At 46.2% G+C, this 70,875-nt stretch overlaps 3 protein-coding genes across 4 annotated transcripts in view; 2 read left to right on the forward strand and 1 right to left on the reverse strand.

Moving 5' to 3' along the window:
• Positions 1-1,149, forward strand: part of ACP5 (acid phosphatase 5, tartrate resistant) — a 12,723-nt gene extending 11,574 nt beyond the window's left edge. The window contains exon 5 of the mRNA XM_081176866.1: positions 1-1,149. This exon is cut by the window's left edge and continues 715 nt beyond it. The gene's annotated coding sequence lies outside the window, so the exon portion shown is untranslated.
• Positions 1,150-9,245: 8,096 nt separating this feature from the next.
• On the forward strand, positions 9,246-16,547 carry ELOF1 (elongation factor 1). 2 transcript variants are annotated; one of them, XM_081177083.1, is made up of 4 exons: positions 9,246-9,405; positions 12,396-12,517; positions 14,364-14,434; positions 14,848-16,547. In XM_081177083.1, exons 2-4 carry the CDS (start codon positions 12,402-12,404, stop codon positions 14,910-14,912), a joined length of 252 nt encoding a protein of 83 aa, XP_081033209.1. In that variant the 5' UTR covers positions 9,246-9,405; positions 12,396-12,401; the 3' UTR covers positions 14,913-16,547. The 2 variants fall into 2 exon arrangements, with proteins under 2 accessions (XP_081033209.1, XP_081033210.1); XM_081177084.1 differs by lacking the exon at positions 9,246-9,405 and adding an exon at positions 9,955-10,098.
• A 3,065-nt stretch (positions 16,548-19,612) lies between these two features.
• On the reverse strand, positions 19,613-56,245 carry CNN1 (calponin 1). Its single transcript, XM_081176904.1, has 7 exons — positions 56,089-56,245; positions 35,446-35,567; positions 32,124-32,190; positions 31,087-31,224; positions 28,131-28,241; positions 26,079-26,225; positions 19,613-23,109 (listed from the first exon to the last, which is right to left on the reverse strand). The coding sequence occupies exons 1-7, from the start codon at positions 56,149-56,151 to the stop codon at positions 22,858-22,860; spliced, it is 900 nt and encodes a 299-aa protein (XP_081033030.1). The 5' UTR covers positions 56,152-56,245; the 3' UTR covers positions 19,613-22,857.
• Positions 56,246-70,875: the final 14,630 nt, after the last annotated feature.

The raw sequence follows: 70,875 nt of genomic DNA on the forward strand, positions 1-70,875 counted from the left end.
GCAAGGGTCAGAGATCTGCTCAGCTTAAATGAAATCCATACCCTTGCTCCTGGCCTTTGTTCCAACCGCAGGATGAGGCCTCCATGCAGTCTTGCTATGCCCATTGCTGCTTCTGGGGGGCAAAATGAGAAAGGAAGAATGTAGAATTGCCACTTAACCAGCCCCAGAGCCATTACAAGCTGCCTATCACACAAACACATGAAAGGTAGAAGAACCAGACAACACTGAGTAGTCCTAATTCATTCCTCTCCTAGTACAAAAAAAGAAGAAAAAGCAGGGACTGTTCCCCCACTTACTATATAGCCTACTCCTGCAGCATGGTGTCTGTAGCTGCCATGAACTTTCAGAATTATCTCAAAGAAGAATGAACTTTTGCCTACTTAAGATCACCATTCTGAAACTATCTGCCGACTCATCTGTTTCAGGTGTAAACAGTGGGACTCAGCTAGCTGTTTAGGGTTGGGGCTGAAAAATAACTTTGCTCTGTCTGAGCAGCACCCAGTGAAGCCAGGAAGTGTTTGGATGCAGATGACATTTGGATCTTTCCCCTTTAACTTTTCAAGTACATGATCCTCCTCTATGCACCTCTTATGTAGAAATTCTGTACCACACAGGTGAGGCTTTGCAGCAAGAGTTTTCCTCCTGTTGACAAACAGCTCCTGTGGATCGGGAGATGGTGGCGATTAGGAAAGTGGGGCTATGCAGAACACCCAGATTTAAGGCCCTCACTTTAGTAATTTTATTGCCCAGCCCCATGTCCTTTCAAGACAGTGGACTTCATGATTCAGTCGTTCATCCTATCCTGGTGAACACTCTTCAAATGAAGAATGCAAGTTTTGCTGTGTGCCAAAGGAAGAAGAGCTCCGTCTGCCTTCTAAACAGCCGCTATTGGATAAATAGGTCTCTTCCTTTCTGGATTTTTCTTCTGACTCTTCTGTTTTGTATTTGATTCTGCTCCAGACGTTAGTTGCTGTTATGCATTTTAAAGCCATTCACTTGCCAAGATGTTTATCTGCAAGATCAATGATTCTGTGTAACCAGGATCCAGTTTTATTCTGTATATGGGCTCCTTAGGTTTGGTTGAAGAAAAGATAGAATCTTCTAAAGTTTTCTTCTGACTAGCTTTTCAATAAATTACTTTTAATACTTTTGGCTTTCCCCCCCACCAAACTGAATTTCAGTAGGGCCTTTGTGAAGAACAGTTTGCGTGCCTAAGTTGCTTTTTAAAAAAGCTCAGAGGTGTTAATTCCATATCTACTGGAAAACAGATGCCCCCCCAGTATCCTTTCACAGAGAAACCAGGACTCTCAGGGCCAGTCCTCCCATTAGGCAAAGTGAGGCAACAGCCTCAGGCAGCAGATGCTTTGTAGGGCAGCAGTAGCAGGGGAAGGTTATTTCAGTTTTAAAATATGGCAGTATATACAAGATGAATAGAGTATGTGAATGGAATACAAAACATGCATGGGGTGAGGTAAAGGTAAAGGGACCCCTGACCATTAGGTCCACTCGTGACCAACTCTGGGGTTGCAGCACTCATCTCGCTTTATTGGCCGAGGGAGCCAGCGTACAGCTTCCGGGTCATGTGGCCAGCATGACTAAGCTGTTTCTGGCGAACCAGAGCAGCGCACGGAGATGCCGTTTACCTTCCCGCCGGAGCGGTACCTATTTATCTACTTGCACTTTGACGTGCTTTCGAACTGCTAGGTTGGCAGGAGCAGGGACCGAGCAACGAGAGCTCACCCTGTCACAGGGATTTGAACCGCCGACCTTCTGGCAAGTCCTAGGCTCTGTGGTTTAACCCACAGCGCCACCCACGTCCCTTCATGGGGTGAGGTACCATGACCTAATATTTCACTGCTAACATATAATAAAAGAAATGTGGTGCCACATCCATCACATTTCTTTTATTAGACATAACCAGGGAAACGTCAACGGGTGGCAGACATTTTCCCTCACAACAGGGAGTTAGGCCTTTCCCCCTCATTCCTTTATCTCTGCTTTTATACAAACCATGTCTACCCTTTCTGTTTCCAAGGACATAAACCAAAAGGAAAACTGTTATTTTACATTTAAGCCGAATACTGTTGCCAAGAGACAATGGCTGCAGTGCAGGTGGGGGAACGAACAGGTCGTAATTTGGCCTTTTAAATATTGAGTTTAAACAGACTTAAAAAACCTGAAGGTTTTCATTTCTGGCACACACTAGGCTAACAGCTTCATTTCTTCTTCTTCATGAGGAGGATATATTTTTCTCCATTCATGAACATTCAGCTTTCATATTTATCAAGACATTCCAGACACAGGACCTAATTCACAAATTAACATAAACAAATTCCAAAAGGGGGAGACACGTTATTTTGCCACAGCAAACCCCCCCCCCCGTTCTGTGGCACCTTAAAATATGAATATTACATATGTGTGACATAAACACAATAAAACTGTCAATCTTTAAGAAGAAGAAGAAGAGTTTGGATTTGATGTCCCACTTTATCACTACCCGAAGGAGTCTCAAAGCGGCTAACAATCTCCTTTCTCTTCCTCCCCCACAACAAACACTCTGTGAGGTGAGTGGGGCTGAGAGACTTCAAAGAAGTGTGACTGGCCCAAGGTCACCCAGCAGCTGCATGTGGAGGAGCGGAGACGCAAACCTGGTTCATCAGAATACGAGTCTACCGCTCTTAACCACTACAACACAATGACTGCTGTTTTTCAGGTTCAAAAAGAGTCAGAGAGATTAAGCACATAGCTGTCATTGAAGAAGAGGGAGTGATGACTTTTGCAGTTTATAAAGATAGGTGAGGGCAGGGGAGAACTTAAAAGAATCCAAACAGATCCTGGTGCCTCCATAAGCTAATGGTGAGATTGCCCCCAGCCACACTGGCCCAAACGTCGTCGTATCTGCATTGCAAAGGCTGTTCCACAAGGTCAGCTGCTCATCTGCTAAAAGGTGGTTGCATTTCTTCTGAAGCAAGCATGTCCTAAGTAAAGGTAAAGGGACCACTGACCGTTAAGTCCAGTCGTGGACAACTCTGGGGTTGTGACGCTCATCTCGCTTTACTGGCTGAGGGAGCCGGCATTTGTCCGCAGACAGCTTCCGGATCATGTGGCCAGCATGAATAAGCTGCTTCTGGCAAACCAGAGCAGCGCACAGAAACGCCGTTTACCTTCCCGCCGGAGCGGTACCTACTTATCTACTTGCACTTTTTGGCATGCTTTCGAACTGCTAGGTTGGCAGGAGCTGGAACCGAACAACAAGAGGTCACCCCGTCGCTGGGATTTGAACTGCCGGCCTTCTGATCAGCAAGCCACCACAGCGCCACCCGCGTCCCTCTAAGCTTGTCCTAAGAGGCAATAAATATTGCCCCTTTAGAGTTGCAAGTTATTGACCATTAAATCTGAAGAGCTGAAGATGTGCAAGAACACATGAAGCTGCTTTATACTGAGTCAGACCATTGCTCCATGTCTACACCACTTGACAGCGACTCTCCAGGGTATCAGACGGGGGACATTCCCATCCGTACTTGGAAACACCAGGTCTTGAACAGGGAGCCTTCTGCATTCAAAGCTGTACCACAACCCATAAAGTCCTTTGTAAAGGTTGGGTGACAACTGCCGGCTTTTAGGAGAGGACATAACACCATGGCTTTATATTCTGCCTGACCTAATATTTATTTACAGCATTTTTATCCCGTCTCTTCATTCAAAGAGCTCCATTTCTCTCCTCCCCATTTTCTCCCCACAACAACCCTGTAGAATTGACCCAGAGAGACCAAGGGTCACCCGGTCAGCTTGAATCTGGGACTCTTCAGTCCTCCTCTGATACTCTTAACAACTACAGCACATTGGTTCTATGACTTCAATTCTGCAGCACTTGTAAACTTGTTTTTCAGTTTCTGGCTACTCTCAAGAGATACCAAAAAGGAAGAAGTACGGTAAGATGTTATCTCTCTGGAGCTGGCTTCTCTTCACTAGAGAAGTGCAAACGTTGAGTCATAAAGTTCTTCATTCCCTGTCTCAAGTTACTGTGTCATTGGGAAATTTGTTTTAAGCTTGCATATGAAAGATGACACAATAAGGATATAAGCTTAAGTGTGGGGCCAGTATAGTTCCCATTTTGGTTTTCCCAGCAGTGCTGGGAGCCTTCCTCAAAAACTTGTAAGCGGTGTGAGTCTTTGGGATGGCAACTAGAAACAAACGAGACAGTGGCTGGTGTAATAAGAATTTTAAGGTCTTATATATATAATAAATGTTCATAAATGTACCAAGCAAACACGTACATAAATATATAAACCACGTGTCTGAAGCAGCTCAGTCTGACATCAATACCAGGGAAGATTCTGGAGCAGATCATTAAGAAAACAGTCTGTGAGCACCTAGAAAGGAATGCTGTGATCACAAATAGTCAGCATGGATTTCTGAAAAATAAGTCATGTCAGACTAACCTGATCTCGTTTTTTGACAGAATTACAAGCCTGGTAGATGAAGGGAACTCAGTGGATATAGCCTACCTTGATTTCAGTAAGGCATTTGACAAGGTGCCCCATGATATTCTTGTAAAGAAGCTGGTAAAATGCGGTCTTGACTATGCTACCACTCAGTGGATTTGTAACTGGCTGACTGACCGAACCCAAAGGGTGCTCATCAATGGTTCCTCTTCATCCTGTAGAAGAGTGACTAGTGGGGTGCCACAGGGTTCTGTCTTGGGCCCGGTCTTATTCAACATCTTTATCAACGACTTGGATGATGGACTCAAGGGCATCCTGATCAAATTTGCAGATGACACCAAACTGGGAGGGGTGGCTAACACCCCAGAGGACAGGATCACACTTCAAAACGACCTTGACAGATTAGAAAACTGGGCCAAAACAAACAAGATGAATTTTAACAGGGGGAAATGTAAAGTATTGCACTTGGGCAAAAAAAATGAGAGGCACAAATACAAGATGGGTGACACCTGGCTTGAGAGCAGTACATGTGAAAAGGATCTAGGAGTCTTGGTTGACCACAAACTTGGCATGAGCCAACAGTGTGACGCGGCAGCTAAAAAAGCCAATGCAATTCTGGGCCTCATCAATAGGAGTATAGCATCTAGATCAAGGGAAGTAATAGTGCCACTGTATTCTGCTCTGGTCAGACCTCACCTGGAGTACTGTGTCCAGTTCTGGGCACCACAATTCAAGAAGGACACTGAGAAACTGGAACGTGTCCAGAGGAGGGCAACCAAAATGGTCAAAGGCCTGGAAACGATGCCTTATGAGGAACGGCTAAGGGAGCTGGGCATGTTTAGCCTGGAGAAGAGGAGGTTAAGGGGTGATATGATAGCCATGTTCAAATATATAAAAGGATGTCACGTAGAGGAGGGAGAAAGGTTGTTTTCTGCTGCTCCAGAGAAGCGGACACGGAGCAATGGATCCAAACTACAAGAAAGAAGATTCCACCTAAACATTAGGAAGAACGTCCTGACAGTAAGAGCTGTTTGACAGTGGAATTTGCTGCCAAGGAGTGTGGTGGAGTCTCCTACTTTGGAGGTCTTTAAGCAGAGGCTTGACAACCATATGTTAGGAGTGCTCTGATGGTGTTTCCTGCTTGGCAGGGGGTTGGACTCGATGGCCCTTGTGGTCTCTTCCAACTCTATGATTCTATGATTCTATGATTCTAAGACAGTCCTGAAACCATTTTGACTCTCCCAAACTGACCAAATCTTTCTCTGCAAGGAGGGAATAAAACTGAAAAAACCTCCCCATTGTCTCTGTACTCACCAATCCTGCCTTAAGGGTACATTTAAGGTGTGAATACGGTGAGCCTGTGACCTGGAGTCAGGAATTAAGTAGTTATAATAACAAAAGAGTGGCCGAAACCCAGATAATGCAAGCAGTTAACCTGCTAGACAGGATTTATGTATGATGCGTTGGGGGACGTGGTCATGGGCTACACCCCTTCTGTGATGTATGTATGATGTTTCTGGGGGTGGTCTGGAGTTGGAGGGTGGGCAATTCCAAAAGTCTATATAAGGGTGGGCACACCTTTGTTCTGGGTCCTCCTCCTCTCTCTTGCATGTGGGAGGAGCACCCTGTTGCAACAGATCAATAAAGATCAGGCTTACTAGCTGCTTTGCTTCTCAATATTCTCTGGTTGGCCTCTGTTATTTCCTCCTACCGATGGAGAACCTACAAAGGAATCTATAAGGGCTCTTGTGTTCCCCATAAGGGAATACAGTGGTACCTCGGGTTAAGTACTTAATTCGTTCCGGAGGTCCGTTCTTAACCTGAAACTGTTCTTAACATGAAGCACCACTTTAGCTAATGGGGCCTCTGCCCCACCACCACTGCACGATTTCTGTTCTCATCCTGAAGCAAAGTTCTTAACCTGAAACACTATTTCTGGATTAGCGGAGTCTTTAACCTGAAGCGTATGTAACCTGAAGCGTATGCAACCTGAGGTACACCGTTAGGGCAGATTTTGTTTACAACACCGGTATAGCACAGAGGCGAAGTGTGTGTGATAAAAACCAGGAATCCCTCAGGTGCAGGAGATTAGAACCATGTGGCCCAAGTATTTTACTTGAAGTTACCAGCTATAAATTTCTAGTGGGTGCCATATGCATGTGAAAGTTTGCAAGTCATCCGGGATCCCAGATGGAGCGTGTGGGACACTTTCCAAAATGGCTGCAAGATGTGACAGTAAAAAATTTCCCCAGGAGGCCAAAAACCCTAACTACTGCTTTGCAGGGTAGAACACCCCATTTACAAGTGCCCCCCAATAACCTCTGATGCAGATTTTTAAAATTTGTCCTATTACATATCATGTAGTGGTTAAAAATGCCATCCATACCTCCTAAATTATGGACTGTGGAGCAAAATAACCCCTTTCTTCAACACCACCTGCAAACAACAACAACCATCAAATAACCCCCAAACCAGCTTCACATCTGAATATAAGATGAGCCCTGCTGGATCCCATTCAACTAGGTTGGCCATATGTGCTAAATGTGCTTCTAAATTATGGGATGTAGAGTAAAATCACAGCAGAAGCTGTGTAGGGTAAAATCACAGCAGAAGCAAAGTAAATGTGATGTGACCACAGACTCGAGTGACAAAATAGGAAAAGCCTTCTGCACCCAGAAACGATCAAGTACTATCAGAAAAAGACAATATCAAGGCAGGATATCTGGGAGAATGAGAATGTCTTTGCCTGGAGCTGAAAAGATGAAAATGTTGGCACCAGGCAATCCTCTCTGGGGAGAGCGTTCCACAGATGGAGCAGGGGGAAGGCTGCTGCTAAAGAGGTTTGTTCACTCGTCATCCTCCAAACATCTCCTGAAAGTGCCCCCCAGAGAAGAGTCTTCAGATGATGAAGAAGAAGAAGACTTGCTAGTTGCTTCTTAAACAAAAACGGTCTCCAAGGGACTTACAACATATTTATAAGCATAAGCACAGGTAAACGTATTGTTAAGAAGTATACAGGCAAGCCTTCGGTTTTCACATGCAGCCCTGAAACAACCCCTTTAAAAGAAATATTTCCGTACTTGAGACCTGAACGCACTCCAGAATCTGGCCCCTGAGGGTTAACAAGGACAACAGATAAATCAAAAGTAAAAGTTACTGCACCAAAGAGGAAATTAGCTTATTCAGGAAAACACCGCCAGTAAACAGCACACTAACAATAGACTAAGTTCAAAAGAGTTTAGATTTATCTGAAGGACTGTAACTAGAGCCACTTGCCTTAGAAAAAGGTTTCTCAGGGGACAATGGTAGTTTGAATGGTAAATTCTGAGTGCTTTGGGGGAGTTTTCAGGTAAGGGCCAGAAGAATGCAGGTGGGTCATTTTGAGGCAATGGCTGAGTGTAAAAGTTTATTTTTGTAATGGGTGGCTACAGGTAGTGATGAGAAAATGAGATTTTGGGCTGAAGCAGCCAGGGAAGAATAAAAGAACATGCCAAAAGGAAGAAAGAGAACAAGTTGATCCAAGGTCCAGCTTGGAATCATAAGATACGGGATTCCCTCATATGAGCCTGCCTGGGTTCTGAGATCGTCAGGAGAGGCCCTTCTCTCAGTCCTGCCACCCTCATAGGTATGCTTGGTGAGGACACAGGACAGGACCTTCTTGGTGGTGGCTGCTCCCAGACTCTGGTCCTCCCTCCCCAGAGAAGCCAGACTGACACCCTTCTTATTGTGCTTCCACCAGCAAATGACCATCTTCTTGTTCCAACAGTCTTTTTTTGGGAACCGGCTGCTTTTAATGAAAGGGCTAGTGCCCTGCTGCTTTTATTGTAATTATTTGTATGCTTTAAACAGATTTTATATATGTATATGATTTTAATTATACTAATGTTTGTTTTTAATTATTATTATTATTTTCCTGTTCTTAGCTGTTCTTCGCTGTAAAATGCCTTGAGTCCCTGCCAGGGAAAAGGGTGTGAAATAAATAAATAAATAAATTTTCGAGTTCTCGCTAAGGGTGTGCATAAGGTTGCAGCCTCGTTGCTTAAGAGCTGCTGCGTCGCGCCTGCCTGCGCGATTGTTCAGGCATCCGGCTGGTCGCCAGTAGAACGAGGCGCTGGAGACGGACCTCTGTCGGTTTGAATGAACAGAAGCAGTTCTGACGTTTCATTCATAATACATCCGGGTCCTTTTGTCGGTCGGCTTGGCGAATGGGTGGTTAGGAACACACACAGAGATATACAAGCGGATGCCGACTGACAGATAATGCGGTAATATGGCGGGTTCTGTTCTGTTTTAATAAAAATATCCTCTAGGGCGGAAGTTAGAGCTGTCCCCAGAAATCACCTGGTGGAGGGGCGGATCTTGGGTTTTAGCATAGCTGTGCGATTGGGGAGCATAGACCCCCTCCCCCCAAAAAACCAGCTAACGCAGGAGTTCCTGTGCTTTCTAACGCTGCTCTTATTTTGTGTGGGAAATGTGGTTTTTGGATTTTTTTCCAGTTTATAATTTTAAAAACAGAACAAAACACCACAACCTGCCTTGCCTGGGACGGAGCAGAAGGCTACTGTCTGCTGTTGTGCACTATGATCTTTTGCTGCAACCAGATATACGGTGCGCCTGTTTTTTTGTTTCTGTTTTCCTTTTTCTTCCCCGCTCGCCTCCTCAACCAAACAGGACTAAAATCACTGAATCTTCCTTTCCTTCCTTCCTTCCTCCTTTCCTTTTTCTACGCAGGCTTTTCCGAAAGGCGCGACCTCCCGTCTTCCAAATCATTAAGCCGCGTCGGGCGACTCTACGCTTTTCACTATCTCTACGCCTTCCCAACCTGCCCTCCCTGAACTCGGGAGGTGGGGGGGGGAAGCGTCGCGTTTCCCTTCCGGGTGGCGCGCCGGAAGTGCTGGTCTCCGTTAGAAACGAGGCCTTGTGGCACTTCGCTAGAAACGAGGCCTTGAACCGACCCCAGGTAAGGGGGGAAAGGGAAGGTTTCGGGCGGGCCTCCGGTGTGGCGCCCGGAGTGAGCTTCGAGTGGCGTTGGCTCCGGAAGCGGAGCTGCTTCCGGGCCCTCGAGGGGAGCGCGGGAGGGAAGAGGAGCACCGCGCGGCAGCCCGCTTCCGAGTCGCCCGCCGCACCAACGGGGACAAACGCGGCCGGTTGGGCGCCCGGACGCCGCTTATCTCGGCCCTCGTCTTGAACTCCTCTGCGGAGCTCCGTGACGAGAGTCGCCCGCCCCACTAAGCGGGCAAAACCAGCTGGGCCCTGGCTCACTTCTGAGAGATGCTCAGGAAACAGACCAGCTTTCGAAACTGGGGTGGATAAACTAGGCGCCAAAGAGCACCTTAGACCAGTGGTTTCTGTAATAAACGAAAATCTGCCCTTATGGGGGACACAAGAGCCCTTTTAGAGTCCTTTGCAGGTCGGAGAAAATAACAGAGGCCAACCAGAGAATATTGAGAAGCAAAGCATCTAGTAAACCTGATCTTTATTGAACTGTTGGAACAGGGTGCTCCCCTCACACGCAGGAGGAGGAGGAGGACCCAGAACAAAAGTGTGTCCACCCATATATAGACATTTTAAATTGCCTGCCTTGGAGTCCAAGACCACCCCCAGAAACATCATACTTACATCACAGAAGGGGTGTAGCTCAAGAGAAATCTGAGTACGTTGTTTACCTCCTGTCATTGTTTATCTCATGTGTGGCAGGTTACCTGTTAATGGTCACTTGATTGGATACCCTGGGGAGCCTGGCTATTCTTTTGTAATGATAAATACTTAGTTCTTGAGCCAGGTCACAGGCTCACCCTATTCATACACAGATATACCCTTTAGATAGGTTTTGTAAATGAAAAGACAATGGGGAATCTTTTCCATTTTCCTTTGACCTTGCAGAGAAAACATTTGGTCAGTCTGGGAGCCAAAATGGTTCCAGGGCTGTTTTCCTGTGCTGCTTCAGACATGTGGTTTATATATTTATGTACATGTTTGCTTGGTACATTTATGAATATTTATTATATATATAAGACCTTAATACTTTTTATTTCATTCCCAACCTTTTCTTGGCATTGCCTCGCCTAAGCATCTCTCAAATTCTGATGCCTCCCCTGCTTGTGACATATAATTCTTGTTTTTCAAAAAGTGAACTCATATTCACGTGGAAGAAGCTTAAAAGGATATTCACTGTTGCCCCCCATTAAAAATCAGATTGCCCCTCTTAAAAATCAAATTGCCCCACATTGGGAACCATGGCCTTAAACCAAGGTTATAGTTGCTAGAACGGAATGTCTAGTTGCCATTTGGGGACAAGGCTGAAGTCTTTATTTTATGTGATAGTTCAGAGGACCACCTTGAGCTAGATTGAGAGCTTTGAGAACTTAAAAGAAGAAAAGCTGCTCGATCCAGGGACAGGCCACATACTTATTGGCTTATACCAGGGGTCTGCAACCCGCGGCTCTGGAGCCACATGTGGCTCTTTTACACCTTTGCTGCGGCTCCGGGGCGGATACTAGCAAGGGGAGGAGGCACATTGTGCACCCTGACACTCCCAACTGTGGCGGGCGCTGTACTGGCTGTGACATCGCATGGGGGCGGTGCGTGCGTTAGTCATGCACCGTCCCGACGTCACCTTCCCGCCCGCTGTCAGATCACGGCTCCGGAGATATATTTGTTTTAAATGTCGTAATGGTTTTGTGGCTCCCAGGTTTTTTTTCTTCGGAAACGGGTCCAAGTGGCTCTTTTTGTCTTAAAGGTTGCAGACCCCTGGCTTATACCAACCTCTCCTCCCCCCCCCCCCCCGGCAGTGGTAACTGCCCCTGCTCAGGCTGTGCAGAAAAAGGAAAAGCATTTCGGTTCCAGAAGTTCATTCCCGTAGTGCAGATAAAATAAGCATTCCCCAGGACGGGGTACCAGTGTGTGTGGAAACAGTTCGGATACAAGGATCCCCAGGCATGCAGCTCCCGATGGTGGAGATGTTCAGGCGCCATCCCGGGCAACTTCACTTGGTTGCTAGTGCTCAAAAGCCAGGTGCAAAATGTGCCTGGCGCCGTGCTGATTTCAAACATTGTAAGCAGCCCTTCGCACTTTATAACAGCCCTTTGCTGTTCTTTTCAGGCCGAGGGGGCTGTTCAAAGGAACTTGGGGGGGGGGAGAGAGCAGGTTATAGGTGCCTTTTCAGAGTGGCGTTATAGTTATTTATACCCTAGTTTTATATGTATTTATACCCCACCTTTCCCCCCTGACCAGGAACTCGAGGCTTACAGGAAAAAAAGCAATCATTAAAAAACAATTAAACAGTAATAGAATTAAAGCTATATATATACACACAGACATATATACAGTATGTGTGTGTGTGTGCACATGCACGCGCACACAGTTCATTGTTGGGCACCCTTCTGTAGTCAGTCCTGTTTTTGCTCCCTTGGTTATGGGGTGAGGTGAATTGGGGGGGCAGTCAAGGAAAGCCCCCTCATGTGGTCAGTGTTTCTGGGTCACCCAGTATGGTTGGCAGGAGAAAGGAATGAAATCTCATAGAATTGTAGAGTTGGGAGGGTTCACAAGGGTCATCTAGTCCAACCCCCTGCAAGGCAGGGATCTTTTGTCCAATGTTGGTCTTGAACCCATGACCTTGAGATTAAGTGTCTCATGCTCTAGCTACTGAGCATGCTGATATAACCAAACCATAGGGGCTTTTTGTTTTGCATGATTCTTGGATTACTCCTGTTATTGGCTCTGCTCTGCCCCTGAGTCACCATACGCAGTCAGGTTCCTTCATGCTGGCCACCACGTACTCTTCCCTCCTAGTCAGTGGAACTGCCAGTCCTTGGCTGTGCTCCCTTGGCTGCAGTTTTCTGAACCTGGGCAACCCTAATCCTCCAAAGTGATCAAAGGACTTTTGCTGAAGCTTCTTCTCCTGCCTCCACTCCCCTTCACATTTGTTTCTCCTTGCTTTGCATGCTGTAGGCAAAAATGGGCCGTAGGAAGTCAAAGCGGAAGCCTCCACCCAAGAAGAAGATGACTGGGACACTTGAGACCCAATTTACTTGCCCCTTCTGTAACCATGAGAAATCGTGCGATGTTAAAATGTAAGTTATGTAAAAAAAAGAAGAGTGTGGATTAATGTTGTGCAGCAAACTGAAGCTTAATAGGGTGCAGACAAGTGCAGGTTCAGAAACCAGACATGCAGGAGGACATTTCTTTTTAGCTGGGAACAGAGACATTATTAGAACTGGGAAGGAAATAAAGGAAAAATAGCTGGTAGGCCAGCACTTTGCTGGTAGTTCAATCTGCTCATCTTCCATGTATTACATTGTACACAGTGTCACAAACAATGCCTCCAGAGCCAAAATACAACGAGAAGACTCAGGCTCCTTTGCCAACCCTCCCCTCTATTCAAGGGTGTATGAAGAAAGTGTTTGTGGCAGAATTCAAAGGTGTTAAGAGAGAGTGACAAAAACTAAAGGATTTTTTAAAAGAAACCTAACAGAACAAGACCAATGCATTCAGAAGAACAAGTAATTGATATATTTCAAGGAGTTGGAGAATTCTCAAGTGCACATAAAAAATATCCATTATTCCTTGGTTGTATCTGTATCCTTTATTTCCATGAAGAGGTGATCAAGGCAGCTAACTAATAAATACAATAACAAAGGAAAAGGAAAAAAACAAAAAGCAGGTAAAAAACCCCAGAGGTGAGGCTAACTGGGCCTCCTATTAGCAAGGAGTTTAAAATTGTGGGAGCAGCTGCCAAGAAAGTCCTTTCTCAAGCTTCAGATGTTGGCTGAACAAGGCCTTCAGATGTTGGTGGGCAAAAAAATGATTAAATAAAAAGAGAAATGTATGAAGAGTGCATTATTTTATTCCCCACTGAGCATATCAAATTTTAAGTGCAGAGGCCAACATTTCTTCATTTCGAAGTACCTCGTCCAAATTCGTCCTTGTTTGCTTTCCTTCATTGTTGGTGTCAGGGAACTGACATCGGAGCCAGAGGGGGAGGGAAGGCTCTCAAGTGATGCTGGAGAGGGACCCAGCAGGGAGAGAGGCAGCTCAGCTGGGGAAGGAAATCAGTGCAACACCAGGGATAAAGGAGGGCAGATGGGGGAATCGGCGAGAGGGCTCCAGGACTCTTCGCTGGACACCAGCGGGGAGAGCACGGGTCCTCCGCTACCCACACCCTCCCTGCGCAGAAGACTTCCGCGCAGGGAGAGTAGGAGGAGACTTGGCGTCAAACAACTTTTATGCTGGAAAAGGTTTAAGAAACGCCCACTGACGGATTCTGCTAGCGACTGAGGCAGCCACGAAGTGAAGGGCTGTCCAGACAGGAAAGGTTTAACAAGCCAACTTAGCCAGGAGTGGCGGTAACTTACGCGCGAGCAACCCATATTCATTACAGTTGGCATTGAAATGATTTTAGTACTAATGCAGGGTGGTGAAAATGGAATATTTATGCCTCTTGTGCTGGCCTTGATTTGGCCTTATGTTTTCCCAAGTCCCCAAGCAGAATTGAACTCTCCACACATTAGCTGATGCAAAGGGAGCTCACTCCTGCTTTCCGCAGGCATTGGCTGTGTGTCCTACTTCCCCAGGCAAAGCAGGATTGGAAAGCCCTTTCCATCAGAATGATTCACAAGTGGGCATGGTTTGGGTAACATGGTTTGTGAGCCAGATTGGAGCCCTGTGTGGCATAAGATTGGCTCTTGGGCCAGAGCTTCCCCATCCATTCTGTAGGGAAAGATTTGTGACTGGTACTTCTTATTTTGCTATGCCTTTAACGGAGATGGCTGTAGGAATGTTTGTGCCTACTGTTCACTGCATGTTAAACAATATTCCATACCCAAAGTCATATGAATGTACCATCTTTTTCCTCTTTTCTGGCTTACACTTTCTCACATAAGGGTATTTTTCAGCTATAATATTTTTTTTGTGTTTCAGGGACAGGGCTCGAAATACGGGTGTGATATCCTGTACCGTGTGTCTGGAAGAATTTCAGACTCCTATAACATGTATCCTTTGAACTTCAATTCAGTTTTATAATATTTTATTCTCTTTCCCCATGTAGACTTGGCTCCTACTTTTTCATGTCAGTAATTCATAACCTAGGGTGTAATGCTTTCTGCTTGGTTTTGGCCTTGACATGTTTTATCTTACCCTGCATAAAGACCTGGAAATAGAGAGCATCAAAATTGATCAGACATAGCCTTGCCAAAGTGGTTAATCAACTGAAATACCCCACCACCACAGATAGTTAAAATCAGCTAGAGTTCTACTCTTGTACCAGCTTAACTATGGTTCATAGAAGAAATCACTTGCAAGATTTAGCAGTGTTTTTGAAAAATATACACATCCAAAACCAATAGTATTTTTTTAATGTGGGGGGCACTCATGGTAGATTCTTCCTTGACATTTCACCCTAAAGATCTTTCAGAACCAGTGGATGTTTACAGTGACTGGATAGATGCTTGTGAGGCAGCCAATCAATAGCAACTGGAGAGGAACTTGCCAGGAATTCAACAATACTTCTTAATTTTGGAGGGTGGAAGTTATCTGTTACATAATGCATTGGAAGATCCAACAAGTGGCTGGGAAATGTGACTCTTGTGCTGTTGTTTCTATCCAGTAATCCTGTCCTACATGAATATTATGAGATTGTGCTCCTGGAATTAAGGGACTAAAGACTATAAGTAGGATCTGCAAAACTTTGGAAAGGCCCGCAGTTTTGTAAACATACTGATCATTGGGATCACTGTTGCTATACAACAATGCATTGGGTGCATTCTTATCAAGGGCCGCTATTCAATCTCTGTTCATTTCAGTGGGGCTTGTATGGAAGGAGCATCCATGCAAGCTCCTTTGTCGCTGGGTATTCAGAGGTAGTCCTTGGGAAATTGCACACCTTGTTGCCATGGTTGAACAGCAATGCTGAGCAAGCAAGAGTATACAGGAACAGAACATGAAATAATCCCCCACGTATAATTGCTTTAGTGACTCACTGAGGAGTAGACCTGGTCACTAAGGAAACATTTCTTTCAGTAGGTTGGTGCCAATTATGTAGGGGTGGCAGTATGTCATCCTTGGGTTCCTGAAACTGCCAGAAGAATTTCTTATAATTCTTTCCCTACCATCATTTCTTTTTTCCTGGGTGTTTTCATGCGCAGGACTCTTCTTTCCTTTCACAGGAAACAAAGCAAGCTTAGCTCCTGCCCAGCAGTTGAATAGGCAGGAATCTGACCTTACTTCTGACCTTAAGACTATGGGACCATCAACATGATGGAGGGGGGAAATCATGACTCTTCCTTGATGCTACTGTTTTAAATGGGGACTCTTTATCCCATGAAAGAAGCGTTGCTTTATTTTAAAAGACTTATTTAAAAGCCAATTTAGTAGCCAGTGATGTTAACTGTGCTTCTGGATGCTCCATAGGAGTAGATGTGGGATTTTAATTGTACTTTACTGAGGAGAATTCTGCCTACATCACAGAGATTGTGCCATCATCGGATTAATAGGTACTGGTGCAATGTACATTGGTGATAATTGAACAGTATATTGTAAAAGATCCTTCCAGTGTGTATGTTTTTTTTGTTTTGCTTTGCTTTTTATCTTTCTCACTGTGGTGAGCATGAACTCTGCTTTCCAGAAATAGATCACTTAATTGCCAGTTTGGCTTCCCTTTTCTTATTAGCCTCCCTAATAACAGAGTGCTCACAAAATACAGGGGTCACAGCAACCACCACATATGATTTACTTTGGAGTGAATGGCGATACGGGCAGAGGTTTAATTCTGAATTTGGCAGTCAATGACAGAGGATTCTGGCCCCTTCTCACCTTACCTCCCTCACTGTCATGTGGCCTTGAATCAGGAGGCCTTTTTGGGCTGCGTTCGATGGTAAAAGCAGCCTCCAGCTGTACATTCCCAAACAACCACTGCTGCTCTATCAAGTCCCTTGTCTTTTTAGATCTAAGCAGGAATTAATTCCTATTGGACAGCAAATTCTTGTGCCCTTGTATGTAAATAATGTCCAAGAAAGCAGGAATCCACTTGTTTTAAATGTATTAGAGCAGCCTCTGCCAGTAACTGAATAATTATCATCCCCTTTAAATAAATTCTATAATGGAAAAGCATCTGTTCAGTGTTTTCTGTTACTGCTGGTGTTGTGTTGGGTCCCACGTTAATCTTTTTGGATTGTATGAAGTCAGTACAGCTTTTTGTGTTAGCTGCTTCTGTGATAGCAACTTTGTGTTTGTCTTCGGTTTTGTAATTGCTGCCCATTTTGAAGAAGACAAGAGTGCCTTAAGCTGTGTTCTTGGATACTCTTCGCTGTTGCATCTTCAGTTCCCTGTAAGTTTCCATGACGCTTTGGGTAAATTACCCTCTTTCAGCCCAGCTCCATTTTATATGGATGCTGTGGGGCTAAAATACCATTCTGAGCTCCGTAGAAGAAGGAAATCAAAGAACCACAAGGCTGAACTACCATTAAGGAAACTGAGCTTTCTGTTGGAGTGGTCATTCCACTAATAGTAATGGTGCAAGATCACACTGAGTCTATTTTAATGCAGAACTTTCAATTATATACCTGTCTTGGTTAGGGAGGCAAGTTTTTTTTGGGGTGGAGTTCCTTAAGAGCTCCACAGGCAGTGATGAAAGAAAAGACAAGCAGGGATGGTGGAGCCTAAAAAAATATTCTTGGGTTCTCTCCTGTTTGCCTTGGGGAGACCAGCTACTACTCAAGTCCTACTTCTCAGCCAAAGGAAGAGTCAACTGAAGGGCCATTGAAACAAGTTTTAAGGTGGCACTGTGGCCTTCCACCTGGCCTTGAAAGGAATGATGCTCCGTCCACATTTTGACAAGTGGCTAAACACCACATTGAGTAGCTGACCCAAGCTGAAAGAAAAGCCTTTTCCCATTCTTGCTACAGCCCAGGCTGGCTGTCTTTTTCCTGCACAATACCCAATTCTCAGCAAAAGAGAATGATAGGTCCTGTTGTGGAGAATTGAACCTCTACCCATCTACTGAAGCTGGCCATCTCACTTAACTTGTCTGGTAAAGATTATTATGAAGTTATTACTTATATCCTGTTCTTTGTAAAGTAGCACGGCTTCTTGAAGTAATCTTTTTTTCCCCTATTGACCTTGGCAAAAACGGAGCAAATGGCTGCATTCCAGGCCAAGGTGAGAACATCAAGAGTACCAGAATGGAGTGTTTGTGACAAATCAGCTGACTGGGCTTGTTTGCTGTGAGAGATTAGACTGAGTAAATAAAACCTGTTGGGACTTTGCGCAGTGTTCTAGGGTAATCAGGGCCCCCAGACGACCCTGTTTTCTGTGTAACCTTTGTATTTTGGCAGGGTCACCTTGCTTTTTGAATAAAGGTTGTAGGACATGTGGCATGGAACACTATGGCCAGAGGTCTCAACCACCTTTTTATTTTACGTTTGTCGATTTTTGTGTTTGACTTGTTCTGTTGGAAGCTGTCTTGTCTTAAAGGCGAGGTAGAAACGTGTCAACTAAGTATTGGCTATTCACCTATTTGGAGGTCAGCTTGGGGAATCCAATCCGTTTTGGATCCAATGACTATATAATAGAAACTGCTGTAAAATTAACCAAGTACCCTGTAGGTTTCTTTGACATGGAGAAAAGTATTTGGATTTGTTCGTGCAAATACAGGTGTTTATGTCCTAAGTTCCGGTAACTCACAACTTGCACATTCAGCTTTACGCAATTTAAAATAAAGGGGGGCAGGTGTCCAGGGGGAAAAGACTTTGACAATCCCACCCATCACTGAACCCAATGTGTTTTGACTATACACACTATCCCCAGAATGTAATCTAAGTTGAGAGTCGCCTGTGTACTGTATTACCTTTTTATCCTTGTTGTAAAGGGTTGCCATGTTTGGTCACTTCCAGCCAGTGGAATGGAGATGCTTGTCTAATGGTCACCAAAGGATCCTGAATAAGCTTAGGAGACATGGAATAAGAGAGGTCCTCTTGTAGATCAGTAACTGGTTAAGAAATAGGAATCAGAGCAGAAATAGACAATTCTCCCGATGGAGGGAGTCAGAAAGTAGAGTTCCCCAAGGGTTCTTATTGGCACCTGTGCTTTTTAATTTGTTCATACATGGTGTAGAGTGAGCAGTGAGGTGGCCACATTTGCTGATGATACCAAATTGCTAAAAGCGGTTAAAACTAAAAGATTGTGAAGAGCTCCAAAAGGATCTCTCCAAACTGGGTGAATGGGCAGTAAAATGGTAAATGCAATTCAGTGTAAACAAACTGATGGTGACTGACCAGGAAGAAGACGTAGGGTCGTAGTGGATAGCTCAAAGAAGATTTTGATCCAGTGTGAAAAAGCTGAATTCCATGCTAGGGGTCCATTAGGAAAGGGATTGAAAATAAAACTGCAAATAACATAATGCCATTAAACGCATCTATGGTGTGACCACACTTGGAATACTGTACAGTTTTGGTAGCCTCACCTCAAAAATAATATTGTAGAGCTGGAAAAGGATTTCAAAGAAGCAAAATTGTCAAGGGAACAGAGCAACTCCTCTAGGCTTACAACATTTGGGGCTTTTCAGTTTAGACAAAAGTTGAATAAGAGGTGGAAAAAGTTGCGGACCATTTGGAGAAAGTGGGTAGAAGTTTATCTCCTTCTGCAATACCAGAACTTGGAGCTATCCAGTGAAGATTGGATGGAAGATTCAGGACACGCCATGGAAAGTACTGGTGCATAGTTAAACTATGGAACTCCTACTGGGAGGCAATGATGGCCACCAACTTGGATGGCTTTAAGAGAGGATTAGAAAAATTCATGGAGGAAAAGGCTATCAAATGGCTACTAGCCACAAGGGCTGCACTCTGCCTCCACTGTCTGAGGTAGTGCGACTCTTTAGGGCAGTCGCTGGGAATCACAGGTATGGGAAGAGCTCTTGTGTTAGGTTCAGCTTGCAGGCTTCTCATAGGCACCTGGTTCACCACTGGAAACAGGTTACTGCACTAAGTGGGCCATTGGTCTGATTCAGCAAGCTCTTATGTTCTTACACCAACCCATGGACAGCAAATGAAACATAATTTCCCTTATTTTGTACAGTACCTATTTTCTGAGACCTGCCAAGCAAGAGATTGTTTTGAGTTTATCTGTTCCCAGAAGAAGATTCTAAACTGCTCTAGATCTGCGCACAGTATAGCTTGAGCTTACATGCTTTATTATTTTTTTGCAGCATAGTCATAACCCTTTTTGTAGAAATCTGAATTTTCTACTTAAAGCAGAGGCTGCCCATTATTTTCAGGTTTTCTCTGTCACTACAAAGGCTAGAAACCTTGCTCATTTTAAAATGACAGCCAATTTGCCCCATGGATTTTTATGCCGTTGAATGCGGTACAAATCGCTGAATACATTCATAACCATGCAGGCGTATTCTCTCCCATTCTGCATCGTCGGCTGACTGTTTTCCATTTGACAGTAGACACTTGCAAAGAAACACAAGCTTTAAATTGAGTTGGAAGAGAGCAGAGTCAAATCTAGTTTAGCACTTTAAAAATTGCCTTTTTTACATGAATTTGCTCGTAGAAGGTCCTTCAGGCTCAATCCTTGGCATACACTTGGGTTCCAGAGTTTGAAAAGTCCTTTCTGCCTGGAGGTTTTAGAGATTCCCTGTAAGCCAAAGTAGATCTGGACTAGATAGACCAAGAGCAGTGGTTTTCAACCAGTGTGCCATGGCACCCTGAGGTGCCTTGAATGATGGTTGGGGGTGCCGCAGGCAACACTGGCCTCTGTCCCTCTTTCCCTCCCTCCCTCCTCTGATGCCCTCTTGCATCTCTGCCTCCCGTAGGCTTGTGTGGCTGTTTGTTGCAGCAGCTGTGGCTACAAGTTGCCCAGGGAATGCTGCCCAGGGTCCTGTGGGGCAGTGTGAGAAGGCACCTCTCTTTGGGGCATGGGGCGCAGATCAGAGACCAGGGGCGGCAGCTGCCTGGAGGACCCCCAATGAGAAGGAAAACGAGAGGAGGCTGAAGGAACCCTCCACAAGGGTGTTTGGAAAAGGGTGAGAGGCTGCCAGCTCTGCAGGCAAGGGGTGATCTAACTGGGCTCCTGAGCCCCACAGGGGTGCCACAGAAAGAATGGTGCTGGTCAAGGGAGCCGTGGACTCAAAAAGGTTGAAAACCTCTGACCAAGGGATAAGGAAGACCTCCAATCATATTAGAAAAGTGTTTTTTTTTTCTTTTTTATTGTGCTGCAGTGAAATTAAAAAGTGGTCATTAGCAGAACATAACAAAAAAAAAAAGTTCTAGAGTGGGTTTTTTGGGTGTGTCTTAGCTGCTCAATATGTAGAGCACCTCTGACCCCAGTGAGAGAAGCGAGGGGCAGGGGCAAGATTTAAAGACAGCCGCTGCTTTCGTTGGCAATATAGACTTTGGCATTTCCCCCAAATGTTGGTTTGTAACAATATCTGGTACCACATACTAACTACAGTGCTAATCAGTGAGCAAGTGCCCCCCGGCTAAACACTAGATTTGCCACCAGACAACATGGTGATGCAGTTAGTGAAGCCAGCGAGCTTTTTCCTGTTCTAACTTGGATGCCACGCAGGTAGATAAGCACGCCAATCCTTAAACCGAGACTGCCATGTTTGGACAACTAATCTAATTGATTAATCAAATGCTTTGGTCAGTTAGAGGAGACTTGTTGGAAAATTGCTTTTAAATGTAAGTGATTATAAATCCATAGGTGGTGGCAGGGGGCTTCTTATAAGAGCATTCCTCCTTGGTCCTCACACAGGTGGAAATAATAGTGAATGTTTCCCCTCCCCCTTCAGGGCTATTGTGATATATGCAAATTTATGCAAGTTTAAAATCCATGCAGTTAATCGATTGCAGAGCACGTATTGAACTGGATGATAGTGCTATCACAAGCCAAATTTACTCGTGTAAGTAAATTCAGTGGGATTTATTTTGGTCTTCTGTGGTTAGGCTTATCTCAAAACTGGTTTGGGCTTTATAGCAGGTGATTCATTTGTCTTCATTCGAAGCATGTGAATCTTAGTTAATAGAAGCATTTTAGTTTCAAACATGAATTAGTCCCACGGCACTTCTGCCAGCCTTATTGAAGGCTGTTCATGTTCTGTACCTCTGGAATTTTAAATTTCTTCTCCAGAATGTGTGTAAATGCGCTTGCAGTGCATGGAGTTGCTTTGATTTCCGTTATTTACTATGAAATTGGGAGTGTGTGCTGGAGATAAATGAGATTGATGGCAAGGAAGTGGTTTACTTGATAGGAGAACCATTGGTAAACAAGAGGCATTCAGGAGGAGGAATGGATAACTTGCCATGTATTTCTGGGAAGTTCCAATTTCTGAGCGCTAGATTGTTTTTGTAGAAGTTGCCTGCATAATGGAGCTCAGTTAAGAACCATTAGGACTATAAATTCTCTGTCTCTCTTTTTTAGTGAAGACTAGATTACTGATAACCTGGTAAGTTATTATCCAGATTCTCCCTGAAGATGTAGAAGATGAACAGTTTTGGTTTACAATTGTGTGTAATTCTCACCAAACGATCTCTCACATGAATCTTAGGATAACTTCAGACACTGTGAACATACCCCTTTACTGGTTAGATGCGTCCAACCTCCTTCTACAGTCTCCCTCCGCAGTTCACATACTCTACCTAAATACGTTCCGTTTCCAGGAAGCCAATGGCTGATTCAGTTCACTGGTGCTTTTCTACAAACTATTAGTATTTAGGAAGCAAAAATGACTGGAACCCCTGGCAAAGTAGGCAGGTGTGGTGGGGGGCTTGCCAATTTGCCCCATACCTGGTTGTAGACAGAGCAAGGCAGATGATGGGGCTTGTACCAGAACGGCTTCTGTTAGGGTGCAAAACAGAGTGCAGTAGGCAATATGTTCACCAACAGAAGCTGTGCCTTTGATTGCCTGCTTCTGCCTTGACCCAAAACAGCAGCAGCAGGAGCTGCCACAAGCCACAGAGAAGAGATGACTGATGGCTCTTGTTCAGGAAAGAGAAAGAGGGAGAAATCAAGAGTGCTCATTGCCTCGTATTTGCTTCTCCCAACCCATTAGATTATTATTATTATTATTATTACTGTAACATTCCATCCTAGTGGCTTTGAGCCACATCAGTGCATGCTTAAAAGTAGTGGCAGTACGTCATACATTAAATAAAGCGTGAAAGAGATCGAAGTGAAGCTATTAAGGCTCGGTGGTGGAGACTTGGAGGGGAGACTTGGCTTTGGCATGGTTTGAAGAGTCTCTAGTGAGCTAGTTAGCAGTTTAGGGAACTGTCTGGATCTTCTTATATTCCCAGGTGAAAATAGCCACCTGATGGTGGATCTCCTGTTTGGGAAGTGCCCCTTTTTTTTCTTTTTCTTTTTTTTAAGTGCTGGTGTCTCTGTTCTATGTCCGTCCCATGATTCCTGCTGGCTATTCTGAGTTGTAGAAGTTATGATGGCTGTGGTTGTACTGGCCTTCATCTTCTCCGATCATGGCATAGTTGGGTGTGAGGCAGTACTTGGAGTCGTAGACCTGCCGCGGCAGCCCATACACAGTCATGCCCTGCTGCGATGCCCCTTTGTTGCTGCCCATCTGCAGGGAGATGTTCTGGGTGTCGCAGTGCTCCATGCCCAGGGCGGGCTCAAAAATCTGCCGCTTGGTTCCAGGGGCCGTCATGCCCGCCTAGGGATGGATATGGGTGGAGGAGGAAGAAGAGGAAGAGAGGAAATGGTGAACCTGGGAGTGTGAAATGTCTTAAGGAGAAGAATGGAAAGCAGAGCAGGGTTCGCATGAGGCCCCCTTCATACCCTCTCCGCTGGTACAGTGGTACCTTCGTTCTCGTACAGCCTAGTTCATGAACAACTTGGAACCCGGAAGTGAGTGTTCCAGTTCTCAAATTTTTTTGGGAAGTCGAACGTGTCCTGAGCTTCCGTTTTTAGTGTTGCGCTTCCGCTTTTAGAGAGATTGTTCTGATTGGGGCTGTGGGGAGAAGCGTCCAGACAGCGCTCTAAAGCCCAGCTGCTTTGACGTGAGAGGGAGGGGGAGAGAGAGAAAGATCAAGATCTGGAAAGATTACTCTGATTGGGGCGGTGGGGAGAAGAGTTTTAGGGGTAGTTTTTCAACAGCCTGGAACGTATTAATCCATTTTGCATTACTTTCTATGGGAAAGAGCGCCTTGGTTTTGGAATGTTTTGGTACTGACTTCTGGAATGGATTAAGTTCGAGAACCAAGGTACCACTGTATTTAGTTCAACTTTATTAGTGCCAATGGGATGCCAAGCAAAAATTTGGTTTTCCTTGTTTGAACATCCCTCATCTTCCTCTCCTTGCATTAAGGCTGAGCTTATTTGCTTTCTAGGACAACAAATACCTCAAATAGCTCTTCTGAGTTTACCTTGATCTTCTTGGGGACCTAAAAGTACTTGTGGAACACTTCTGAGATTAGCAGTACCTGCTTTCTGGATTATGAGGAAAGAACAAGCTAGGACTTGTTTATTGGCAATGGTATCTTCTTGAGATAACTGCCCCCGCCTGGCCTGAAGTTGCTTCAACTTCAGCTCACATGTTTCCGAGGCTGCTGTAAGATAGCATTTCAAAGCAAGGCCATTGGCTCAAAAAGAATCATGGGCTCTTTTGGAATGGTTTATTCCGGGTTAAATAATCTGGTACTCAAAACAGCAGCAGCATTGTCTCTTCTTGGCAGAGTACCCTTATTTTTGCATTATGCCTAAAAACCTAGTTGTACGAAAGTGCTTAATGCACAGTAATCTATGAATGGTCCACAAGGGGGTGTTGCTTAGGGGATGCCCCTTGCTCTTGTAGACAGGCAGTTATATATAAATAGATCCCCAAGTAGTAACACACGTTCCCATCTGTTCCCAGAAATTGACTTCTTCTTAACACCGCTGCTGTACTTCATTACATCTGTGACATTTCTAAGAACAGCTGCAGTGTGCCTGTTGTGCTTCTGCCATAGTGGGGATAATCTGGTGGTGTTCCACTTGGTGGGGGAGCACGCAAAACAGAGTGCAAAAGATGGTGCCTTTCCCAGAGTCATGGGGGTTTTGGGTTTTTTTACAGAGAAGAAGAATGTAACCCAGCAATGCAAAATATCTAATGGGACACTGGGACTGTCTCTTGAGGATTTTACACCATCTTACTGTGTCTAAGGCTATTTTATCATCTTTTTCAGGTGCCAACTTTAGGCCCTGTGGCCACATTTGAAATGTTGATAGAGTGCTGTGGGTACCACCTCCTCTGTTTCTTCCCATGCTCCCTCATGACACTTTACCTTACCCCAGACAAAGAAATCTCTCTCTCTCTCTCTCTCTCTCTCTCTCTCTCTCTCTCTCTCTCACACACACACACACACACACACACTTTATTTTTCCATGGGGTCTGGGTAGAAGTTAGATCCAGCAGAATTAAAACATACTCTTAAATTTGGATCCCACCAAAGCCACAATCAAAACAAACCTTCCACTGGAAGACTGCATAGTATTAAAAAAAATGCACCACAAAAACATGGCTTCTCATAGCTTTTTTCCTCCAAAGAAGGCCAACGAAGCCACCAATAAATTGCAGAATATATCAGTAGGTACAGAGGTGACCTGAGATTTGATGGTGGTTTTGAGAATCTCTTACAGATCCATGAGGATTTGTGCCTTGTATCCATGTGAACCATGGAAGCACTGGGAGGTACTGGATCTGTGATTTTCACAGTGCAGCCAATAGAGACAGATGTGATCTGTGATTTCGTGGTGGACAGGCTGGATGAACTCTTGGGGAAAATATGTCATTTCACGAGAATACATCTTACTGGATCCACTTTTGTGAGTGCACCTTCTGGCTGTCTGGCACTACATTCTTCTGATTTCTGCAGCACATGCTCTTTTGTCCCCTGGCCAGCTCACCCACTGCACCCTCAGTGGTTCCCTTTTTCTCTTAAAAAGGTAAAGGTAAAGGACCCTGACAGTTAAGTCCAGCTGCGAACGACTCTGGGGTTGGAGTGCTCATCTCGCTTTACCGGCCAAGGGAGCCGACGTTTGTCCACAGACAATTTTTCCGGTTCATGTGGCCAGCATGACTAAGCCGCTTCTGGCGAAACCAGAGCAGCATATGGAAACCCCATTTACCTTCCCGCTGGAGCAGTACCTATTTATCTACTTTCACTTTGACGTACTTTCAATCTGCTAGGTTGGCAGGAGCTGGGACCGAAAAACAGGAGCTCACCCCATTGCGGGGATTCGAACCGCCGACCTTCTGATCGGCAAGCCGTAGGCTCAGAGGTTTAGACCACAGTGCCACCCGCATCCCTGTCTTTCTCTTAGTTGCTCCAATTCCTATGGTTCAACTGCCCAGATGACCTCTGAGCCTTGAGAAGCACATAGAGCTAAAAAAGGGAATGAGAAAGAGTGGCACTCTTTCAGAGAGTCCTTCGGCTCTGAGCTTTTCAAGGAGGAAAAACCAAGGACCCCCTTGCCACCTCATGCTGAAGGGGGCAGTGGGCAAGGAATGTTGCACAGATACTTCGTGGGCAGCAGGAGAAGTCTTTCAAGGCACCATTGCACTGATGGGGAAACCCCAGCTAGAACTGGAATACTAAATAGTCAACGCACATATTTATTCTTGTTCCCCCCTCCATTTCTTACCTGGCTAGCCCCCTTGTTGGTTCCCATCTGTAGACTGATGGTAGCTTGATCTAAAGGTTGGTCTGTGCCCAACTTAGGGTCATAGAGGTGCCGACGTGTGCCATATGCTGTCATGCCCTGTTGGCTGGCAAACTTGTTGGTGCCCATCTAGGAAGCAAAAACAGTGTTGACAGTTAGACTGGTTGTTCTGTCTCCTCCAAGTCTCCCTGCAAGAGTGGTCTCCATTCAGCTACCCACAGATGGAAAGCCCCAACCCTACCCTGCCACTTAGACAATGTAGAATTCCATTTATTTCTGGTTCTGTCACGGATTTCATCCAGATTTCAGGAAGATCTTACAGCTGGGGGGTTCCTGTAATTTGTTCCCATCACATTCCTGTAGATTATGTCTGGAATAGCCTGGCCATATTGCATCTGTAGGCAGTGTAAGGCTTCTTTTTTTAAAAAAATATGACTTTTATTAAATTTTCTTTTTTACAATTTCAGAGAAACATTTTACATACTTAAGATATCAATGACTTCCCTTCATCTCTTTCCATGGTTCATTTTGCATATTTTATATCCCTGCATATTTTACAAATACTATACCAATTTTTTACACTGTTGCATTTGTCTTAATGCTGCCAGCGTTTGCAGCTGTACACAATTATTTTCCATATAAGCTAGGGTTGCCATATTTCAAAAAGTGAAAACCCGGGGGTAGGGGGCAAATGTTGTTTTTAGTTTTGCCCAATGTTTTTGAGTTTTCTGGGGTTTTTTTTTTTTTTTTTTTTTGCTTTTTGCAAAATTAATGAAGTTTTGGAGCTATTTTTAAGGAAATTCACCAATATATACACTTCCAGACATTTAAGTGATTCCACCCAGGCGCTGTTTCCAATGGCTGAATGCCGGCTACGTTCTGGAAATTCCAGACATATGGCAACCCTACCTAAAAGGTAAAGGTACCCCTGACATGAGGTCCAGTCGTGGATGGACTCTGGGGTTGCGGTGCTCATCTCGCTCTATAGGCTGAGGGAGCTGGCACTGGTCCGCAGACAGCTTCTGGGTCATGTGGCCAACATCACTAAACCGCTTCTGGCGAACCAGAGCAGCACACACTGGAGTGGTACCTATTTATCTACTTGCATTTGACGTGCTTTCGAACTGCTAGGGGGACTCAAACCCCCGACCTTCTGATCAGCAAGCCCTAGGCTCTGTGGTTTAGACCACAGCGCCACCCGCGTCCCTTATGGCAACCCTATCCAAACCCCTATTAAAAAGCATCTTTAGTATCACCTTCTGCCTCTAGGTGGCAATGCAGTGCTCATAAGCCAGCTTCCCCTACATTTGTGCTATCATCTGTGTCTTTGAAATGCTGGAGTGGAATGCAGAGCTGGCCCATCCATAAGGCAGGGTTAAGCAGCTGCCTCAGGTGGCAGAAGTGCAAGAGGCAGTACCTTGCCCCACACACCCCGTCACTGTTTCTGCTGCCACTGGAATACAGTGGTACCTGGGTTAAGAAATTAATTTGTTCTGGAGGTCCGTTTTTAACCTGAAACTGTTCTTAACCTGAGGTACCACTTCAGCTAATGGGGCCTCCCGCTGCCGCCGCCCTGCCGCCATGTGATTTCTGTTCTCATCCTGAAGCAAAGTTCTTAACCCGTGGTACTATTTCTGGGTTAGCAGAGTCTGAAACCTGAAGCGCCTGTAACCTGAAGTGTCTGTAACCCGAGGTACCACTGTACCTCTCTCTGTCTGAGTTTCAGAGAGAGGGAGCTGTTCCAGGGTGGCAGCATGTGGAAATGGCTTTAGATAATTTATAGCTTTAGGTCCATAAGTTACCATATAGTATATATTAAACACAAAAAACAGCAACAATTTGTTGTTGGCAAAGGACAGCTGGACATATAAAAGGCCCCATTGTCTTCAGTAGCTTAGGGCCTCATCAAACCTAAACCCGGCCCTGGGCATGACTACACTAATGGTCCTTTGGGACATCCTTGCAGTCCATTTATCTTCTGTTGGGAAGAATTCCCTACTGAATAAATCAGTAGGAAGTTCTGGAGTCACATACCTGCAGCCCGATGATGTTCCGTCCTTCCTTCAGCTTTTCAGGCAGGAATTTGCGCTGATGTTTCTCAGCGTATTTCACGCCCATGTTCACCTTGATGCCTTTCGTCTTGGCCTGTAGGAAAGCGAGAGGCAGAAATCCCTTCAAGTTTTGCCCTTGCCCTGTGCTAATGCCTAAAGGGTAATGTTAAGTTGTGGGTGAACATATCAGACGACACAGCGATTCTTCAAACAGCTCTTGTTTATTCACAGGCTAGAACAGAACTGGACTGAAGGGTTCAGTCAGCCTGCTTATATAGAGCTCCAGTACAACGTAACTGTAACAATTTTCTAAAACTTTCCAATCACTGAACATCACTTTCGATCCCTTATTTGCATAACTATCTACAGTATCCCCCTGCTGGCCCTGGGTGAGAACTTCAGTACATAACAGGTAAGATGCAAGTTTGTCCTCTCAGGTACCGTATTTTTCGCTCTATAGGACGCACTTTTTCCCCTTCAAAAATGAAGGGGAAATGTGTGTGCGTCCTATGGAGCGAAGAAGCCATAGCCCCGTGACCCTCTCCCGGCTGGAGAGGTGGCGCGCGGCTATGGCAGGAGCCTCTTTAGCTGCACACCACTTCTCCAGCCGGGAGAGGGTCGCGGGGGGCTGCTTTAGCTGCGCGCGTGCTCTCCCGGCTGGAGAGGTGACGCACGACTATGGCAGAAGTCTCTTTAGCCGCGCACCACCTCTCCAGCCGGGAGAGTGCGCGCACGGCTAAAGCAGCCCCCCACAACCCTCTCCTAGCTGGAGAGGTGACGCGCGACTACGGCAGGAGCCTCTATAGCTGCGTGTCACCTCTCCAGCCTGGAGAGTGCGTGGGGGGCTATGGCAGGAGCCTCTCCACTGCGCGCCTTTCCCCGCTCCCCGACCTGCTCTTTGGGGCTGGTGGTGGGCTTCCCCCTGCCAGCCCCAAAGAGCAGGTCGAAAGGAACCTGAAGCCTGGAGAGCGAGAGGGGTCGGTGGGCACCGACCCCTTTCGCTCTCCAGGCTTCCAAGGTAGCCGCCTGAAGGCGACTGAACGCACGTTAAACGGCACCTTGTTTTAGAGGGGGAAAACAAGAGGGGGAAAATTCTCCCCCTCTCTGTGCAGCGCCTCCTGCCGCTTCGCTGAAGGGGTGCTGGGCAGAGAGGGGGAGAATTTTTTTCCCCTTGTTTCCCCCCCTCTAAAACAAGGTGCGTCCTATTGTCCGGTGCGTCCTATAGAGCGAAAAATACGGTATATAGCAGAAGCTTCTGCTTTTCCAAGAGTGAGGAGGGTTCTGCTTTGAACTCTTGCTGAGACCAGCAGGCGCCTTTCCTTGCTCAGACCTGCTGGGCTTATTGTAGCTTCGATCGGATGGGCCAGGCCTCAGCACTTAAGAGACTTTTCTTAAAATGAGAGGTGGTCACCTGTCCTAGAATCTCTGTGCCTTAAGTTCCAAGAGGGTGGGAATAGGTTGTGGGAGGAAAAGCTCACTTTATATTCCAGGGCTTAGGATCTTAAATTGCAGACACATTCTGGGGCTGAGCCTTGCTGACGAAACATGTCGTATTTTTCCATGTATGAGACAAAGTTTTTTGACTCAGAAATCATGTCCAAAAACTGGGGTCGTCCTTTACATGGATAGTGGCGGGGGGAGGGGGGCTGCGTGCTGGTTGGCAGGCACACAATCCCCCCCCCATGCTGCTGCGGGAGGTGTGTGCTCTAGGGAGTGTTTCCCACAGCGCTGTGGGGGGAGCGGCTGTCCACTTTGCCAGCCCCCCAGCAACAACCCTCCTGGGGTGATGGCGTGCATGCAATTCCCCCTAAAAGAAAGCTCAACAACTTTGGGCCATCTCCCCTCATTTTCTTTAAATTTAGACCCCCAAAATAGGGGGTGTCTTATACATGGGGGCCTCTTATACACGGAAAAGTACGGTAAGCTCTAGATATTGAGATGAGAGTTCCCATTGCCCACCAGTGTCAGAGAGGAAAATAAGCATTGCCCTTTAAGGGAAAGGGACAAAGGCTGAGCAAACGTAACAAGCGTAGACTAGTGCACAGCATACAGGTGACATTGCTAATGCATGTTGCTGCCATCTAGAGCTGGGTGATATATTGATATATTTTCCAAAAGTCCATACCATGAAATCCATTTCATAATTTTTGATGTGGCAATATATTGCAAAGCCTGGGGAGTGGGTGTGTGCAAAAATCACAATGTGGGGGAAACCGTGAAGCCAGCCAATGCCAACTGTGAAGCCAACCTAGCTCCACCCTCATTACTGACATTGTGACAATATCAGTACAGCCATACCTTGGATTCTGAATGCCCTGGAACTCGGACGTTTTGGCTCCCGAACGCTGCAAACCCAGAAATGATTGTTCTGGTTTGCAAATGTTCTTTTGGAACCTGAACGTCTGATGAGGCTTCTGGGGCTTCTGATTGGCTGTAGGAGCCGCAATTTGGTTTCCGAACATTTTGGAAGTCGAACAGACTTCTAGAACAGATTCCGTTCGACTTCCAAGTTACAAGTGTATATTGCATTGTTTAGCTAGTGATATATCATGAAGTTGAAAACCAGCTCTATCCTTATTTCAGACATTGTGATATATCAGTATATCGTGATGTTTAGGTGGTGATATATCACGATGCTGAAAACCAGATATCGCCCATCTCTGCTGCCATCCCATATTGAATCAGAGCCAGTGGCAGTGAGAGCCACAAACTAAGGGTCTCCTATTTGAAACTTATCTTAAGCCATGAACTCTCCAGGTGGCCTCAGTCAAGCGACTGTTCTCTTGACTTCATATATAATATGGGGATGATGTTGGCTGAAAAAATTACTGAGGACGTGTTTGTGAAACACTTTTATCACTCTTATTAATTGCTGTTCCATCACCGCTACTTGCATTTTTACCAGGAAAAATGGGCAGCTGGGGTCCCAGGCCACTTACCATGCTAGCCAGAGCAATCAGAGTAGACTGGACTTGAGTGTGGTTTGTGTTTTCAAAGAGGTCGTTGGCTTCGAAGGTGTCGTGGGGCCTCACTCCATATTTTGTGATTGCCTTAATGAAGTTGCCAATGTTCTCCAGCTGTAAAAGAGGAGAGGCCAATGAATAATCTGCCGGGTCTTTTCTTACCCTAGCGTGCTTGTCCAGGCGATGACTGCCTTCCACAAATACCCCATTGGCAATAGATCTGTGGCAGACAGATCTGTGGCCATGCAGATGTTGCCGGATTCTCACATATTCCCCTTCTCTGGAGAGAGCACCCTCTTTTTAGCTCAAGCCCTCTCTTTCCCCCACACATGCACATATGTTGTTAAATCAAGGCTCGCAGGAATAATGGACAAAAGTCAAAGAGCAAAATGCGATTGGGGCACGTTATTTTGTGTGATGGTGCAGAAGCCTTTTGTGGGAGATAAAGCTGATGGCCATAGAGAAAAAGCTTGGCCAAGGAACTCTTAATGCAGATTTTGATGCCTGGTGCATCATTAAAGTTTTTTTAATCAGTTCATCCTTTTCCACTCCACTTTCCAAAGCAAGATTTGGAGAGGCAAACTTAATGAGAGATACATGGATTAGCAATGAATTAGAGGGAATGTTTGTTGGGATACTGCCAGGGAGACAAAGTCCATCATGGCCCCACGTCGCCTCCGGACGTCCATCGATCTCTCGTAGACACGCAGTATCAGCAATTAGCGACACGAGGTCCAGAAATAGCTTGCCACATTCCAGACCTGGTGCACGCTCTTATCAGCAGATAATGCACAGCAAAAGATGCACGCAGGAGAGCATATTTACAAGTTTATTCAGCATTGGTCAGAACAGAGAAAAACATGACTGCCTTCTTCAGCGTCCAGGCACCGAGAGAGAGAAACAAAAGCAACAGAAAAACATAAACATCCTGTGAACAGGAAATGCGCAGACTCTGTGACTCACAAAGCCTGCTCCCTTTTAAGGTGGAACGGAAATATCCTAACAATGTTTACCTGGTGCCAGTTCTGTGTGGACTCGTTCACCTTCCTCACAGATCCAGGTTGGAGTTTGTTAATGAGGCTGAAAGACAGAAATGGGAGAAAGAAGTTTATTTCTTAAGTGTCGTGTGTGCTGCTCAGTGTAAGGATTACTTCATGTGCCATGCGTTTCTCCTTCAAGACTTCCCAATCTGCAACTCTTTTGATGCAAGAACACACCGTACTGAAGAAGTGTGCTTGCACACGAAAGCTTATACCCAGAACAAAGTTAGTTGGTTTCTAAGGTGCTACTGGACAATTTATTTATTTATTTATTTATTTATTTATTTATTTATTTATTCCGACACCATACTTTGGAAGAAGAAGAGGAGGAGGAGGAGGAGGAGGAGGAGGAAGAGTTTGGATTTGACATCCTGCTTTATCACTACCCGAAGGAGTCTCAAAGCGGCTCATATTCTCCTTTCCCTTCCTCCCCCACAACAAACACTCTATGAGGTGAGTGAGGCTGAGAGACTTCAAAGAAGTGTGACTGGCCCAAGGTCACCCAGCAGCTGCATGTGGAGGAGTGAGGAATCGAACCCGGTTCACCAGATTACGAGACCACTGCTCTTCACCACTACACCACACTTTTTCTATACACAGGGAACCTCCGTACAGAAAACAGCTTGTATATGCAGCAGCCCTAAAATGTACTTATAATCACTGCTGTCAACTTTTCCCTTTTCTTGCAAGGAATCCTATTCGGAATCAGGGAATTTCCCTTAAAAAAGGAGAAACGTTGACAGCTATGCTTATAATACAATCAGCAGAAAGAATGCTCCTTGTTATATAGAAACACTGGGATCATTCCTTATTGTAGAATTGGGTAATGAATACTGCTGCTTTTCAGTTTACAACTAGATCCTCTGGATCAGATAAAGGTCTGCATGATCCATTGCTCAAGCTGTAAGATGATGGTTACAAAAAACACACCATAGAAAATATAATAAAACATAATAAAAAGATGAACAGCAATCCTATTCAATTGCTATATTATCTTCTGATATGTTCTTGTTTAAAACAAGGCAATTAAATTCTCTTACTACTCACAACAAAAACCTGTTGATGATTATTGCTGAATTTTCCCAATTTTAAGTTGTTGTTTTTTCTTTCCAACTATCAAACTATCTTTAGGAGGAAGTCAAGTTTTTAAAAATCTAGCTTGATGCTAGAGGGAAATAAGAGAACGGCAGGTGTTGCTTTCTAAGTTTGAGTGGTGTTGAGCTCATTTGTCAGAGGGATTTAAATTTTTTTTTAATATTCAAAATGATAAATAGGTAAAGCAGTCTCATGGAAGGCAGGAACGAGTCCACCTCTCTGCCAATTGGCTGGGGTGGTGAGTAGGGTTGCCAAACGATCAGGGAAAAACACCAACCATCAGCTAGGTTGTTTGACCTCTGGGCTGGTTGCCAGAACATTTTATGTAAAACCTAGCATTGCGGCTGGCCTGAAAGTTCTTATGACAGCTGGACTTTTTCTGTAAAATCCATCAACATAATTTCAGTTAGTTAGGGTTGCCACACATCCAGTTTCCCCCGAGATTCCAATAGTGAAATTTGCGTCGGGGTGTGTGTGTGTGTGAGAATTTTGAGAAATCGACAAAATATTTGGGGTTTTGCCAGCAGAACTAGGAAGTGTGTGACGTGTGTGTATCACTCTTTGCCTTTTTCGGTCAATTTCCCATAAAAAGCTCAACTTCCTTTTAAAATGTGGCTCTTTATGGGTGGGGGTTGTTCTTGGGTTATTGTTCTTAATTTGATATATGATTTTATATATTGTGATCTTTTCTGCGAAACGCCCTGAGACCTCCGAGTATAGGGCAGTATGTAAGTCAAACAAACAAACAAACTTTTGTGTCTGGATTTTTACTTCTTGAAACATGGCAACCCTACATTAATGTTCATGCTTCAGCTGTGTAGCTTATTTGCAGAGTCAGGCCCATGACCTCAGAGCAGCGTATCATCTCATGTGCTGCAAGGTTTGTGTGTCTTTTGTCCTTAGGTAAAGATAAAGAGACCCCTGACCATTAGGTCCAGTCATGGCTGACTCTGGGGTTGCAGCGTTCATCTCGCTTTATTGGCCGAGGGAGCCGGCGTACAGCTTCCGGGTCATGTGGCCAGCATGACTAAGCCGCTTCTGGTGAACCAGAGCAGCGCACGGAAACGCCGTTTACCTTCCCACCGGAGAGGTACCTATTTATCTACTTGCACTTTGATGTGCTTTCAAACTGCTAGGTTGGCAGGAGCTGGGACAGAGTAACAGGAGCTCACCCCGTTGTGGGGATTCGAACCGCCGACCTTCTGATCGGCGAGCCCAAAGCTTTAACCCACAGCGCCACCCACGTCCCGTCTTTTGTCCTTAAACATCCTGCAAAGACATTGAGGCAGGGTGGGAATTTGGCAATGGGACTGCTCTTTCACTGTCTGTCACTAGATCCAAGCATAGGCTTGGAACATGGTGTCTGATCTTGTGACTGGGGCCGGCAGATAAGCACACTTTTTGCCACTTACAGAGGAACTCAATGATACATTAAAACAAATGGTCCATCAACAGAAGCATTTCTACGTGACTGACAGAACAACCTCCCTTTCCTCTTTCTATGCGCTGCTCTGTGGGTGCTCTCGAGCCTCCTGAGCCAACTGGGAGGCTACTGGGCACACAGGGATGGGCAGCCCCAATGCACTAGTGAAAGTCCTTGTACCTTTGCACAGGCTCCCACTAGTGGAACTAGGGAATCAGCTATATGGAAGCCAGAGCGCACAGAAATGCCATTTACCTTCCCACCGCAGTGGTACCTATTTATCTAATTGCGATGGTGTGCTTTCAAACTGCGAGGTTGGCAAGAGCTGGGACAGAGCAATGGGAGCTCACCCCGTCGGGGGGATTCGAACTGCTGACCTTCCAATTGGCAAGCCCAAGAGGCTCAGTGGTTTAGACCACAGCGCCACCCACGTCCCAAGAAGTGTAGGGTGTGCTTCATAGAGGCAGGATCTGCTGCCCCTTCCAGTTACCTGAAGTGTGATGTCCTGAGGCAACTGCCCCACCTTGCCTCATGGGTGTGCATTATTCAAACCCACTATGAACTCTCTTAAACTGTTGTTTCTTGCCAGCGTTGGGCACCTTTTCCCTGTAGGTTACGTACTGCTTGGTCCTGTCATACAATTTGTCTATCATAACAACAGCTGCAGGTTCTGGGTGCCAGGGTGTGGGTGGTGATATTCTTTGGTGCCCACCCTTCAAAAAAGCACCCAAGACTCGTGGAGGTTACCAGACATGTCCCCCACCCCTAGTTCCTTACTCGCAAAGGATGACTCCATCTTTCAGACTTTCCATAAAGTTTTCTCCGATGCGCTTCCCAGTCAGCTCCTCAATCCATTGCCGCAGTTCGTGCTCCTTCTGGGGATCGTATTTTTGTGCTAGCTGTAGAGGAACAGAGTATTTTGGAATTAGGTCCAATGTCTGGTGAAGCTCTGGCCACTAAAGTGATGCTAATGTCCAGCCTTTTGATCATGTTTGCACCTGCAAATGACAGCAGACCTGGAAAGCCTTTTTTAGCAGAAGGCTGCAATCTCCATTCCAGGGAAGGGCCTGTTAAGGCTTGCAAGGGATTAGGAGAATTAACTGAGGATAAGACAGTCGATGGCTACTAGTGATGATAGCTACATATTACATTCAGTATCGAAAGCAGCATAGCGCTGAATGCAATAGGGAGTAAACAGCAGCAAGAGAGGACTATCGCCCTTACGATTCCTTCTTGTGGGGCTTCTCACAGCCAATCTCGCAGGTGGTCACTGTGGGAAGGAGCAGGGGAGGACCTTGGTAATATGGCACCCAGCGTGAGGCCAAAATTTGACACACAAACACTTATGCTGCCTTCCCGAAGCTGGCTCAGCAAGGTGCTGGGCTTTGGAAAGGAGGTGCAAGGCTCTGGCAGGGTCCTAGAGCCCTCTCAGCTCCATCCCAATGCTGGACATGGGCTAACTAGGCTTTGGGAGGGAGGTGGGAAGGTGTCTTCTTGGCTCAGCACCCTGTGCACCGCCCTAAATCCACCTCTGGAAACAGAATGCTGGACTAGATTGGCCCCCTTTGGTCTGATCCAGCAGGGCCATTATGTGCTTAACTGGCCAGAGGTGGCCTCATTGTTTACTTTGAGAAGTAAGGTTCATGTACAGCTAAGGAGTAATTCGGATCACGATGAAGCATTATGGTCAAGATCTGCTCATTTTCAACACCAAGGAAAGGCAAAATATTTGCACAACATTAACAAATCAATATTGCATGCAATGCTGTATCCAAATGCACTCATTTCTTCCTTAAATTGTGCTATCTGCACACTTTAATTCTGAACTTCTTAAGTATGTTCAAGCTAGTTTCAAGGAGTTGTGAAACTGAAGCTGGCTTTCATTTCTTTGCTAATTTTCTATATACAGGGGAATTCCTGCTAACTGGGGTTCCATTCATGACCACTGCACGTCAGTCCATTCCGATCCGGTTCACCCCATTCTGCCCCTGCCCCACCCCCCTTTTAGTGCCAAAAACAGTGTGCACATCAGCGGTCATGTGCTTGTGGTCATGCACAAGTGGGAAGGTGCCTGTAGGTGCGCGTACACACACACACACACACACTTTTCAACGATGGGGTGCAAATTGTTTGGTATGTTGGTTGCACTTCTGTTCTTTGGAATGCCTGTACCTCGGATTGCGAACGCTGCGGGCTGCGCGTTTTTGGGTTACGGACGCGCAGAACCCGGAAGTACCAGAATGGGTTACTTCTGGGTTTCAGCGCTCGCGCATGCGCAGAACCACCAAATCATGTCACGCGCATGCCCAGATGCGGTGCTGCGGGTTGTGAACATGCCTCCCACACAGATCACGTTCGCAACCCAAGGTTCCACTATAATTTTCAGGGGTGTTTAATGGCGACATATGTGGAACCAGGACAAGGCCAATGGTGGAAGTCCAAAAACGTGGTACCCTTACAGACCCACACCACGAACAGAGAAGTGGCTCTGGCAAGATGTCACGAGATCTTGCTCAAATCTCGTGATATCTCAAGAGGGCTCCACAAGTTCTTACTGGAACCTGTCACTGCTGCTTCACAGGTGCCAGCATGCAACTCAGGTAAGAGAGGCTTTAGTGGGGTCCTCACCTTTTAATTTCACTGCAGGTGGTGAAATAGGGCAACCCCCCCCCAGACCAAGATGTGGAACTGGAATTAAGAAAGGGCTCTTCTAATTTTCTTATTAGCTTTGATTGCAAGCTGTCAAAGACCAGATTTGGACATAACAAGTCAAAATTTGTCTTAAACCATGGTTTGATAGGAAAGGATTTGCTCCTCTCTGCTGCCCTCCTACCACATAGGTCTCTATTCTGCCCCTTGTGAGCTTGGTTCTCTCTAGCCGGAGTGTTTGTTTCAAAGAAAACCAAGGTTTAATTCTGGCTTGCTGATCATAGTGGGTTGAAACAAGGCAAGGCATAATATAGCTTCTTTGAGATGTGCCAGGATGGGAGACCGGGAGCATGTTCATGAGCAAACCACATTTTAAGACAAACCTGACTTCTTGCGATGTACAAACCTGGCCAATATCCTGATTTTCTGCTACCCACCCCTGGCAAAATATTGTCCCAACGATGTGTGCGTAAGATTGCAACCATGGTTGTCTTATCATGGAATATGAGGAGGGTGACAATGCCTATTCCACCAAAGGCTTTGGTTCTGTGCACACCCCAAAGCAAGCATGTACAGATAAGGCTGCAAATTCCATCAAACTTTTTTTTTTAAAGTTAATGGTAAGTTTGTCAACAACACATTCTGTTTCTGAAGGCAACATAGAACAAACTGTTGCAGACCTAATGAATATAGTGTTCAGCAAGCCGAGCAGAGCTTGCAGCAATGTGGAGTGGTGTCTGACAGGAGGATGCTCTGAAAGTGATCATTGATAGTGGATATTACCTGCCTGAATGTCTCTATTTTCAACTCTGTTGGACTGTATGTTAATGCTGGGGAAACTTATACCGACCATAGAGAGCAACGAGTCACCAGTATTTGGGTTTTTATGTACCTCTGGGAAAAGCAACCTTGGCGCCAGCTTGCCTCTTTATTTGGAAATGTGCTTGCAAACCAGGTCCTGGCATTCCTTCTAAGGGCTTTTTCAGCCCCCCAAGCAACTAGGGTCTTGGATTCTACTGGCCCCATGGGAGTGTGCTGCCTGAGTGACAGGAGAAAGCTTCAAGGAGTTTATGATCTGCTGGTTTGTGAAAAAATCCATGACGATATCTCAGCCACTCTCTGCCAGCCCAAGAAGCCAGATGATTAAGCCATTAAAACCAAAACCACTGCAGCAACCGTCATCTGTGCTGCCCTTGTAGGTTTTTTATTTAAAAAACGAATCTCCCAGAGCAGGCAGGATCACAGGTCTCATCGCTGCTTCAGTCTGGTAACCAGCACATGGAGAAATCTCATGCAGTTTCTCTAAGGTAAAGGTAAAGAGACCCCTGACCATTAGGTCCAGTCGTGACCAACTCTGGGGTTGCGGCGCTCATCTCACTTTATTGGCCGAGGGAGCAGGCGTACAGCTTCTGGGTCATGTGGCCAGCATGACTAAGCCGCTTCTGGCGAACCAGAGCAGCGCACGGAAACACTGTTTACCTTCCTGCCGGAACGGTACCTATTTATCTACGTGCACTGTGGTGTGCTTTCGAACTGCTAGGTTGGCAGGAGCAGGGACCGAGCAATAGGAGCTCACCCCGTCGCAGGGAATCGAACCGCTGACCTTCCGATCAGCAAGTCCTAGGCTCTGTGGTTTAACCCACAGCGCCACGCGTGTCGCATGCAGTTTCTCTACCTGGCCCCAAAAGGGATTCCAAAGGATGGTCCAAGGGAAGGGAATCCTCCCACTGCTAGAAAAAACAAAATCAGGAATTTGTGGAAGCTAATGTACCAAATAAGGGATGCGGGTGGTGCTGTGGTCTAAACCACTCCAGCAAGAAAGTAAACGGCGTTTCTGTGCACTGCTCTGGTTCAGCAGAAGCGGCTTAGTTATGCTGGCCACATGTCCCGGAAGCTGTATGCCGACTCCCTCGGCCAGTAAAGCGAGATGAGTGTCGCAACCCCAGAGTCGGCCACGACTGGACCTAACGGTCAGGGGTCCCTTTACCTAATGTACCAAATGTGCATACAGAAAAATAAGGTCTTTATGACCTATTTGTGATATAAGGCCCCCATTAGGAAGCCCCCTCAATCTATTGTGCTGACTCTACATCCTTCTTTTAGTTACGCTAGATAGGGTGCTTCCGGCCCTCAGCTCCTCTTGACTTTTGGGGTCTCTTCCCACACAGTTTTCAAGTCCTCCACCAAACCCACACTGTTCCTTCTTTGGAGCCTGGGTGAGCTTTAAATCCCTTCCCCTTAGAATATGAACCTTATTTCATGGTTATCATGAAATCGTCTTTCAATCATCACACCAAGGGCTCATCACTTGTGCTGTGCCTAGAAAACATGGTTCCAAGCAGTTTTGCGCTTGACCCAAGCTTTCTTGGCATGAATAGTCTGGGCAAAACCAAATTGCTGTTTGTTCCGATTGAGTGATAAAGAGTGATTTTCCCCTGGGTGGGTGGGTGGGGGAGGGGAGAGAGAGAGGGAGAGCAGAGAGAAGAGAGCTGAAATATACTCAGAGTCGAGAGTGGATTTCATGCTCTTTATTCAGCTCATAGTGGTGAGGAGGAATGGAAGTTCCCCCAGAATGTCTGCTTTATATACATTATTACACAATGGGCCCCACGTGATTGGCTAATTCCAGGATTCTCCTGTAGGCCAATCAGGTTGTGGATTCACTTCCACCTGGAGCTGGATTGGGTGGCTCCTGTGGACCAATCAGACTGCTGCATTCTGGGTTCTATTGTTCTAGGACCAATCAGACTGCTGAATTCTGAATCCTATTGTTCTAGGACCAATCAGACTGCTGCATTTTGGCTCCTATTCAACTCAGTACATAACGAGAGCTAAGTGTGGATATGCCCTAACTTGTCCAAACAGTGGCAAAGGCTTCACCTGTCACAATATAGATTGTATCAGTTTGGTTTGGTCCATCTTAAACCCCAAGAAACTGAGGAAGAGCAACCTGGGTTATATATCCAGATGTAACAAGTGAGTGCTTCTCTCTTTCACGCCAGGCTTACCCACTGCTCAAAATCTTCTCTGAGCTTCTTTTTTGGCACATAGTGGGGTGAAGTTTCAAATGCCTGTATTTTCCTTCCCACTGGGTTTAATTCAGTGGGGAGAAAGGGGCAGGATTTGTATTAGAAAAGTTCCCTTTGTGATTTTTTGATCCAGATTGCAGCTTCCCGCAGCTGCTGTAGGTTACTTTAAAACAACAACAAAACCCACAATGACTTCAGGGTAAGCATTCCTATGACGTAATCTGATCGAAGCCAGCCAACGCAGCAGCCATCCACAATGCGTTCCACTCAGATTTTGATTTGGGGAACAGCTCATTCTAATACAGCAATCCAATGAGGAAAATCTAATACAGTATTTCCTAAGCCCTTCTAAAGCTGGCAGGACGCTGAGCCTCTGACAACATTCTGTTCTGATGGCTCTCATCCCATGCTCCTGGCTGGAGAGATTCGCTTTGAATTTTGTGGGGATTTCTGCAGGCTATAGGACTCTCCCAACCTTCTGCTGTTTCACTGCCTCTAGATTTTCCCTCATAAGCTGGCTGTATGGTTGAGCGCAGGATGCAATGCTTGACAGAAATAGGAACAAGGGTTGGTGCTGACCTTTAAAGCCCTAAATGGCCTCGGTCCAGTATACCTGAAGGAGCGTCTCCACCCCCATCGTTCTGCCCGGACACTGAGGTCCAGCGCCGAGGGCCTTCTGGCAGTTCCCTCACTGAGAGAAGCCAAGTTAAAAGATACATGCAAATGCAGCCTGAGAATCTTATATGTAATTTGCTTAATTTTTTTTCTTCCAATTTTGCATTTTACAATTGAATCACAAATCTAAGTTTGCACATCCAATTTAAAACATCCAGTCAAGCTAGCAAAAATCTACCATTTGCCTGATAACAAGTGTTGGAAATGCAAAGAAACTGAAGGTACTTTCTACCACCTTTGGTGGACGTGCCTGAAGATTAAGGTTTTCTGGGAAATGATATATAATGAAATAAAAAAGGTACTTAAATGTACTTTCCCTAAGAAACCAGAGGCCTTTCTCTTGGGCATTGTCAGCCAATTTGTGTCAAAGAAAGACAGAACTTTTTTTATGTATGCTACAACAGCAGCAAGAATACTCATTGCAAAGTATTGGAAGACACAAGATCTACCCACTCTGGAAGAATGGCAGATGAAGGTGATAGACTACATGGGACTGGCGGAAATGACTGGCAGAATCCGTGACCAGGGGAAAGAGACGGCGGATGAAGATTGGAAGAAATTTAAAATTTATCTTAAGAAATATTGTAAAATTAAGGAATGCTAAAATGTTGAGGTTTTGGAAAAAAGGGGATTACAGCTGTAAAAGATTAAGTAAAAGAAAAGAATAAGGGAAAATTTGATAAAACCAAGGGGTAGGATTTGCTGAAACAAATTTGGAAATTGGGCTGCAGAAAGGGGAGGTATGGGGTAGTCGGTGAAGTAAGGTCTAAGAAAAAAGGATTCGAAATTATACATGTTTGTTTATGTGTTTGTTTGTTTGTATTGTGTAATGTTTGTGTTCATAAAAACTGTGAAAAACCAATAAAAATTTTATTAAAAAATAAAATAAAACATCCAGTCCTTATATCTAACTTTCATTGTTGTAGAGATACTGATGGAAAACATAGGCCTCCTGCATCCTTAGCAGCCTCAACTGCCTGTCACTGATTGACTCTCCCCCTCCCATGTGTTCTCCCTCAGGTTTTGTTTATTTGTATGTTTTGCTGTAAAATGGGAAATGATAAATAAAATTATATTTACAAAAGAGAAGAGTGGATGGATGAAGGAACCAGTCAAAGCAAGGCAGATCTTCCTTTTCCTGTTTCAACAGGACCGCCCGTCCCCCCGCCCACCGCTTGCAAGGAGGCAAGGAGGACCCACAACAAAAGCGTGTAGCAGTTTTTAAAGACTTTAGAAATTGCCTGATCTCTTAGCCAAAGCCCAACTGCCACCCAAAAACATCACAGAAAGAGATTGTCTACAACAAGGGTCAGCAACCTTTTTCAGCTGTGGGCTGGTCCACTGTCCCTCAGACCATGTGGGGAGGGGGCAGGACTATATTTTGGAGGGGGGGGAACCGAGTGAATGCCTATGCCCCACAAATAACCCAAAGATGCATTTTAAATAAAAGCACACATTCTACTCATGTAAAAACATGCTGATTCCCAGGCCATCCACGGGCCAGATTGAGAAGGCGATTGGGCCGGATCCAGCCCCCAGGCCTTAGGTTGCCTACCCCTGGTCTACAACAGAAATTTGAGAGTGTGGATAATAATGTGTGCTGATTGCCTTGTTCTAGCCTGTCTGGGCCATTTTTTTTGAAATGGCAAATAATGTAATTCCTGAAACCATTGTCCCAGACCTCCCCTATTCATAGACAAAATACGCTCTTTTGACTGGATTTGAAGGACTTGTAATTGAAAAGAACTATTGGAAAGGGTTTTTCTAAGATATGTCCTTCAACTGCAGAGACAATATTTGGGATCATTTAAGAGAATGGTTTTGGGATTGCTCTCTTGTACTGTTTCAGACATGTGGTTTATCTACTTAAGTATGTGTGTTTACCTTGTGCACTTATGAACAGGGCTTTTTTTCAGCTAGAACTCACCAGAACTCATTTCTGGCACCTCTCAGGTGGGCGCCATTGCCATTCTAAGAGAATGAGGGAGGCATTCTAAGGACTCAGCTAAAATAGGTAAAGGACCCCTGACAGTTAAGTCCAGTCGAGAACGACTCTGGGGTTGCGATGCTCATCTCACTTTACTGCCCAAGAGAGCCAGCGTTTGTCGGCAGACAGTTTTTCTGGGTCATGTGGCCAGCATGACTAAGCCGCTTCTGGTGAACCAGAGCAGCACACAGAAACGCCGTTTACCTTCTCGCCAGAGCAGTACCTATTTACCTCCTTGCACTCTGACGTGCTTTCGAACTGCTAGGTTGGCAGGAGCAGGGACCGAGCAATGGGAGCTCACCCCATTGCGGGGATTCGAACCCCTGACCTTTCTGATCAGCAAGCCCAAGGCTCAGTGGTTTAGAACAGCTGCAAATAAATGTTTTAAATGTGTTGTAAAGTGCAATATACAAATGTGACACTAGATGGCAACTGTGAGCTATGACAAATTCAATGCATTTTTCAAAATGTTGGTTTTTTTTAAAGTATTTTCACAGCATTTTTAAAATATGTGTGTAGATTCCACCATGGTGAGTTCCAGCACCTCTTTTTCAAGAAAAATAGCATTGCTTGTGAAAATTCATTTCATTTATGACCTTAGAATTCTTTTTAACACCATGAACAGAATTAATTCATTAGGGAGCAAATGAAAACGATTAAAGTCCAGAGCAGAGCAGATGTAGAGTAGCTCCTTTGGTGGTAGAATCCAATGTTAAAAGGTGAACAAGAATGCACTCTGAGAGAGAGAAGAGAAAGACTTTTGAGGACATGCACTGAGTCAGAGGAAGAATTTAACAGAGAGATCAGGGCTGGAATGTCAGCCTAATCTCCTGGCAATGTATCCAGAAAGGAATTTGTAAACCAGAGGTACTACTGATGCCATGCCCTCATCCTTGGTCCCAGAACCATGCCTTTGCCATTAGGAGTCTGACCAGGGGTGGACCTTCAGATGTTTCCAACTCCCATCAGCCCCAGACAGCATGGCCAATGGTCAAGCATTATGGGAGCTGTAGTTCAGTAGTGACATAGGGTGGGCCACAGGAGCAGCTTCTGCATTCATGGCAAGCAGGCTGCTCAGTTTTGTATACGGACTGCCTGCGTTGGATCTCAGAGGTGCTCTGATAGCATTGCTCCTCTCCATTCTTGGTACTTGGCAGCCCAGGCTGCAGCTGAGAGAGCGAGAGAGAAAGCATTCCTTGGGCCCTCTCTCTGGACGTGAGGCAACTTCATACCTTCAGCTAGTGCCAGGGAGCTCTGCCAACCCAAACAGGCTGTGTCCCCTCTAGGAGGAATTCACCAAACTTGGGAGAAAAATGGGGGATGTGTCCGTCCCAGATCCACAAGGATTTATCCCTCTGCTGGGATGTTTCAAAGACATAGTGGGCTGAGCAGGACTTTTGTGTGGACATTTGGCTAAACACAAAGTGTTAGAAGTGATCTTAAGATTCCCTATTCATTTGTTTTATCTTCTTGGGGGCTAAGCCTTACTGAAACATAACTCAAAAGCCGCAAGCTGATTGTTATGTTTGCAACCAGTGCCTAAAATAATGCAAGTGAGGTGTGTGTGTTGTTGGTTGTTTTTTTTTGGGGGGGGGAACCTTTCCCAATATTGATAAGCACCTTCACTGAGCTCTTCTGAACACTGTTTTCATATTTGGTTTGGAACTCTAAAGCATCATGTCTGACCATTTTGGTTAATGCTTCCCCCCGCTGTATGAAGCTTAAAACCCTACAGCTAGCTGTTTGCAAAACAAATAAGAAAAAATGTTAAAAAGCATTGCCAAGCATTCTGATTTTTCCGCCCGTGACAAGTGGCTTAACTGACTCACTTGTGTGAGTCAGCAGGAGTTCTTTGTTCTGTAGGAGCAGATGAGACTGTAGTGTTCTTCAGGCTATATCACATAGGTAGCGTTTTGATGTAATGGCAGGTAACCCAGGTGGCTGCCAGGGTGCACTCAACGAGCTACTTAATACCTGGAACAAGGAGTACCAACAATGTATTGTCATTTGTAATGTTGTCCGTACTGAACTGCATGACCAGCATTGTGTGGACACTGGGTTTTCTTAAATTACAATTTGTGGGGAAATTTAGAGCCTCCCTGTCCATTCAACAGACTGATGTGTGCACGAGTAATTGTGGTATCGATACCATAAAAATAAGTGAACACCATGAGCAGGGGTGCCAACTTGAATAAAATATTGGGGGGCCCAGGTAAGCCCTGCCCCACATAACTGGTCACATGACACAGTGCACACACACCATTTGAATGGCAATGCCCATCCACCTAGGAGTTGGCTCCTACTATAGGGTTGCCGTATGTCCAGAATTTCCTGGACATACCTGGAATACTGCAGTTGGAAGCAGTGTCCGGGTGGAAATCGGAAAAATGTCTGGGGGGAATCCGGACATATGGCAACCCATGTTGGCAGTGTCATTTTTGCCAAATTTTGCTCAACAACTTTTCACATTTTGAAATATGTCAACTCTATCCTATGATCATGAGGTTAGTGAATGCGCAGCCCACATTAGAACACCTAGTGGCGGCTGGTGGTCCATTGGGCCTGGTGCCCAATAGTAGGCAGAGCCAACTAATTCTAGCCTTGCCCCCATCCTCCTCTCTTGATACCCGGAAAACACTTGAGACTAAGGAGGAGAAGCCGACAGGTAGTTGTCATCCCTTGGACCAGTTCCAAGTGAGAAAGGAGGCAGATGGGAGCTGGCAGAGAGCAGGCTGAAGTTGGTGGGGCACTGCCCATCATAAAACATACAGATATTGAAGTTAACCCTTTATTCAAAGAAACACCCCTTCCTAGTAGGTCTTGCCCCAACGAAGCAGTTGCAAGGACCAAAGGTCCCCGTCTTCCCACTGCTCCCTAAGTCTCATCCTTTCCCGGGACCTTCCCAAGCAACCTGAGATTTATCCACCTTGTCTGTCTTTGGGAAGGACCTCTGGGAGACCAGCGGGGAGGCGAGCTTATCGCAGCGGGGGGGGGGGGGCTCCCCGGCTTCTTCAGCTACTTGTCTCATCTCTGCCTCTTGGCCCTTGTCCTCTCCAGCCTCTGCATCTGCCTCTAATTCTGAACTGTTCTCTGCCACAGAGTCTTCCTGCTCACCATACCCTGTTATTTCTTCAGCTTCCGACACCACCTCCTCCCAGTCTGCTCCCTCTTCTCCGTAAGCATCTGTTGTCTTGTCTCTCTTTGCTCCTCCCTCTTCATTCCTCTCCATGTTCTGGGAGACCAAGCAGGAGGGGAGCTGGTCATAGCAGAAGGGGGAGATTCCTTGGCTTCTTCAGCAGCCTGTCTCCCCCCTGCCTCTTGACACTCCCCCCTCCCACTCTGCTTCTGCCTCCAATTCCTTCTGCAACAGCCTCTTCCTGCTCACTAAACCCTGTTATCTCTTCAGCTTCTGACACCTCCTCCTCCCATTCTGCTCCCTCTTCTCCCTCTGACCACTCACTGTCGTCCCACCACTACTCCCCTGGCACTGAGCCTTCTACCACTGGAGGCTCCCCTGAGGGTACCCTAGCTGGTGTCTCCCACTGCTCCTCTGCATCCAGCCACTCCATGATAGCTCATTTATCTAACCATAGTTTATGGCCAGCATCATGTGTGAATAAGGTTAACTTGTTCCAAAGTTGAACAAATGCCAGGGGGGTCAAAAACTTTCCACGCCAGAGACTGTGGTGTGTGTTAGTGTACTTCAACCAAGTTCTCCCTCTGCATTATCTGGCCTCTTTAGTCCCTTGAAATCTATGGTTTTCTGATGTGCTGCAGTTGCAAGAGGTCAGAGGTGAAGGAGAATAAAATATTGTTAATGAATCAAAAATCTCTTCTGGTATTTGAAGGTGCTAAGGTAAAAGGTAAAGGACCCCTGGACGGTTAAGGCCAGTCAAAGGCAACTATGGGGTTGTGGCGCTCATCTCGCTTTCAGGCCGAGGTAGCTGGCGTTTGTCCACAGACAGCTTTCCAGGTCATGTGGCCAGCATGACTAAACAGCTTCTGGTGCATGAACTGTGACAAGTGCCAGAGTGCACAGAAACACTGTTTACCTTCCCGCCGCAGTGGTACCTATTTATCTACTTGCATTGGCATACTTTCGAACTGCTAGGTTGGCAGGAGCTGTGACAGAGCAACAGGAGCTCACCCCGTCGTGGGGATTCGAACCGCCAACCTTCTGATCGGCAAGCCCAAGAGGCTCAGTGGTTTAGACCACAGCACCACCCGTGTCCTTGAAGGTACTAGCAACTTTCAAGAGGCTAAGGGTGCTTTCGCGTGACCTGTTTACTGAGCATTGACTCAGACATGTTTGCAGGGAGGTTTGGCAACGTTGGCCATTTAGTGAGCGTTCAGGTTGATATGTTAGCAAAGAGGCTAGGCAGTGTTGCATCAAAGCAAGTGTTACTCACATTTTCCTGTCACTTTCCTTATTGCAAACAGTCCAGTCTTTTAGAGAAGCACGTTTGTTGGGTAAAAGCGCCAACCTGAATTTTCCAGTGGGTGATTGAATCCCACCCCAAAATAGTGAAAATTATAATAGTCTGGAACTGCTGCCAATCAGTTTGGGCACTAACTGAAAGCTAATGGGACAAAGCACATTATGTCCTTTGTTTAGAGAGGTGATCAGATTTTTCTGTCATAGGAACTTAGGAGCATCACAGCAGCGCCATCGCTACAGGAGCCTGGATAGCTCAGTGGGTTAGACCATGGTGCTGATAACACCAAGGTTGCAGGTTCAATCCCTGTATGGACCAGCTGCATATTCCTGCATTGCAGGGGGTTGGACTAGATGACCCTCAGGGTCCCTTCCATCTCTACAGTGCTATGATTCTGCTAGGAGGGGGAAGCTGAGGTTTTTGCCCTGCGTGAAGCCTCCAGAAGGGCGTCATTGAGGCTCACAACCTGTGTGTGTACGCAAATGCACATACAGAGGGGCAAACTGGATCTTTATTTCAGTGGAAGCTGAAATAAAGTCTAATTTCACCCCTTCGCCCATGGGCATAGCCCAAGGTTGGCCAGGGAGAGGCAGCGGCCCCACCTCAATAAAAGTCAATAAAAATCCATAGCTAACTGAGATTTTGCCCCCACCCCAAAAAAGGCCTGCTCCCCCCCCCAACAAAAATCCTGGCTACGCCCATGCCGACATCCCAGAGCTAAGAGAAGAAAAGAGGAAAAATTACACTGAGCAGCCAATCTTGTATGGTTAGGGTGGCTTACTTGAGCTGCAGATGTGATGCTTAGAACATGGGTAGGCAAACTAAGGCCCGGGGGCCGGATCCGGCCCAATCGCCTTCTAAATCCGGCCTGCAGACAGTCCGGGAATCAGCATGTTTTTACATGAGTAGAATGTGTGATTTTATTTAAAATGCATCTCTGGCTTATTTGTGGGGCATAGGGACTCGTTTATCCCCCCCCCCAAAAAAAATATAGTCTGGCCCCCCACAAGGTCTGAGGAACAGTGGACCAGCCCCCTGCTGAAAAAGTCTGCTGACCCCTGGCTTAGAAGGTTCTTTTCTCAGTTTCTGCTTCTTCGCAGTCTGATTAATTTGAGCTGGTTTGCGGAATGCTTATCGGTTCTGATGAGAATGGGCTAGGATTCTAACAGGAACTCTTTGGAAATATTTTGATTGCTAGGCTCTGTACTATATCTGCTAGCCAGGCCCACTTCTGTCCAGGAAACTTTGAAGCAAGTGCTTGGACTACATAACTTGGATGCAACCATCAGACCTGGTACTGACAACACAGCAGAAGCAGGAATGCACAAGAGAGAAGGGAAATACTTGGATTAATTTGCAATCAGAATTTGCCTTGACCAGCCTTCATTATAGCAGCTGCTGGATTTTTACCACTTCAGTGAGAGCTAAGCACAAGATGCAAGAGTGCAGGGCCTTTTGTGTCGTCTCCTCATTTGTCCTTTTTCCCGCTTGTCTTTTCATCCCTTTCTCCCCACATTCCCTTGTGTTGTTGCTTATTATCCACTGTTATGGATTTCAGAGGGAACACTGAGAATTTTTTTATTTGGGACCACAGAAAGCTTACCAGAAAGGTTGCCTAAATATGAGCTGACAGCTGCAGTGCATCTCACCCAGAACAGTATACATATAGCATAACACAGAACAGTAATTTGCATGTTTAATTCTATATGGCAGTTAAGAATCTCTTTGCAAGATGCAAGCGTGCTATTCTAGTTTCCCATTTTCTTATGACTAAAACTCTAGCAAAAAAAAAATACCCTTTTTAAAAAGTTGCATTTGAAGGCATTTGTCATATTTGTATCTGGAAAATTACTGCATGTGGTTTCCCTATTTTATCCCTATTCCCTATTTTATCTTTACAACAACCCTGTGAGGTGGGTTAGGCTGAGAGAAACCGACTGACTAGTTCAAGGTCACTCAGTAATAAACTTCATAGCAGAGCAAGGATTGGGACCTGAGGCACTCTGGGTCGAATCCAGTACCCTCCCTGCGAAAACCATATCTGCTTTCTGTCAAACACTCACACATTTAAAAGAATATGAACTTTAAAAGAATATGGACTAGTTTGTAGCCTTTGTGCTTGTGGAGCTGCATTTGAAGAAGTGAAGACAAAAGCTTGTCCAGCTTTCTGGCTCTTTCCTTTTGTGCTTAGAAATCTGAAGCTATCATATGATGTTCATGGGACACTGTCTTTACAGGAATCCACTGTCACGGATTACTCTGTGTGTTAATCTCTGCTTCCAGCACAAGAAGGCAAAGCAGGATGGGACAATCTCTGTGCACAGCTTCACGGAAACAAGCAAATAGCTGTAGTTTGTCATGCCCAGAGCAATGTGAATTTTGCCTTGGAAAAAGTTTCTCCGTGCTTCCCAGACAGGGTGCCATGGTAGCTCTCAAGCCTTGTGTTTCCCAGGGACACACCACGTTCAGTTAAATGGGTGTATTGTGTTATGAGGACTTGGGTATTGGAGCAGGAAATATGAGCTTGCAATATGGGCAAAGAAGGTATGTAAGTTTTGTGCTTCTAGTGAATTGGGTCTGGTTGGACAGAAGACAGGGATTCCAATCTGCGGTTGTATTATGAATTAACGCCACTCCATGAAGTTTGTGCCAGTAGCTCCCTGCCCCCTAACAAATTCCAGGCTATGTTTGGGGCTTCTTTCTGGAACTGGAAGTTCCTCAGTAAATATGTCCCATTTTAGGTTGCCAGTTTGGCCAGGGTAGAACCCCTATTCTAACTTTCTTAGCATGTCATTAATCTAATGTTTTTTCCAATGATACTGGGTTCTTCACACTGGTTGTGAAGACATCACCTTGTTCTGGCCCTCCGGTTTGAAGAGCAGCTTCCTATGGAGTCTCTCTATGCAAAATGAAACATTCTTCCCTATCTCCTTAAGGGAGGAATTTGGGTACAACTCTTACCTCCCTGGCAGATAGAGGTCTCTTGCTTTCCACCTGAGCACCAGAACTACTGTGTACTCCCCAGCAATCCTATGCTCACATTCCAACACAGGTGCTCTCTGTGCATTACAATCACCAATTGGACCCCTAAAATAAGAATCACAAGGATCCCCTGTCTGATGTCCTACTGGGAAGGCTACTTACTTTGTTCAGGTCCTAGCCTCTCCTCTCGGTCTCTTCTTTTCTAGGCTAAACATACCCAACTCCCTCAACCATTCCTCATAAGGCTTGGCTTCCAGACCCTTGATCAGCTTGGTCACCCTTCTCTGCACACATTCCAGCTTGTCAATATCCTTCTTAAACTGTGGTGCCCAGAACTGGACTCAGTACTCCAGATGTGGTCTGACAAAGGCAGAATAGAAAAATACTATTATTTCCTTCGCTCTGGACGCTATACGTCTGTTGGTGCAGCCTAGAATAGAAATAGCTTTTTTTGCTACTGCATCACACTGTTGACTCATCACACTAAGCTCTGTGGTCTACCAAGACCCCTAGATCCTTTTCACTTGTACTGGTGGCAAGTCAGGTGTGCCCCATCTTGTTTACAAAACTAGATTTACTCTCCCCACATCTAGTTCCCACCCATACTGCAAGAGTTTCTATTTAAGTTGGAGGAAAACTAAAAATACTTGCTTTTGTAACCAAGTTTGCTCTCTGCAGCTCACCAGTGGTCACCATTCTGCTGGAAGAGTTCTGTGCGACTCAAACCTTTGTTTGCAGACTCCCCATATCAGTTGGAAGATGCACAACGCATGCTTAGGATGCCAATTGTCTCACTAGAGGAAGGTACTGTGCTGAAAATGCTTACTTCCCAACAGTCAAGAGCTTTGTTTTCTCATCCATGGCTTTCCAGCAAATGGTAACTGAGTCCCCTCCCTAATATTTGAAGAACTGTGGCTCTCTCTGTTGTCCCTCTGCTAGGACAGAGGAACTGTAACTCTATCTTTTGTAGGAAACCGCTGATGGTTTGCAGGAGCTTGCCTGCCAAATCTTGGACAGCCTGTCTCCCAACTTCTCCTTAACAGGTAACTCCCATCCTGCAGGAAAGTTTGTTCTTGTATCACAATCCTCACTGTTCCAAGAGATTCTGATGGCTGTGGAGGAGAACCCTCTGCCTGAGGAATGTATTTGTTGGGGTGCGTGTTTATGGCAGTGGTGGTGGTCTCCCTCACCTGGGGTCTTGGGGCAGACATCCTGCCGCTCACCAGATGCACACCCTGCCAAACTATGCCTTATATAGAACCAGCCTACGAAGAAACCCCAAAACTGACCATATATGGTGAGTCTGTTGCTGCCCAGACTTCTGCGGCAGAGTGCAAAGTGCAGTCCAAGACGGTAGCTGAAGAATTTAGCTGTGGAGGGAAGCGGGGGGGGGGCGGGGAGAGACCGGCCTTTTGCTGGAGCCAGTGCTCTGGTGAGCCCCGGGAGATGGAGGGTGCAAGGAGAGAAAGCGAATGGGTAGGAAGGTCTGTATTCTCTAATCATTCAGGGCTTAGCCCCAGACATTTCAGGAAAATATGAAGTTCCCTTAAACGCATCGGCCCAACTAGCTCGCCCTGCAGTTTCAGACAGGAGTCTTTCACAGCCCTACCTGGAGACGCCAGGGTCTGAACCTGGAATCCTTTGCATGCAAACTAGGAGGGTGCTAGGAGGCCATTCTTGAGTCACAAAACAGCGCCTCAAACTTGCAAACTTTGTATCTCACGGACAGGTGCCCCTTAAAAATTCCAGGTTGGAAATCTGGCCTGGCCCTTAGCCTAACGGTCTTTAACACAGCCAGAAACAAGAAATGAGCTAAGCTTATGGGAGTAAAAGGAAGATTCCATACATAAAGCATCACCCCTAAAGCTGTAGGATATTGAAAGGCCCGTGGTGAGCAGAGAGCCAATCCACTTCTCTGATTAGCAGGTAGTACAATCCTTGCCAAGCCATGACACAGCTGCCTCTGCTGGAGAGGCATTCTATTTTTAAATGTATTTTATTGATTTTAAAAAATAACATGGAAGAACAACCTCCACATCCAACCCTACTCCCTTCCCACCCAAACCACCCTCCAAACACAGGTTCCTTATGGGAAAACATTGCTCCAAAGTGTCAGGTGCAAGTGCCATTGTGAATGACGGTCCGTTGCATGTGTAAGAAAAGGATGGCCATGTCGCAATACAGTGGTACCTCAGGTTAAGTACTTAATTTGTTCCGGAGGTCCGTTCTTAACCTGAAACTGTTCTTAACCTGAAGCACCACTTTAGCTAAAGGGGCTTCCCACTCCCGCGGCGGCTCCGCCCCACGATTTCTGTTCTTATCCTGAAACAAAGTTCTTAACCCGAGGTATTATTTCTGGGTTAGCAGAGTCTGTAACCTGAAGTGTATGTAATCTGAAGCGTCTGTAACCCGAGGTACCACTGTACAGTTATCCTCTTCTCCTTTTCCAGCCAATGCCTTGACTTCCTGAGTTAATCTTTCAGAGTACCAGGGTCCATACTTTCTAACTCATAGCATTTCAATGACTGAAATGTAAAATCTGAATGGCACCCCCCTCCCCACTGATTAATATGGGGCAGGGGCACAATCCAATGGAAAGTGCTTCTGCATAAGCCTTCTTAAAATGAACAGATGCTGTGTGCATTCAGTTTTGCTAACCTTACACAGGAGAGCCTCCTGCTGGATTGTGCCTCATGCAGAGCTTGAATTGTGGAGAAAAGGTGGGGGGCCCTCACAAAACCCACAAGCCCCATTCCCAGTTCCCCTCTTTTAATCAAACATGCTGCCATGACTTTCTTTAAAAACCACAGTTAAAGCACCCAACAAAAACAGTGGCCCAACATGGCCTGTTCCCCATTCTGTCCCCCTTAGTGGTACCCTAGGCCTGTCACCTGAAGTGGCTGCCTCTTGGTGACTCTGGAGAACAGTCATCCTCCCGACGGCTAACACACCTCAAGTCTATACCCTGAGGAGCGTCTCCGCTCCCATCGTTCAGCCCGGACACTGAGGTCCAGCTCCGTGGTCCTTCTGGCAGTTCCCTCACCGCGAGAAGTGAAGTTTCGGGGAACCAGGCAGAGGGCCTTCTTGGTAGTGGCTCCCACCCTGTGGAACGCCCTCCCAGTAGTTGTCAAGGAGATGAATAACTGCACAACTTTTAGAAGACATCTAAAGACAGTTCTGTATAGGGAAGTTTCTAAGGATTGATGTTTTGTTGTGTTTTTAATATTTTGCTGGAAGCCGCCCAGAGTGGCTGGGGAAACTCCATCCGATGGATGGCTAATAATAATAATAATAATAATAATAATAATAATAATAATAGCTCTGTGACCACCTGCTGGTCAGCTCACAGTATGGCAGAACCGCTTGTCTCAGGCTGAACCTCCTGGTCTCTGGCAGGCCTAAAACACGCAGGATGCCGTGGTTGGAAGAGAATCCCCTCCCCAAGCATTAACTGGTCTGATCCAGGCCCTCAGACAGAATATTTGTGGGGAAGGGGCCTTAAAGATACATTAAGGGTGAGGAGCAGCAGGCATCACAAGCCCAAAGTAAACTAGCCATAAAAACCTCTCTTTCATCATATGAACTGGCACTACTGAAGGTGCCACATAATACCCATTTTCCGCATTTGTAAGGACTCGGGCATTTAGTGTGGCAGTTTGGAACTCCCTGCCTATTGAGATCAAGCAGGGATCTTCACTGTACAGTGGTACCTCGGGCTACATACGCTTCAGGTTACATACGCTTCAGGTTACATACACTTCAGGTTACAGACTCCGCTAACCCATAAATAGTACCTCGGGTTAAGAACTTTGCTTCAGGATGAGAACAGAAATCATGCTCTGGCAGCGCGGCGGCAGCAGGAGGCCCCATTAGCTAAAGTGGTGCTTCAGGTTAAGAACAGTTTCAGGTTAAGAACGGACCTCCGGAACGAATTAAGTACTTAACCTGAGGTACCACTATACAGTTTTTGGCACCTGCTAAAAACACTCTTGTTTAGACAAGCCTCCCCTGGTGCTTAGAAAGCTGAGGTGATTTTAATCTGCTTTAGTATTTTAACTTCAGTGTGTTTTAGAATATGGTTGTTAATTTTTCACAATTTCATTTTTTTATTTTGGATTAAGTCCCACTATGTTTTGCTCCCAGCCACCCCGCAAGGAGAGAAAATGGAAAAAGTGTTTTGCCAAAGGCAGATTCCAAAATCTAGAAACTGTCATTGGTAAAGAGGGACCTCTGGAGAAGGTGTTCCGGTAAGTTCTTCCCAGCATGGCTGCTGTGATAGGCTTTTGTCATGAGTGGTTTAGATGGTGCCAGACCAGGGGATTGGAGTGGGCATTTTCAGATGTGAAACATAGGCTACAATCCTATGCCCATTTACCTGGAAACAGATCTCATTTAATTCAATGGGACTTGTTTCCAAACAGACACGTAGCAGCAGAAACTCAGGTTACAAGTGCTTCTCTTCTGTGTGAACAACAACCAGGCATGAGAGAGACTCAAAACCTTCGTGTGAAAAATTCCCATTTGACTGTGAATGCCTTTATCTTACCAACACTTTCATATCTGTAAAATGGGTAGAACAGTGATCTTCCTCATAAGGAAAAAAACAACCATGATCTAAGGTTGTTAATTATGCTGATCTTAGCTGTCCTAATCTCTTTCTTTCACACACACTTTCTTTCTTTCACAGGTGTGTGAAACCTTTGCCCCTCTAGATGTTTGCTGAACTACAACTCCCATCAGCCCCAACAAGCATGCCCAAAGGCCAGGGATGATGGGAGCTGGAGTTCAGTAACATCTGGAGGACCAAAGGTTCCCCACAGCTAGCTAGCCCATCTGTTCTTTAAGAAGGCAGTGGAGCAGCTAAGAATGCGAGTAGGGCTTGGCTGGTTCAAATCTCACTTTCAGTCCCAAACACAGTAGGCAGCCATAGGCAAACAGCTGTTCTCCTTGCCTCAACACCTCCATCTTCAGCATGGGGAATATTGTACTGCCCTAGTAAGCAGGGCTGTTGCAAGGTCTGCAGAGTCTGAGGGAGGGTGAAGCACTTTGAAGGTTTGAAATGTGCTACACGAAAGAGAGGTTCTTTGATGCCTGAATTGTTCATCCTGGCAATTGATGGATCTCCATTGTCCATCATCTGTGGTACTTATCCCACCCTCTGCAGGTAACAGGATTGTCCCAGAGGTCATCATTTGAGCTTGCTTAGAGCCTGTAATTAATTACTTATTACCGTTGTTTCAGAGCGTTTGTTTCTCCCCCGCACCCCATGTCCATTAAAGAAAAGACAACAGACCTCATCAAACAAAAATCCCGAGAACAGAAACAAAACAGAGTTGCCATCTTAAAAGCGATTTAGGTGTCCGTTTCTGCTAGTCCATTCCAAAACCTCCCATAGCCTGTTTCCTAAAGCTTTGCGTGGTTTTCCTCCTTGCCTTTGCCTTCCTACCTGGACATATAGTCACATCCTCCCTATTCCCTTCTCTGAGTGAGTAGGTGCCATGAAACAAAATGCCCTGCTGTCCTGCGCAGTGCTGATGTTATTAGATTTGTAATGCAACAGGCAAAAGTCCCACTCCATTAGATTATGAAGAACCACACAACTCTCAGTGCTAGGACACACACACACACACTGCTCCAAACCAGGCATTGTAGATGTCCTTACCTTATTCTTGACTTCAGCTGACATGCCATAGGCTGGGCCCCTGATGAAGTGTGTCGCAGACATGTTGCACACGTGCTGTCCTCTGCGCGGTTTGCTCTCTGTGTGTGTTTTGGTGCCTTCTTGGTGCACAGCGTGTCTGCCTCTGTGCTGCTTTCCCTGCAACTTTTAAAAACTCTTGGCTCTCCGGCTCTCCCCCTCCTCCTGCCCAAGGGGGAGTCCTTCCATTGGCCAGACAGCATGGCCAATCGCCACCTGCCAGGGATGCTGATGTCAGCCTGTTGGTATTAAGAAATGATGGTGTCATTTTTTCCACCTTGGGGGGCTTGGGGGGCATCCAGTTCTTCTGCTGACTCAATTCCCTGATGGATGTTTTAAATATTTACAGAAGCCCTTGTCACTTCTGAGCATGTGAAAAGAGGGGAAGAGTCGATGGATCTGACTGGCAAAGCATCCCCTGCCCACAGCTCTCCCTCCCCAGTGGTAGTGCAACTTCCTGCCTCTTTTACTCATTAGTTCTGTCCCCTTTCTCAACCTTACGCTTCTGTGTGGCTCTTTCTCCTTTGCATCTCCCTTCCACTCCCTCCCTTCTAGCATCTTTCCCAAGCAAAGCCTCTGCGCCACTCACTTTCCTTTTCATGCATCAAAACCCAGAAGGAACAAGCTAGAAAAACAGTCCAGTCATCCAGAGGGCAGCACTTCGCTGTTTGGCCAGGCCTCCCTGACCCTTTCTGCCCCAGTTCCCTTTGCTTTGTCATCTTCTTTGGCTTTTGAGTCTCACATGTTGCTCTGCTAGCTGCAATCTCTCCTTTCCCTTTTCTTTTCGCAAAGAGCTTTTGCAAACTATCAGCACGAAACAAGAAAAGTTCAGCTCTGTACTTTTTTTTCCAGCAGCAGCAGCTGATAAACAAACCTGTCTCTATAAACTCGAAGAATCTAAATAGACAAGAAAGCTTTGCAGAATGAAACTACAGTGGTACCTCGGGTTACAGACGCTTCAGGTTACAGACTCGATAGCCCAGAAATAGTACCTTGGTTTAAGAACTTAACTTTACGATGAGAACAGAAATCGCGCAGTGGTGGTGCGGCAGCAGCAGGAGGCCCCATTAGCTAAAGTGGTGCTTCAGGTTAAGAACGGACCTCCAGAACGAATTAAGTTCTTAACCCGAGGTACCACTGTACTGTTCAGAAATCAGGCATGGGAAGGGAACATTTGACTGAGCAACTTACTGATTTGCTGAAGCCACCAAACCGGTACAGACAATGGTGGCATTTCAAGGATGAACAGATTCTGAGATGTTATCGAGAGACAAGAAATAATATTTAGCAGTGTGCAGCAGGGGAGCAGGACTCTCCCCAAGTTTAATAAACCCTTCTTCATTAAACTATAATAAAGAAAGGATTTTTTTTAATAGAATATCTCAGTCACATCTTCCTGCCAGTTCCCAGTCTCTTGACACGGATGTGAAAAAGCTAGCAGAGCAGCTTAGCTCTTCCAATTTCTTCCTAATATATGTGTGGCAGGACAGGTTTTGGCCTAAGCAGTTCAGTTGGGCCTCAAGGTTGTCAGATTTGGCAGAAACATCAGGTGGGGCAGCTGTTTCCAGCTGTGCTTTGGCTTTTAAAACTCACTGGTGGGCGTTGGGAGAAATCCTGCTGGGGCCTCCCCATCCCACTATGGATCAGTGGCGTAGCGTGGGGGGTGCAGGGGGGGCCGGCCGCACCGGGCACAACATCTGGGGGTTAGGGTTAGGGGGCACAAATCCACGGGTTAGGGGGTGCAAATCCATGGGTTAGGGGGCACAAATTACTTGCCTTGCCCCGGGTGCTGACAACCCACGTTATGCCACTGCTATGGATTCAGGGATAACCATCTGCCACAGCAGACTGGGTTGTGTCTGGACAATCATGGTTTCCCAAGCCCTTGCTGACTGGGAATCTGCCTTTATGGCTTCTAACCTTCACACAACATCCATTCCTTATTGCCGCACTATTCCTGAAACTGGGGTCTACCTGTTAGCAAATCTTATTAAAGAACCCTAAAGCTTTTTGTCCCATCCCTCACTTCCTTCGAGGTCCCCGAATCCCAGCTTGTGCTTCTGGAGTGACCTCAAACTTTGACACGGCTGCAAGAGACTTGAGGTCCTTTGCCAAACCCGTTCAAATAAAGCTGCCCTGTTGCAGCAGCAGCAGCCGCAGCAACAGCTTTCAAAGATCTCATAATTTCTCCTCCTCCTTCTTTGTGACCCTTGCACTGAAATCAAGGATTCTCCTGGTTTTGGAGAATGCATGACCCATGTCGTCTCTGTAGGTGGGCCAGAGACCAATCCATGGGTTGAAGGCGACCCTTTCCTTCCCCCCAATTTTTTTTTCTATTAAACAATTTTAAACAAACAAACAAACAAACATAAATCATAACTGAACTTGGTCCAATCTTAATATCATTGTTAAATGACTTCCTCAAATTCCCTTGACTGAATTTCATTATATATCATTGGAACGGTTTTCCAAGATAATATCTCATAAAATTTACTTAATCCTCTTAACATCTTTATCTCTTTTTATCTTAACTTAAACATGCTGTTTTATAATTTCACATATTTAAATCCTTAGCCTATCTGTTATTTTGCAAGTATTTCTATATAATTTATCTTAGCATATTTGGATAGTCTTTGAAATTCTTCCATTCTTCCTGGTGCTCCTCCTCCTCCTCCTGGTCACGGATTCTTCTGGTCAGGTTGGCTAGCTCCGAAAAGTCCATCATCTTCATCTGCCATTCCTCTACTGTTGGTACTTCTTGTGTTGAAGGCAACCCTATCCAATGTGGCCCAGGAAAGGGAGAGGGATCATTACTGCGGGAAGTGATGCTAGAGGGGTGTGAATGATGGGCAAAATGTTGTCTGAGGCTGCTAGTATTGCTCTCTAGCAGAAGGGACTTTATGTGTTTCAGGGGATCATTGATCAGTGGCGTAGTGTGTGGGGGCGAGAAGGGCAATTACCCTGGGCACATTGTTTTTTGGGGGGGGCGCATCAGTTTCTCTCTCCCTGCTGAGAAGACCCTTCCCCACCAACATTGCTGCCAACGCCGCCCCGCCCTGATAGGAACTGTTTCCAGATGGGGTGGGCATGACTCTGCTTCCTTTGCGGGGAGAGGAGAGGAGGTGGGGAGACCACAGGGGCCTACTGCACCCTCTGCTAGTTCTCATGCCTTTCCTCCTGGGCTGCACAACCTTCACTGCTGGGCTTTGTGGAGCAGTGTTGCTTCTGCCAGGTGGGTGGCGTGCATATGTCTATCTGTGCTCCCCCACCCCCTGCTGCTGGTCCCAGGGCTAAGTTGGTGGTGGTTTGGGGGCGTTGGGAGTTGTACGTCACCTTCCTTACCCCAGTCACTGGCAACCCATGATACACCACCAAGGCCATCTTAAGCATATGCGGCGCCGGGGTGCAAAGATCCACCCTAGGTTGTCCAGAGTTGTCGACCTTTTCTGGGGGAGATAACCCCCAAAGTTGTTAACCTTTAGAACGGTTGCGGGACTCACAGCGCCAACCAACGGGATTTGTTGCTGCCATTGGCGCTGTCAGCACGTGGTGGATCCCATCCAAAGACGTTTCCTCTGCTGCTGCTTGCATTCCCCGTCGTTCTGCACTGGCACCCCACGTTGGGCGGCGCTGGGAGTGTGTGCTGACAGTGGAAAAGGCAGCAATGGAACCCGCAGCTCAGCGCATGCAACAGGATGCATCGCGCAGCACCCACAACGTTACACGGCGCTCCGGGCGTGGCGCTGAAACAGTTAGCCGCCATGCAGCTGGGGCAAGAGCCGACAGCTAAGTGGAGCAGAGCCCGTTGGAGTGCTGAGCTGCCCGCAGCAGAAAAGCCCACGGTGCTCCAACAGGCTCTGCTCTGCTCGACTGTCGGCAGCTCTTCCCCGGACTCCAACGCTTGGCCCCGGACTCTCGGCCTGGCGCCCCTGAGAGCCCGGCGCCCGGGTGCCGTGCACCCCTAGCGCCAACGGTTAAGATGGCCCTGTACACCACTGTCGTTGATTGAGCACTTGCTAAAGGGACGAGAAAGAAGAAAACCCTCAGCAAACAAATAGACAGCCTAGAATTCTTTTGCAAACTTCTGACTTCTCTTCAGTGGCGTAGCGTGGGTTGTCAGCACCCGGGGCAAGGCAAGTAATTTGCGCCCCCTAACCCGTGGATTTTAGCACTCGAGCCAGGTAGGGGCAGAGAGCTGCGAATGCGAGCGCCCCCCCCCAGATGTTGCGCCCGGTGTGGCCGGGCCCCCCTGCACCCCCCACGCTACGCCACTGCTTCTCTTTCCTTTTAACGTTACTGTAGGATAAACTCTCACAGTAATTGATACAAGAATTAATAAACAGTGAAATATAGTCTTGTTAAAATATTGCGGTGCTTACTGCTGGGCTTACATTTAAACTCCACGAGTTGCTGGGATTTCCTTTTACAAACTCAATAGCCTTCCGTGCATCTGCCAGATTCCATCACCCCTCCTCTTCCAACTGCTGTGAAAGTTTCTGGGATCAGAAACACCCAGAATGATTTACTGTTGCTTATTGATTTATAAAGCATTCTTAGCATGCAAAATACTTTGTGACTTTCTATAGTTTGCCACACTTTTAAAGTGGAACTTGATAGCCAATCTCTTGCCACACTCCCCCCCCCCCCATTTTAACCAATACTCAATCTCTCACTTGTAAAAACTTAGCACCCTCCCCTTGAGACCTACTTTATGGAGGTTGATAAAGTGCTGTTTTATTTGTCCTCCTCAAACTGAGTCACAGTAATTTCCATTTTACAGACAGAGGAACTGAGGCCTAAGGCATTCACTGAGGGCATGCATAAAAATCATATACAGCTAAACACTTAATTTGAAATGAGATTGAAGTCCAGTAGGGTTGAGATTCTTACATTGAAGGGGGTTGGACAAGGTGACCCTGCAACTCAGCAATTCTATGATTTGTCCCCCATACAACATTGGTTCTGAGTTTCTCTGTGGTTTCAAAACTACAGGGTGTTAGGCCTTGTGCTATAACATGCGAATATTCCCCCCAAGTCATTCAATGCTTTATTTCCCATCTGTTTGTGAACTGACTTTCATACTCACAAGCACAAGAGGCCCAGCACCTGCCTTATGGAAAGTTTTCCTGCTTTGCAGGTTTCAACAAAAGGAATGGGAGCTTTTTTAGTTTAGAAAAATGAATCAAAGAGGTGACATTATAGAGATTCATCAAGCAATGCATGGTTTGGAGAAGATGGAGAGTGAAAGGTCTCTCTGAGACGCAGGTGGTGCTGTGGGTTAAACCACAGAGCCTAGGACTTGCTGATCAGAAGGTCGGCGGTTCGAATCCCTGCGACGGGCTGAGCTCCCGTTGCTCGGTCCCTGCTCCTGCCCACCTAGCAGTTCGAAAGCATGAAGTGCAAGTAGATAAATAGGTACCGCTCCGGTGGGAAGTTAAATGGAGTTTCCGTGCGCTGCTCTGGTTCGCAGAAGCGGCTTAGTCATGCTGGCCACATGACCCGGAAGCTGTACGCCGGCTCCCTCAGCCAATAAAGCGAGATGAGCACCGCAACCCCAGAGTCGGTCACGACTGGACCTAATGGTCAGGGGTCCCTTTACCTTTACCTTAATGAAATGTTGTAGCAGCAGATTTGGAACAGTCAAAAGAAAGTTCTTTACACGATGCATGTAATTCATTGTTACAAGATGTGGCAACCAGTGGCTTTAAAAAAGAGATTAAACAAAGTCACAGAAGATGGATCTATCACCAGCGGCATGATACCAAAATGGCGACTGCAGTACCAAACATCATACCCTCCAAGAGTCCTGATTTTCCAGGGACAGTCCCAGAACTATGAAAGCCATTCTGGCTTCTGATTTGGTTTCGGACTGTCCCTATTTCCGCCGCCAGCGCCACAACTACCGAGTTCAGTGAGGTGGGTGAGCCAGCATGATATATACTCAGAGTCGCAAAGTGATTTCATGCTCTTTATTCAGCTCATAGTGGTGAGGAGGAATGAATGAATGTCCCCTCAAAGTATCTGCTTTATATACATTATTTACACAATGGGCTGCACATGATTGGCTAATTCTGGAATTCTACTGTAAGCCAATCAGGTTGTGGATTCACTTATATCTGGAGCATGATTGGGTGGTTCCTGCCAACCAATCATACTGCTGCATTGTTCTAGGACCAATCAAACTGCTGCATTCTGAATCCTATTGTTCTAGGACCAATCAGACTGCTTTAGTTTGGATCCTATTCAACTCAGTACATAACACAGCACTTGTCCTGTGTGATGGCGGCAGCAGTGACGGCTGCGAGGAAGAATCCTGTTGCCTCTCCATGGTCTCTCCATGGCCACTGCAGCTGGCCTCCTCCCTTGGGCAGCTCATAGCAGCTGCTGGAAAGGAGGAGAGGCTGTGGCCACCAAGGACCAGCCCTGACCCCCCAGCTCTGAGGGGCAGGCAGAGGGCAGGGCCGCCCTGGATGGGAAGAAAGGGGAAGAAGAGTGGAGCACAAGGAGTTTTGATTTTTTTTATATAAAAAAATCTTGCCGCTTTCTATAATTTATTTATTGGTGTGTATTTTTCTTTCTGTAAATCTATCAAAGAATAGCAGAAAATAAAATCTGGATTAAGGGGTTTTCTCAGGACAGTGGAGGGTGTGTGTGATGTGTCCTATTGTTGTGCTGGTGGTGGCACTCGTCCTCCTTCTCATAGGAAATGGTCTGTGGGTGGGGGACAAAAATGTGGGGGTTGAGGAGGGACAGTTGTGGGGGGCAGTGAGAAATGTTCCTATAGTGGTACCTCGGGTTAAGAACTTAATTCAAATCCATCGTGGGGATTTGAACTGCCGACCTTCCGATCGGCAAGCCCAAGAGGCTCAGTGGTTTAGCCCACAGCGCCACCCACATCACATGTTGGAAGGTATTCAATATGGAGAATATATTGTTTTCTCGTGTTGTTTGTGGACCTCTGGGGAATCTCTGGGTGCCCTGCTCTTGGAAACAGAATGCTGGATTGGGTCAGTCTGACCCAACAGAGCTCTTACTACATTCCTATGTGCTTAAAAGTCTCCTCTTCTGGTTCAGCAGCATTGTGAGAATTAGGAAATCACATTAAACCAATCGCAGAGCTGCAACAGAAAGGCAGTAAGTGTGGACTACACAGTAGATCTGGAGAACCATGCTACGCCCAACTTTTCTTTAACAACAAAAATAAATCACACCTCAATGGCACCTTAAATTTAGCTATAGTTCTCTGCCTTGACTCAGAGATCCCCCTTTCCACCTGCTGATGCAGATGACACTGAATCAGAGATAAGAAAAAACTACTTATTCAGTGTTTCCCAATGCTTTGCAGCCTTGTGACACACAGCATAGAGATTTGGCCTTTTATCTCACAGGTCTTTGTCACCATACAAAGTCACCTTGAACTGCAGCTGCCAGGCAAATATCCCCCACTGCCTATTGTCATCGCTGACTGACACGACCCACCGTTGTTTCTTTCTACTGAAGTAATTTCCCTTTTCTTGCTTCCTTTAAAGTGACTTAAAAATTAATTCTGATGTCACACTGCATTTTATCATTGTATATTTTTATGAAGACCAATTGCTGGTGGAAATCTGAGTGGACACACTTTGCTCTGTCAGTAACATTATTCATTTATGTATTTTGTTAGTTGGCTAAAGCAAAGGACTGTGGAGTTTTGTTCCCTCATCAAGTTGCCAAAATTGAGAAAACTTCATGCAAAGGCTTATATTCTGTGGAAAGGTGATGCTGTGGACTGAGGGTTCAAATCTATCCCTTGAAATCAGGGGTGTCTGCCAGCCCTGCTGCTATCTTTTCCTATTTGCCATCTCCCTGTGATTTCTTCACTTTCAGATTCAGAGAAAAGGAGACCGCTGCATGAGTCTTTCCACACACAAAAATTTATTCCTTGGCTGAAGGGGGAAAATGGCCCTCCACAAGATGTTGTTTATTTGGAATTACAAAATTGAAAATTTAATTAAAATTATCCAAAACATTTTTTTAAAAAAACTTCCCTATACAGGGCTGCCTGCAGATGTATTCTAAAAGCTAGATAGTTGCTTATTACCTTGGCATGTGATGGGAGGGCATTCCACAGGGCGGGCACAGCTACCAAGGGTTGATCTTTCCTGTGTGTTTATCTTTCCTGGCTATTCCACAATACAGCTTTATTGGATAACCCCTAGTTTTACAAGGGAGATCCAATTTCTTCAAGCCATATATAATTTTATACACCTGTATTGTGTCTCCCCCATTACTCACCACTTTTCTAAGCTAAAAAGTCCCATAGGGAAGTTGATACACCCAATCGTTTTGGTTGCCCCTTTCAAGGTCTACCACACCTTTCTGAGGTGTGACCAGGACTGTACACAGTGTTTTAAGTATGGGTGGGCTGCACAGTAGATTTGTATAACAGCATTAGGTAAAGGGACCCCTGACCATTAGATCCAGTCGTGACCGACTCTGGGGTTGCGGCACTCATCTCGCTTTATTGGCCAAGGGAGCCAAGGTACAGCTTTCGGGTCATTTGGCCAGCATGACTAAGCTGCTTCTGGCGAACCAGAGCAGCACACGGAAACACCGTTTACCTTCCTGCCAGAGTGGTACCTATTTATCTACTCACACTTTGACGTGCTTTCGAACTGCTAGGTTGGCAGGAGCAGGGACCGAGCAATGGGAGCTCACCCCGTCGCGGGGATTCGAACCGCAGACCTTCTGATCAGCAAGTCCTAGGCTCTGTGGTTTAACCCACAGCGCCACCTGTGCATTATGTGCACCTGTGCATCATAACAGCATTATGACATTGCTATTTTTATTTTCAGTAGCTTTCCTGATGATCCTCAGCAGGGAATTTGCCTTTTTCACAGCAGCTGCACACTCCCTCAATTGTCTTTTAATACCAACTAGGGATGCAGCAAATGTTTTGGGGGGACATATCATTCCCTCTCAATTTTCCCTCAGAAAACTGTGCCTAATGGTTACCTGTCCCTTGGGTGCTGTTGCAGGACACAATCCGCCAGGAATATTTCTTATCTCATTGAAATCCAGCTCTTGCTCAGGTCTGGTTCACTTCACTGCCGCTTTCACAGCTGAGGTTCCCAATGGACTACATTCAGAAAGATGAATGACAGTGACAGCTGGCTCTGAAGTTGGAATAAGGCTAAAATATTGGGGAGGAGGGCGATTCTTCCCTCATATACACATATACCCCAGATCCCAAAATACAGCAGCTGAAAGCCACAACAGATGTGCTGTAGCAGATCAGAGACTGGGTCTCCTCCCAGTTTTGTTTTGTTTTTAAATGTTAAAAAGCTACAACCTGAGATGAGGAATTGGATCTGAATAGGGGTGTTTTCCCAGTAGTGATATATGGAAGTGAGAGCTGGACCATAAAGAAGACTGAGTGCCGAAGAAGTGATGCTTTTGAATTATGGTGCTGGAGGAGACTCTTGAGCAGGGGTAGACAACCTAAGGCCCATGGGCCGGATACGGCCCAATCGCCTTTCCAATCTGGCTCGCAAACAGTCCAGGAATGATTGTGTTTTTACATGAGTAGAATGTGTCCTTTTATTTAAAATGCATCTCTGGGTTATTTGTGGGGCATAGGAATTCGTTCATTCCCCCCCCCCAAAAAATATAGTCCGGCATACCACATGGTCTGAGGGACAGTGGACCGGCCCATGGCTGAGAAAGGTTCCTGATCCCTGCTCTTGAGAGTCCCATGGACTGCAAGAAGATCAAACCTATCCATTCTGAAGGAAATCAGCCCTGAGTGCTCACTGGAAGGACAGATCCTGAAGCTGAAGCTCCAATACTTTGGCCACCTCATGAGAAGAGAAGACTCCCTGGAAAAGACCCTGATGTTGGGAAAGATGGAGGGCACAAGGAAAAGGGGATGACAGAGGACGAGATGGTTGGACAGTGTTCTCGAAGCTACCAGCATGAGTTTGACCAAACTGCGGGAGGCAGTGGAAGACAGGAGGGCCTGGCGTGCTCTGGTCCATGGGGTCACGAAAAGTCGGACACGACTAAACGACTAAACAACAACAGGGGTGTTTAACCTTTTTTCCAGTGCCATTTTCCCAGTCAAAGCCACCCCTCCCTCTGAAGTCATTCCCTCCAACATTTCTCCGACGTCCCATTCCATAATGATAATTTTACTATTTATACCCCACACATCTTTGTGGGTTGCCCCAGCCACTCCGGGCACCTACCAACATATATAAAAACATAATTAAACATTAAATGTTAAAAAACTTCCCTATACGGAATTGCCTTCAGACTATGGTTATCAGATGTCTCCGTTTCCTGGGGACAGTCCCCAGATTCACAAATCTGTCCCCGGAATGTCCCTGAATTTCATTTAATGTCCCCAGATTTATATTTTAAGTGTTGTATCCATTCCGGAGGTCCGGTCGGATACCGAGGTTTCTGCAACCTAAGCGCTGCTTCTGCCCATGCTCACGCGGTGAAACCCAGTAAAATACTTCTGGGTTTGCGGCTCGTGCACCCCAACATTTACGTAACCAGAGGGTTACATAAACAGAGGTACAACTGTATATCTATATCTATTCTATGTATAAGTACATATATGTTGCTCTGTGCATTGTAATATATATGTTGCTCTGTGCATTGTAATGAGCACTGATGATCAGCTGCTGTTTCTAGAGCTAGTAGAAGATGGCATTTGCTAGAAGAAGTTTATCAGTCATAATTGATGGCCAGGGAGATGCTAATGAGGACACCCACACTGAGTTGCCAGGTGCAACTAGTGGGAGATGAGAACCAACACAAATTGCATCAATGAATTAGGGTAGTAAAGAGCTCAAAGCAAGAGGAGAGAACCAACATTCTCCACTTCTCAATTACTTGATGGATTTAGAACAGGGGTCAGCAATTTTTTTCAGCAGGGGCCTGGTCCACTGTCCCTCAGACCTTGTGGGGGGCCGGACTATATTTTGAAAAAATAATAATAAATGAATTCCTATGCCCCACAAATAACCCAGAGATGCATTTTAAATAAAAACGCACATTCTACTCATGTAAAAACACATGGATTTCCAGACCGTCCGTGGGCCGGATTGAGAAGGCGATTGGGCCGGATCCAGCCCCCGAGCCTTAGTTTGCCTACCCATGGTTTAGAAGCTCCTGGTGGGGAATTCCAGGGCTTCTCAAGTTCTGAAGAAGTTGGTTTGCTGGTTTGCAGGTGTGGCAAGAAAGTCAGGCTGCTGGGTCCAGAAATTTGTCATCCTGATATGAAATGCACCTTTGGATGGACAGGATCTGCTACAGCAGAAAGGAGAAACTGTGTCCATCTTACCAGAACAATAAATATCCATCTTGTATACCTGCAGGAGCGTCTCCACCCCCATTGTTCAGCCCGGACACTGAGGTCCAGAGCTGAGAGCCTTCTGGCGGTTCCCTCATTGTGAGAAGTGAGGTTACAGGGAACCAGACAGAGGGCCTTTTCGGTAGTGGCGTCTGCCCTGTGGAACACCCTCCCATCAGATGTCAAGGAAATAAGCAGCTATCCTATTTTTAAAAGACATCTGAAGGCAGCCCTGTTTAGGGAAGTTTTTAATATTTAATGCTGTATTGTTTTTAACACTTGATTGGGAGCCACCCAGAGTGGCTGGGGAAACTCAGCAGATGGGCGGGGTATAAATAAAGAAATATTATTATTAAAATTATAATAATAATAAATCAACAAACACTTATTCTCCTAAAAGTACCTGGAATGTCTACAAACCAGACATGCATACACAGACTGGCCTCAGCTGGGTACAGCTAGGGCTGCCATATGAATTGGCAAAATGTCCAGGAAAACACGTATGGCAGCCAGGGTGATTCCCGCCCCCGCCCCCTGCCAAATGGGAACAGCATGTTAGGTACAGCATGCTGGAACCACAAGAGCTCCAGGTGGGAGGAGATGCTCAAACAGCACCTGCCGCTTCCAGCTGTGTGTCAATGTTGCAGAGGATGTTGGGTCATCCCAGAGCAACGTGACGATGGATATTGAGCCCCAGCACCATTGCTGTATTGCAAGACATTGTGGGGTGCACCCCTTGGCTTGCCTGCTTCTTCTTATTATTATTTGGCACCCCTAAACACATTCCTCCTGCCAACCTAGCAGTTCGAAAGCACGTCAAAGTGCAAGTAGATAAATAGGTACTGCTCTGGCGGGAAGGTAAACGGAGTTTCCGTGCGCTGCTCTGGTTCGCCAGAAGCGGCTTAGTCATGCTGGCCACATGACCCGGAAGCTGTACGCCGGCTCCCTCAGCCAATAAAGCGAGATGAGCGCCGCAACCCCAGAGTCGGCCACGACTGGACCTAATGGTCAGGGATCCCTTTACTTAAACACATTCCTGCCCCAATGAACCATTTGAGTTGCTTGTGCAACTGTGCCAGGTGCTGCTTATACAGCTTTCAGAAAGCTGCAACGTTGGAGCAGCCATGGATGGAGGCGGTTTTTCTCACAAGCTGTTTTTCCCCCTGCTTTCAAGGCTCTCAAGGACACCGGTCTTGTGTTGCCTACCCATGTGCCTGCATGTGGATAGTCGTCACCGCTACCCTAGCAGAGCTGGGCTAGTAAAATCGAAGACCTCTGGTTCAAAGTCCCCTCCCTCGCAACTTTTATAGAGCAAAGAACTGAGTGCAGGAATCCTGCCGCAACTCCACGCCCAGAGCAGGCAATGAAACAGAGCGTTGGCTCCCTGCCCCTTGCTCTAACTGCTAGCTCCCACACCCCTTATCAGTCCTACTGAAGGTTTTTTTAAACTATGCAAGTCTGAAAGTTACTGGCACACAGCAGAGGGAGGGTGGCGGCTTCCATTTATCTCCGCGCTGCTATAACTAATGAGCCAAACTTCTGGCTGTTGCAGATTGATTCCTGCTCTTTAACTTGCCTTATAAGTCCAGCCTCCTTCCTCTCCTGCTTTGCTTTTCGTCCCCCCCCCTCCCTTTCCCTCGGCTGTCCATAAATCTGGTAACAATCAGAAGCGAGCAGTAGTGGGCCAGTGAGGCAGTGCAGGCCGGAATGAGGGAGAGGGGAGTGCGAGAGGCTGTGTGGATGCCAGGTTCCACAGTGCTTTTATAAACATGTTTGCCTTAAGCCAAGCGGTGAACATTTTCAGACTTTATATGGGAAAGGAGCAGAGAAACGGGACCTTTCAGGATCCTTGGGGCTCCCAGTCTAAGGAGGGTCGGAGCATCTTATCTGAAGCCCCCCCCCTTTGCTTTTCCTCCTCAGGTTGGAGTTGGCAGGTGCTGTGAGTGGCAGTGGACACACACACAGAGAGACACTTCAAGTGCCACCCCTGCTAATATTTTTGCTAATATTTTTCAGGCTATCTGTTTACCTAACCATGAACTAGAGATATGAGAGGCTCTGTTGGTACAGTGGTACCTCAGGTTACATACGCTTCAGGTTACATATGCTTCAGGTTACAGACTCCGCTAACCCAGAAATAGTGCTTCAGGTTAAGAACTTTGCTTCAGGATGAGAACAGAAATCGTGCTCTGGTGGCACGGCGGCAGCAGGAGGCCCCATTAGCTAAAGTGGTGCTTCTGGTTAAGAACAGTTTCAGGTTAAGAACGGACCCCCGGAACGAATTAAGTACTTAACCCGAGGTACCACTGTATTTGTGCTGAGGCACAGGGGACCTTTTCCACAGTCTTCAGCAATGAGCCCTCAAAGAAGGCTCCTGAGAGTTGAGAAAAGACCCTTCACTCTTATGAACCCAAAAAGGTCCACGAGGTAGCCTTGGGCGCACTCCTCAAGTGAACCGCTGCTACCACCTAACCCTCAGCCTCCAGTAAGAGCTGTTTGACCGCGGAATGGATTCCCTCAGGAGGTTGTGGACTCTGCCATCGACATGCATGCCACTTCCAGCCCCGGAAGGGGGGCAGAACAGGCTTACGCACACAAAGACCCGGAATGCAACCCCTGCACAAACGGGGAGTTGCCTGCATAACATAAAAAGTAGGCACCATATTTTTCGCTCCACAAGACGCACCTGACCATAAGACGCACCTAGTTTTTAGAGGAGGAAAACAAGAAAAAAAAAATCTGAACAAAACAGTGGATGTATGATTTTTGTGGTTCATGCTGTGGCCACAGACATGTGATTTGACAGTGAGTTTGGGGTAAGTAAAGGTAAAGGGGCCCCTGACCATTAGGTCCAGTCGTGACCGACTCTGGGGTTGCGGCGTTCATCTCGCTTTATTGGCCGAGGGAGCCGGCATACAGCTTCCAGGTCATGTAGCCAGCATGACTAAGCCGCTTCTGGTGAACCAGAGCAGGGCATGGAAACGCCGTTTACCTTCCCGCCCGAGCAGTACCTATTTATCTACTTGCACTTTGACGTGCTTTCGAACTGCTAGGTTGGCAGGAGCAGGGACCCAGCAACAGGAGCTCACCCCGTTGCAGGGATTTGAACCATCAACCTTCTGATCGGCAAGTCCTAGGCTCTGTGGTTTAACCCACATCACCACCTGCGTCCCTTGCGCCACCCGTGTCCCGAGTTTGGGGTAGCCCAATGCAAAAATCCTGAGGATCCATGTGGAACCATGCTTTGTAACCACGTTTTTGCGCCATTACGGCCCCACAAAACAGTGGATGTGTGATTTTCTGGTGCAGGCTTTAGCCATGGACATGCTATGTGATCGGATGGTGAATTTGGGGTGACCCCAAAATCCTGAGGATCCATGGGCTTTTACCTCCCCCCCCCCGGGCAGCCT

The sequence above is a fragment of the Podarcis bocagei genome (assembly GCF_964188305.1).
Source record: "Podarcis bocagei genome assembly, chromosome: 17".
Lineage (NCBI taxonomy): Eukaryota > Metazoa > Chordata > Lepidosauria > Squamata > Lacertidae > Podarcis > Podarcis bocagei.

Bases quoted from the DNA above. Each gene is read 5' to 3' on its own strand.
- ELOF1 (XM_081177083.1), top strand. From the start codon at position 12,402: ATGGGCCGTAGGAAGTCAAAGCGGAAGCCTCCACCCAAGAAGAAGATG. The intron at 12,518-14,363 runs GTAAGTTATGTA...TTTGTGTTTCAG, and splicing joins AAATCGTGCGATGTTAAAAT to GGACAGGGCTCGAAATACGG. The intron at 14,435-14,847 runs GTATCCTTTGAA...TTCACCCTAAAG, and splicing joins ATTTCAGACTCCTATAACAT to ATCTTTCAGAACCAGTGGAT.
- CNN1 (XM_081176904.1), bottom strand. From the start codon at position 56,151: ATGTCTGCGACACACTTCATCAGGGGCCCAGCCTATGGCATGTCAGCT. The intron at 31,225-32,123 runs GTAAACATTGTT...CCTCTTTTACAG, and splicing joins CCACACAGAACTGGCACCAG to CTGGAGAACATTGGCAACTT. The intron at 26,226-28,130 runs GTATGTGACTCC...TTTGCTTCCTAG, and splicing joins GGAACATCATCGGGCTGCAG to ATGGGCACCAACAAGTTTGC.